At 41.1% G+C, this 72,089-nt stretch overlaps 2 protein-coding genes across 3 annotated transcripts; one reads left to right on the top strand and one right to left on the bottom strand.

Moving 5' to 3' along the window:
• The first annotated feature begins 32,115 nt into the window (after positions 1-32,115).
• On the top strand, positions 32,116-35,457 carry LOC123579677 (cystatin-9-like). The gene is made up of 3 exons (XM_045443784.1): positions 32,116-32,434; positions 34,163-34,282; positions 35,172-35,457. The coding sequence occupies exons 1-3, from the start codon at positions 32,195-32,197 to the stop codon at positions 35,262-35,264; spliced, it is 453 nt and encodes a 150-aa protein (XP_045299740.1). The 5' UTR covers positions 32,116-32,194; the 3' UTR covers positions 35,265-35,457.
• Positions 35,458-43,494: 8,037 nt separating this feature from the next.
• LOC123580578 (cystatin-13-like) lies at positions 43,495-56,239 on the bottom strand. Of its 2 annotated transcripts, none has more exons than XM_045445503.1 (4): positions 56,012-56,239; positions 53,149-53,480; positions 47,421-47,534; positions 43,495-43,670 (listed from the first exon to the last, which is right to left on the bottom strand). In XM_045445503.1, exons 2-4 carry the CDS (start codon positions 53,374-53,376, stop codon positions 43,587-43,589), a joined length of 426 nt encoding a protein of 141 aa, XP_045301459.1. In that variant the 5' UTR covers positions 53,377-53,480; positions 56,012-56,239; the 3' UTR covers positions 43,495-43,586. The 2 variants fall into 2 exon arrangements, with proteins under 2 accessions (XP_045301459.1, XP_045301458.1); XM_045445502.1 differs by having other exon boundaries at positions 53,149-53,483; positions 56,012-56,238.
• Positions 56,240-72,089: the final 15,850 nt, after the last annotated feature.

Genomic DNA, 72,089 nt, shown 5'->3' with positions numbered 1-72,089 from the left:
CAGTCGGTTAAGCGTCCGACTTCAGCCAGGTCATGATCTCGCGGTCCGTGAGTTCGAGCCCCGCGTCGGGCTCTGTGCTGGCAGCTCAGAGCCTGGAGCCTGTTTCCGATTCTGTGTCTCCCTCTCTCTGACCCTCCCCCGTTCATGCTCTATCTCTCTCTGTCCCAAAAATAAATAAACGTTGAAAAAAAAGAAATATCATTCTAGGGACAGAATGTTCCATACAGAGGTCTTTCAGTGGTATTTCTGGCCTTTAGCTTTACAGTGATATCACTGGGAATATAAAAAATTATTTTTATAATTAGAACAAGGAGTGTAGTGACATCAGCAAGAAGGCTGTTTTGGGCCATAATATGAGCTTAAAAATTTGAGAGGATACTCATCTGGGCCCAGGTTTGTCTTTCAGAACCAGTGTTATGGCTGGACTGGTCTTTGTGGTTCTTATTATGATGGCAAGATGCCCTCAGTAATAACCAGAAATATGTAGAAAACTTAAAGATGCAACAACAACAACTATTAGAACAAATAAATAAACTAAACAAAGTTGTAGGATACAAAATCAACACACAAAAAATCAGTTGCCTTTCTATACACCAATAATGAACTACCAAAAATGAAATTTAAAAAATCCCACTGACAAGAGTACCAAAAGAATAAAATACTTAGAAATAAACCTAACTGAAGAGGTAAAAGACATGTACACTGAAAACTATAAAATACTAATGAACAAAATGAAAGCAAAAACAAATAAATGGAAAACAGTCCATGTTCATGAATTAGAAGAACTAGTATTATTAAAATGTGTATACTACCCAAGCAAATTTACAGGTCCAATGTAAGCCCTATCAATATCCCAAATATATTTTTATATAAGTAGAAAAAAACAACCTGAAAATTCCTAAGGAACCATAAAAGATCCATGAAAAGATCCAAAGCTGAAGGCATCACACTTTCTGGTTTCAAAACATATTACAAAGGTGTTGTGATCAAAACAGTTTGGTGGGGCGCCTGGGTGGCGCAGTCGGTTAAGCGTCTGACTTCAGCCAGGTCACGATCTCGCGGTCCGTGAGTTCGAGCCCCGCATCAGGCTCTGAGCTGATGGCTCAGAGCCTGGAGCCTGCTTCCGATTCTGTGTCTCCCTCTCCCTCTGCCCCTCCCCCGTTCATGCTCTGTCTCTCTCTGTCCCAGAAATAAATAAACGTTGAAAAAAAAAACAAAAAACAGTATGGTACTGGTATAAAATAAACATACTGACCAATGGAACAGAATTAAAAGCTCAGAAATAAGCCCACGTGTATACATTCTACTGATTTTTGTGAATGGTGCAAAGAATAAACAATTGGGAACAGATAATCTCTTTAATAAATGATGTTGAGAAAATTGGATGTCTATGTCCAAAAGAATGAAATCAGACCCTTATCTTTCACCATAACAAAAATTAACTAAAAATGGATTAAAGGTTTGGATGTAGATTTGTTACCCCAAGTTCCCAGAAGAAACATTACAGAAATTTTCTTGACACTGGTCTTCAGCAATGTTTTGCTTGTGATACCAAAAGCATAGGCAACAAAAGCAACAATAAACAAGTGGGACAATATCAAACTGAAAACTTCTGTACAACAAATGAAACAATCATCAGAGTCAAAAGGCAATCTACATAATGGGAGAAATCAGCTGCAAACCATATATCTGATAAGGAGTTAATTTCCATAATGTAATTTCATAATGTATAAGAAACTCATAAAGCTCAATAGCATAAATAAATAAAAAACCCAATTTAAAAATGACCAAAGAACTTGAATAGATATATAAACAGTCAAGAGTTCTATAAAAAGATGCCCAATATCACTAATCATCAGGGAGATGCAAATAAAAATCACAATGAGATGTCACTTCACATTCCTTAAGATGGCTGTTATCAAAAAAACAAAAGATAAGCATTGGGGAGGTTATAGTGAAACTGGAAATTATACAGTGTTAGTAGTAATATAAAATGATGCAGCTGCTGTGGAAAATAGTATGTAGATTCCTCAAAAACTTAATAACAGAACTTTCATATGATCCAGCAGTCCCACTTCTGAGTAGATATACAAAATAATTGAAATCAGGATCTCAAAGAGATATCTCTTTATCGCATTATTCACAATGACCAAGATATGGAAACAATTTAAATGTCCATCAACAGATAAATGGATAAAGAAAATACAGTATATATTACCCCACAAACACACACACACACACACACACACACACACACACACACACAATGGACTATGTAATTCCTCCTTTTAAAAGAAGTAAATCTTACCATTTGTGACACTGTGGACGGATCTAGAAGACATACCAGGTGAAATAAGTTACTCACAGAAGGACAAATACAGTATGATTCCTCTTACTTGAGGCATCTAACATAGTCAAAGAGGTAGACAAAAGAATGATGGTTTCTAGGGGTGGGGGAGTATGCAAAGTTGCTGTTCAAAGGGTAAAAAGCTAATTTTACAAGGGAAGTAAGTTCCAGAGATCTGCTGTACAAACATAATGCCTATGGTTAACAATAAGGTATTGTGTTCTTAAAAATTTGTTAAGAGAGTAGATTTTAAGTGTTCTTATTACAAAAGAGGAGGACACAAGAAGACTTTTGGAGGTGATGAATATGTTTATTACCTGAACTGTAGTGATTGTAACATGAATGTATGCATATGTCCAAACTCACCAAATTATGTACATTAATTATGTGCATTTTTTGCCTACCAATTATACTTCAATAAAGCTGAAAAAAAATAAAACAAAGTAAATTCAATGTGTGACCCTGGATTGCATCTTGGTCTGGGGAAAATTATTTCTATGATGGATATTAGTTGAACAAAATCTGTATGTGGACTGTAGATTAACCATTAATGCTATATCAGGTTAAGTTTCCTGATACTTATAATTGTCTTGTGTTTCTGAAAAGAATGTCCATATTTTTAGAAAAGACAACTAAAGTATTTTGGGGTATTACATAATTGTAAAATGTAAAAAAAAAAAAAAAAACGAAGAAAATAACAAAAATGTGGCAAAAAATGTTAATAATTAATGAACCTGGATATATGGGAGCTTTTGTACTATGTTTACAGCTTCCTTAGAAGTTTTAAATTATATCAAATAAAAGCTTAAAGGAGAAAAAAGATCAGGGAGAGGAGTTTATGACGCTCATGGATCCGCATTCCTTCTGCCCACACCTCCTAGCCAGTCATACTCACTGGGCACCCCCAGCTGCAAGGGATCTGAGAACTGGTGTCCAGGCAGATGGTCTTGTGCCAAGTCACAGCTCAAGAATTCTATTGTTAAACAGAATACATACAATATAGCAATGAGCAATGAGCAAATGGACCCAATTGTTATTCACATAAATAAAATGTATCTGTGTCACTGCTTTCTATATTCTATAAGTTAAACGTCAATGTCCATGAAATTGAACTGATCTCGTATGAATGCAAAATATACCATCACCCTTATATGTGACTTAGAATCAAGGAGGGAATCTCCACCTCCATGAAATACCTTCCTTCTTTTATGTGTCCTGGATCCACTTCCTTGGGATATGCACAACCTTCTGAGAGCAATCTCCTTTCAGACATCTCTCCCCCTGTTTCCTCTAGCTAGACATGTCTCCTGCTGGTGCCACCCTATCCCCCACCCCAACTTGGCAGAGCCCAACAGGGGGCAGCTGGTCGCTGGCCTGAAAGTGCTGCAGAGGTTCATGGCCAGCGCCAGGGCAGAGACTGGAGGGGGACCTGTGAAGCTTAGAGGCAGCAGTTGCTGACAATTGGAGAAGGTAGTCACAGATCCTTGTTCAAGATACAGTTAAAAATTTAAACCCAGCTTGCATGTGTGCAAAATATTTTCCACCACTTAATAGTTTTGTTCCTTCTTTAAATACGTGTGTATGAGCAAAGGGAGGGAGAGAGGGGGATTGGTTCTCTGATGGGTTAGATCCTTCATTTGGCTTGGGAAGGCAGGAGACATTATATCTTAAAGAAATTAGGGTATATGCTTTCAGGTTTTTAGGATTTGTGAGTCAACACCCCAAAGGTGGATAAGTGGGAATCAGACAACGGAAAAATCACTGGCAGAACAGACCAGGTGTGGGGCAACAGTGCTATCATTCCAGGTACACGTTTTTGCTCTTTGGTGCTACATTTTCAAATAAGAAACTCCCTTGGGGGCCAAAGGTTAACTAAAACTCTAAGTGACCATTAGGACAAGAAACTTAAACACAAGCACATTCTATTTCCAGAGGAATGACTACATTTTCCGCTAATTCCCTAAAGCTCTTCTTCCTTACCTTTTCCTTAACGTTCTTACCTGTGTTTTAAAAATATGTGGACAAAGCATTCCTCTACCTATAAAATTAACCCCTGACCCTAAGTGCGGACCTTATTCCTTCTCGGTGATATTTTTCCCCTTTGCCAATTGTTTCTTCCCTGTATCCTATACCAAATGGCTGTGGCCCTCTGTTTTTCTCTTTTCCCTTCTCTCTCAGAGCTCCTATCTGGTTTTAAAAATGTAATTAGCACATCATTTCAGATGAATGCTATTTCCCAATCTCTAGTTCAAATACCGTTCCCAACCTCTTGTTGGAGAATTTCATTTGGATGTAGAGAAAGTCAGACACTAATATCCAACCCCACATGGAAACGTGGGCAGCCCCAGGACGTGATGAAAATATCCCAATCCTGAGGTTCCACACTGAGAAACAGATACTGTGTTGTCTTCTATCTGTACTGGGGCCATTTGACAGGTTGCTGTGATGGCGCACACATTTTCTATCCACTTGTGGCAATTGAGCACTTGAACTGTAGCATGTGTGACTGAGAAACTGAATCTTTAATTTGTTACTCTGTTTTGAATTTTAAAACTGAGCCGTATAAAACTTTTTTCATTAAACACAATTCTGTTGTTTTGGTAGGATTACATTTAAATTTAACTGCTGGAAATTTGGTGTCTGGATCAAGATAAACTTGGTACTACAGAGCATCTTATTAATTTTTTTATGTTGGTTGCCTATTGAAATGATAATGTTTTGGATACATTTGATCGATAAAACTATATTATTAAATAACTTCACCTGATTCTTTTTCCTTTTGAAAATGCAGCTCCACGATACTTTGAAACTATACACATGACTCGCATATTTCTATTGATAGTGCTGGTAAGTGTGGTAATGCATTTCAAATGATTTCAGCATAAACAGTGGAAAGTGTATGTGTTCACAGAGATAAAGTTGCACAATCTAAAAACAGCTGAGTGCTCATGGCTTCATCAGGAATCTCCATCCCAGGGTGGAGATTGGAATCAGAAGTCACTAATTAGCAAAATGGCCAGCAAAGTAACATCTACTATTATTGAAACCTACACCAGAAGGTTTAATCAGCATAAAAGCTGATAGAATTTGTGTGTGTGTGAAAATGGTATAATGTTTTGGCTGAAGAAAAGTTGCACAGAGTCTGCCACCCTTGGATAAAGGAGGAAAGCCCAGTAACCCCCAGCATCTCGCAGCAATGCTCAAAGTGGGTGGCTGTGCTGGCCCTGTGACACTCCATTTCCTGGAGGTCCTCATGCTGAACCACACCCAGAGAAGGGAAGCTGGCCCACATAATGTCTTCATTCCCGAGTCACCTTCTCAAGTAAACACCAGCTGGAGAACGGAGAGTGAGCCACAGGGAGAGCCCACAGGACTGCTTGGTGCCTGCATGTTAATAATGTGTGTTTGGAAAAGTTGGATCTGAGGCTTGTTTCTATAGCTGTGTGATGCGGTTGGGAGGAAGGGGAGATCATGTAACCCTCTCTTAACTTTAATTGGGAAGGATTACTGATACCGATGAAAAGAATTGACTTTTACTAAATGACCAAATTAGCTTACTTTATTTCAGGACATCCCTTCATGGGCAACAAGGCTAGGATAACTAAGTGGGTTATAGTGCACCACATGCTACTACAGACATACATCTTTTTATTCCTCTCTCCCTCCTGTACTCTTAGCCTACCTCTTTTTTTTTTTTAATGTACCTTCTTTCTCTTTTCCCTTCTTTGTCCCTAATCACCTTCTTTCCTTAATTTCCTTATCTCTGTTAATACAGCCATCATTTTCTTTACTACCCAAACTGAAACCTGTGTTGACTTCTCCTCCTCTCTCTTTTCTCATCCCTCTCCATATTAAAACAATCTTCATGATTGAGTCAGTAATCAAAAAGTTCCTAACAAAGAAAAGCCCAGGAACAAATGGCATTCACCTTTCAGTAGGTGAACAGATAAATATGCTGGGTACATCCACACAACGGAATATTATGTATTGCTACAAGAAAATGAGTCATCAAGCCATGGGGGAAACTTAAATGCATATTAGTAAGTGAAAGAAGCCAATATGAAAAATATTGGGAAAATATGTGGGATTCCAGCCAGATGACATTCTGGAAAAAGCAAAACTATAAAGGCAGTAAAAAGACCAGTGTTTCCAAGACTAAGGAAAAAACAGGAATAAACAGAGCATAGAAGATTGCTCTTGCATTCTCTCTCTTTCTCTCAAAAATAAACATTTAAAAAAACCTCTCTTTTAAAAATTCATCACATTTAAATTTTTTTAATGTTTATTTATTTTTGAGACAGAGAGAGACAGAGCATGAGTAGGGGAGGGGCAGAGATAGAGGGAGACACAGAATCCGAAGCAGGCTCCAGGCTGTCAGGACAGAGCCTGACGTGGGGCTTGAACTCGTCAACTGTGGGATCATGACCTGAACCGAAGGCAGACGCTCAACTGACTGAGCCACCCAGTCTCCCCAGAAAATTCAAATTTTTAATGATAAAAATGAAAAATAGAGACAGGAGAAAACTACTTCAACATATTAAAGGTCATACAAGAAAAACCCACAGCTAACCTCATTCTCAATGGTAAAAGAATAAAAGCTTATCCTCTCAGATCAGAACAACACAAAGATGTCTGCCTTTCCAACTTCTAGTCAATGTAGTACTGGAAGTTCTAGCCAGAGCTATTAGGCAAGGAACAAAGACAAAAACCATTCATATTGGAAAAGAGAAAGTACAATTATATCTGTTTGCATATGACATGATGTTATATGTACAATACCCTAGAGATCACACACACATTCGAACTAATAAATTCAGCAGTTGTAGATACAAAATCAACATAAAAAATTATTTGCATTTCTATACACTAATAATGAACAATCTGAAAAAGAAAGAAAACCATTTTATTTCAAACGCATCAAAAATAATAAAATACTTAGACATAAACTTCACTAAGGAGATCAAAGACTTATATACTGATAAGTACAGGGTGTTGATGAAAGAAATTAAAACAGACACAAATAAATGGAAAGACATCTTGTATCCATGGAAGATATGACAATATCATTAAGATGGCAACACTATCTCAAATAATCTGCACATTCAAACTAATCCCTATCAGAATCTCAATGACATTTTGTAGAAATAGAAAAATCCATTTTACAATGAATCTAACCTTAAGAGACCCTACATAACCAAAACAATTTCAAAAAAGAACAACGTTGGAGGTCTCACACTTCCTAATTTCAAAACGGACTACAAACTTAATCAAAGCAATGCCATCCTGACATTAAAAAAAAAAAAAAAAAAAAAGACATAAAGACCAATGGAATAAAATGGAGAGCCTAGAAACAAACTTTTGCATATGTGGTCAAATAATTTTTGAGAAGGATACCAAAGCCACTCAGTTGGAAAAAGAGAGTCTTTTCAACAAATGGCTAAAACAAGGCAAGGATACCGCACAAGCTGGGAAAACTGGATATCCACATGTAAAAGAATGAGGTTGGACTTTACCTAACACCATATACAAAAGTTAACTCAAAATGGATATAAGACCTAAATATAAGAGATAAAACATAAAACTCTCAGAAGGAAACATTGGGGAAAATTTTCATGATACTGGATTTGGCAATGATTTCTTGGATCAAAAGCACAGGGAACAAAAGAAAAAAAATAAATAAATTGGATGCTTTTGTACATCAAAGGGCATTATCAACAAAGTGAAAAAACAATCCAAGGAACAAGAGGAAGTATTTTCAAATCACATATCTAAAAGGCATTAATATCCAGAAAATACAAAGAACCCCTACAACTCAACAACAAAAAAAACCAAACTCTATTCAAAGATGGACAAAGACTTGAGCAGACATTTATTCAAAGAAAATATGCAAATGACTAATAATCCCATAAAAATAATCAGCATCACTAATCATTAGGGAAATGCAAATCAAAACCACAATGACATACCATTTCACACCCATTAAGTATTAACAGAAATGATGAGAAAAAACAAAGCAAAACAACAACAAAAATGGAAAATAATAGATGCTGATGAGGATGCAGAAAAATTGGAAATTCAGTCCACTGTTGTGGGAATGTAAAATGGTATAGCTGTTACAGAAAATAGTATGGTGAGTGTGGTGATTTCTCAATAAATTAAAAATGGAGTCATCAAACAGTACAGCAATTCCACTTCTGGGCATATACCCTCCAAAATTGGAAGTAGAGACTCAAAGAAGTATTTGTATGCCCATCTTTATAGCACCCTTACTCACGACAGCCAAAAGGTGGAACAGCACAAGTGTCCATGGACCGATGAATGGATAAACAAAATGTGGTATATATATCCAGTTGGATATCATTCAGCTTTAAAAAGGAAGGAAATTCTGACACCTGCTACATGGATGAAACTTGAGGACATTATGCTAAGTCACAACAAGATAGTCGCTCTATGATCCCACTTATATGAAGGGCCTGGAGTAATCAAATTCATAGGGATGGAAAGTCTAGTGGTGGCTGCCAGGGAATGGGGGGAGGGTAGAATGGAGAGCTGTGCAATGCATACAGATGGGGAAGATGAAAAGTCCTGGAGATGATGATGGTGATGATTTCAACAGCAATGTGAATGTACTCAATGCCTCTTAAAATGGCTAAGGTAGTACATTTTATGTTACATATATTTTACCACAATAAAAAAAAATGGGGGAAAAAACCTCCAAATTCAGGCAAATTCATTTTCCCCTAGAGTGTTTCTTGCATTGATCACTTCCTTTTCAGTGGTTGCAGACACTGAAGTCTCGCCTCATGCCAATTTTCCAAAATGGCAAGTTCATTCATTACCCATCACTAAGACTAGGATGGTCAGAACAGGGTTTGGAGTGTGGATTTCTGAGGACAGTTCTCATCTCCCACAAAAGGCTCTGATGTTATCCAGTAGGGACATGCTGGGCTAGGACCCAAAGAGGGTCACAGTAAGGAGAAGGAACAGTGTGTGCTCTTCCCATGAGAGCTCCTTTCAGTGCCCAAAAGATCCATGACTTGCAAGAGGCATGACATGAGCAGGACACTCCTTATGCAGTGAGCTGTGGGTAACCCTGAGGAAACTTCAGATCCTCCTCCTATTAACATGTTGCCTTGTGCTTAGGAATGCATTCATTGCATCAAAAGATGGTGACACAGGAGAGGTCAGAGGACCCTTGAGACCTTCCACTCAGTGGATTCCAAAGGCTGGCCTATAGATGATGCCCTTCCTGCTGCATCAGAATCACTTGGAGAGTTTGTTTAAAAGAAAAATGTAGGTTCCCATGCCCCACTGCCAGAGGGTCTGAGTCTATCAGATAAGACCTCAGAATCTCTATACATTTTTAAACTCTCCAGGTGTTTCTGAAAGGGAGTCAGATTTCAGATTGTTGCCAATGGCAAGTAACACTGAATGTAACCTGCAATTGAAGAGTTTGAGTGTAAGTCTGGTAGAGCTCAGTGGTCTCCCTGTAGCATAAGGAGGATTTGGACCAAATAGTCCCTGCCCATGCCCTCTAGGACCCAAGTAGACTTTGAGATTGGTCACACCTCCAAGACTTTATTAACCCATCTAAGGACACAGTAGAACGTGTGAGCCTCTGGGGCTAGAGCACACCTGTGCTGGGCTGAATTCAGTACTCTGAATTTTCACTAAGGAATCCTTTGGTTCCTTGGGTATTTTTGTTTGTTCAGTTGGTTGGCATTTTTTTTGGTGTGTGTGTGTGTGTGTGTGTGTGTGTGTGTGTGTGTGTGTTTAGTGGTAGAGTGCATAAACATTGTTGTGAATCAATTTTTCCAAAGAAATCTTGCAATATCATGAGGCAGGATAGTGTGCAAGCTCTGAGGAAAAACGTCCAGAAGCAGAGACAGGAGCACAGAGATAGATTTAGACTGGGGAGCCTGAAGGCAGATTCCACAACCTCAGAATCTGACTGTGAAGACCCAGTCTTCAATCTCTTGATACATGCGGTAGTGAATGAAGAATTTTCCAGGATTATTTTAGACCATTTAATTGTAAAACTAAAGACAAGTGCCACAAATTATTCCCCAAATGACTCACTGTATTTTTCAGGGCTTTCCTGCCCTTCTGTCCTGCTGCTTACTTGGGTACCCAGAAGGAGAATGGAACACCCCAAAGGAAGAGGGAGCATCCCCTAAAGAGAATGGAGCACCCCGTAAAGCACTCTTTCACCCTACCCCACCCTTCTCTCCCTGATCCCCAAACTGTATCATCCTATTGACTCTGACAGCTTCCCTTTACAGTCAGGAAGATGAAAAAAAAAAAGCTGAGAACCACTATTTTATTTTTGTCAAAGTAATGTCTGCATAGAATAGGAAGCATAGCTGAACTTAAGATGAAAAACAATAGTCTCCTCTGCTCCAAGCTACTGTCCCGGCCCCGAGTGCAGGCTGGTATCCTCCAGTTCCTCTAGTGCCTTCCCTTATGACTTGTTTAGGCCACAGGCTTATATCACCCTAACCATATTTTTCAGTGTTGGACAAGATCTGTCAGGTCTCTGATATGAAAGGTAGCAATTGATCAACACAGACATAACCCCATCTCCAATATTTGATGTTTATACTTCAATACCACTATTTGCTATCTTTTAATTTGAACTACTATGTATATGGACATTAGAGATATATATCCCAAACCTAATTCCTTAGTCTGAATTCACATGGATTTCCCTGAAGCTTAAGAAAGACATTAGCTTAGTCAAGGGCAGCTGATGTGCCTAGAAAAGTAAAAAAGGTGGAAAATGGACTGGTTTAGCATTTTGTTCCCCAAAAGGAAGTGTTATCTTTGCAGCAAGTTGACTGTTTTATGTTTCCAAAATAAGTGCCAATGTTGGACATTTGTGGTTGATCTCCAAACAACACTAATTGAGGAAGTGGAAATTTGGCTGAGTCAACGGAAACTGCTGCAGAAGACCCGAAAAGAACTCTGAATGGAACTATTTCAGGGAGAAAGCAGCCGTTGTCCATGCATGGATAACCATTAAGGAAAGCAAAAAGGACACATTTGTCAAATTGGCCAAGTTTAAAAAGACTGTTTTGAAAGAAGCAGCAGTAAACCTTGCCCCAAACTGCCAAATTGAAAAGAATTGAGAACACTGTGCACAATGTGAGTAAAATGTCTAAGGCAGGACAACCTCCATAGGCAGTGCAGACAGGGCTCCTGTGACAAAGAGCCAGTGTGAAATAAAATGGAGCAGTTGGATGGAGATTTTTGAGGTTCTATTGCTTATTTCTTATTTTATAATGCAATAAAATTTGCTCCCAGTAGAGAACAAGAAGATCCAAAGGGTGCTTGGACTTCAGCATGGGGGTAGAGAACAGGGGTAATACACAAGGCAGCAGTTAAATTGTGTGTAAGAGGCCATATAGCATCTCTGTACATGCCTTGCATGTAACTTGACACAAGACCATGTCACAGATGAGGGGAAGGGGCTGCAGGAAAGCTGAGTATGGGGCAGGGGGTTCCCAGCTGCAAGGTCAGAACACAAGGACTTGAACCCAAGCTTCTCAACACCAATTTGAAGCTCAAGAGGGTGACTTTGGTTGGCAGAGCCTCTCAAAGAGAAAACCATCATACTTGATTCTCCAGAATAAGTTTTTTTGAGCTCTGATCTCAACATGAATCAGGCCATAAGTCTAAACTTAGAGCCAAACAACAGTGTCTGTTCCTACGTCCACACCATCCCAGGGAACCTGATAGTTGGTAACAGAGCCATGGAAACCTCTGTTCCCCTGCCTTCCCCACACACGCCCTGGTCCCACAGCTCAGAATATGTAATAGTGCCCACCTTGGCTCCAGTCATCTCCTGCTGGGTATGATAATTGTTAGAACCAGCTTGGGCCCTGAGGGACAATTTTCCAATAATCAAGGAGAAGAATCAAGCACCACAAATATCATTTGTTGAGCACTGAATTCTGCCAGACATTCTGCCATTGGCTTATGTACCATTGTCTCATTCATTTCATAACAACCCCTTGGGTGAGACACCAGATGATTCTAATTTCATGGTTGTGGAAACAGAAGCTCATGTAAAGTAAAAATGTGCCCCCAGGACTGCAACCAGCAAGAGGTGCAAAGGGGACCCAAACTCAGGTGTGTCCAACTCCAAAGACCTCGTCAACTCAGCTTTGCCTCCTTCCATGGTTTCTATAAATTACATCATACTGATGATGCAAATCATCTGAAAACTTGAGCTTCTATAAATGGATACAATGATGGTACAGCTTGTTCATAATCAACCCATATTCTCAGTCTGCATCCCCAGGTTTTTCTCTTGCTCTTCTGGGCAAGGACTTGCCTGTATCCAAGAGGTAATTCCAACTTCTTAGCAATACAAAATTCTTGAAGAATAAAACCTAAAAAAGTTCAGAAAAGGATAAAGGAACAAATTTCATGTTTCCAAATGATAAAGGAATAGGGTGCTGGGGATACTAACAACAGCATAGCTTATAATGGCTCATCCAGGAAGAGCTTCCTAAAACCTGGAATAAAACCCAGACCACCTTCCCCAAAGCCAGACTCTAAATGCAGAGTGCAAAGGGCCACAGGCCTACTGACCTAAGGCCACAACCACAAGTTTGGGGCTGGAAGGGAACAGCCCTGTGCGGTAAGCAAGGCCAAGGCCTACTAATGTGTCCTGACACTTTATTCCCTTTTCTGGCCAAGGTTAAATAATCACCTGCTTACGTTAGGCCTATACCTTCTTAACCCAGCCAAAAGAATATAAAGGAAACTCAAAAGGAACCAACATGTCTGGAAAAGAGGCATAAGATAGATATGATTTTGGAATCTACGAATAAAGAAAAAATTGTTCCATGAACAACGCCAAAAAGCCACCTGTGCATCTGGGGACAGGTGTCAAGCCTCAGATCCCTACTTTACACCTAACACACACTCAAACTCCAGCTGGATCACACACCTAAAGGAAAAATCAATGAAAATAACACAGTTCAAAGAAAATATAGGATAATATGAGAAAGGATTTTAAAAATAAACATAAAAAGAACACAAACCCTCAACAAAGATGTTGATACACTGAACTGACTTCAACTTAATCTGTATAATGTACTGTCTTCAGTTTAATCTGTATAATAACAGAAATCATTAGCACAGTGATCCTTGATGAGGCTAAAGGAGGGGTTATCCCATATCCTAACAATATTCCTTCAGAGGTCCACCCCAGAGTAACTCACACATCTGCATGTGGACACCAGGATGAAGGTGCCTGTTGCAGGACCAACTCTAACAGGAAAAGAGTAGGTCGACCCAGTGTCACCCAGCAGAGAATGATTTCATCAACAATGGTCAATTATGACAAGGTTCTAATGCATTACTCAAAAGCAATGCCAGTGGAAGAACTAGATTGACAAGTGCCCACATGGGCAACCTCACCGATACGATTTGAGTAAAGCATAAAGTTGCAAGAAATGCAGTATGATATTATTTATGAAAAATGCTAAAAGCCTGTAACTTAATGTTATACATCATTTTGGCTGACTTTCTCCCTTTAAGCATCAATGGGACAATACGTGTAGAAAGCCTGGGACAGTGCCTGGCAAGAGTGAGCACACATGAATATCAGCTACCGTCCTTATTAAGAGAAAAATAAACCTCTTGCTTGTTGAGGCCCTGTTATTTGCAGTTTCAGTTCTGCTGAGGTGGGCCTACATTTTACCCAGTAAAAGTGGTGGAGTACCATTTCATATTTGTTAAATTTATTTAGAATATTTTAAAATAAAAAAATAAAGTACATACAAGAGAAAAATAATGGGCAATGTTAGGAGAAAATTCTGTTCTGGGCACACAGAGACTTGTTGAAGGAGAAGGTGGGTGCAGGTGCACCTTAGACAAAAGTGAGACAGTTCAGGACCTGTTGGAGTGAAAGAAAGATGTTTTAGGAGACAAGATCTCAGCAACTACAGTCACATTTATAACAGGATTGGCTGTTTTTCTCCTTGTTTCAGTTTTCAAATACACTTTGTCCACATATAGCTAACCCTTGAACAACATGGATTTGAGCTGCATGGGTCCACATATAGGTGGGGTTCCTTCAATAAATAATATCATACACTGCTATCAACATATTTTTCTCTTCCTTGTGATTTTATTACTAGCATTTTCTTTTCTCTAGCTGACTTGATTGTAAGAATACAGTGTACGATACATATAACACACAAAATACAGATTAACCAACTGTTAAATTATCAGTAAGCCTCCCTGTCAATCATAGCTAAGTTTTTGGGGAGTCAAAAGTTATAGGCTGCACAGAGGTTGGTGCTCCTAACCTCCACATTGTTCAAGGGTCAGCTGTATAGACCAAAGTTCACAAAAAGCCTCTATGTTCATGTAAACAGAAATGAAAGAGATGGAACAGCCAGCTCTGGTCACAAGAAAGGCAAAGGACAGTTTCCAAAAGTGAGGAATGGAGTGGTGAGTGGGGCAGCACTCTGGCTCAGTGGGAGCATAGCTTCCCTGAGACAAGAGGCTGGTGGGTTCCACCTATGTGCACTAGGCAAGACCACTAGCTCATGATCACACTGCAGGCTGGATGGGTGAAAGGAGGAGAAACTGCCCTGGTGATTTTCCACCCACGCATACTGCAAGTGATTCCTGATTGAGGCCTCACCTATTTTACGGTAACATTAACAGTTTTATTCTTCCTTTGGCCATTTATACATTAAGTTGTTACTCTTCTTCATCAGTTTAAATTTTCTGGAAGTTTAAATGAGATGCAGAGATGCATGCCTTAAATGATCAGGACTCAAAGTCTCCTGAAGACTCAAGCAAGAAGAGCACTCCAGATGGAAGAACCAGGTGAAGGGAGGGCCAGGGTGGAAAGAAGCTCTGCCATACTTGGATATTTCCTGCTCCCTCAATGTTTTCCTTTGACCTAACTGTGATCATTGTATTCTGTGATGAGTCCTGGGTTCTCTCTGGTGCTGTTTTCCTCTTTTGCTCACACAGACTCTGGGCACATTCTTGTTTCCCAGTACAAGAACATGAGCAATCTTGGGTTATCGGGGTAGAGCCCCATGAGGGAATATTAAGCTGTAAGTGCAGGGCCCTTAGTAAGTGGTCTGGAAACAAAACAAGCAATCCTGAGCAAGATGGTGCAGGACAGTTGGAGGGTGGGGCTGAATCAGGCTGGATAGTGAGTTAGACCACCTGGTAGGTGTTGAGCTATGAGGTCAGAGGGAGGGAGCTCAGGAGGAGGAATGCCACATGTCCAGAACAGAGATGATGGCTTTTGCTCACCTGCTGCCTCATCTTTGGCTCCACAGAGAAGAGCTGGTGGTTTGGTCCTGGCCACTGCCGACATTTTCTGATTTCTGAAAGGAATGCTTCCAGATATATAAGGTTTTGCATAAATAAATTCATTGATAACAATACAGCAAAACTAGGGCACTTAACATGCCACTTACAACAATGAGAAGATCATCTAAGCAAAAAATCAACAAGGAAACAATGACTTTGAATGACACACTGGACCAGATGAACCTAACAGATATATTCAGAACATTTCATCCTCAAGGAGTGGAATACACATTCTTTTCAAGTACACATGGAACATTCTCCAGAAGAGGTCACATACTGGGTCATAAATCAACCCTCAATAAGTACAAAACTATTGTGATCATATTTTCAAAACACAATGTTATGAAATTAGAAATCAATCAAAAGAAAACAAGAAAAAAAATTGGAAATCCCTCAAATACATGAAGATTGAAGAACATTCTACTAAAGAATGAATGGGTTAACCAGGAAATTAAGGGAGAAATAAAATAGTATAAGAAAACAAATGAAAATGAATATGTGACAATCTAAAACCTTTGGGATGCAGCAAAAGCAGTACTAAGAGGGAAGTATATTGCAAGAAGCAAGAAAGGTCTCTGAAAACGATAGCATACCTATGAAAGAAATTTAAGAGGACACAGAGAAATGGAAAAGCATTCCATACTCGTAGATTAGAAGAACAAACATTGCTATAATGTCTATACTACCAAAAGCAATCTACATATTTAATGCAATCCCTATCAAAATACTACTAGCATTCTTTGCAGAGTTAAAATAAACAATCCTTAAATTTGTATGGAACCACAAAAGACCCTGAAGAGCCAAAGAAATTCGGGAAAAAAAACGGAGGCATCACGTTTTCAAATTTCTGGCTAAATTTTAAAGCTGTAGTTATCAAGATAGTATGTAACTGGCACAAAAACTGACACATATATCAATGGAACAGAATACAGAACCCAGTAATAGACTCACAACCATATGGTCAGCAAATCTTCCACAAAGCAGAAAAGAATCTCCAACACAGAAAAGACAATCTCTTCAGCAAATGGTGATAGGAAAACTGGACAATGACATGCAGAACAGTGAAACTGGACCACTTTCCTACACCATACACAAAAATAAATTCAAAATGGATGAAAGACCTAAATGTGAGACAAGAAACCATCAAAATCCTAGAGGAGAACACAAGCATAAACCTCTCTGACCTTGGCTGAAGCACTACAGAGGCAGAGTAGAGCTCAGGGAAGCACTGAACCATGGCCAAGTGTTGCAGGATGGTGCCTGAGCCCTGGGAACTCTTGAGACAGGCCTGGCTTTGGGGCCAGTTCCAAACTTCCAGTGGTGAGTTTCTCAAGTCACCACCTGCCCCAACACTGGGCTCTGGACTTTCCCCTGAGAATCTCTGAGGATCACTGAGTGTATAGACCTTGATTTAAGTCAAGCGGCTATAAACTTTACCCCAAGGAGGACATAAGACCATTGGGTTACCTTGCTTCACCCCTGGAATAAACCTTGGGGACAGTCACCATATACAGCTCCCTGAATTACAGGGAGACAGATCTGGATGCAAGGGCAGCTCACCTCCTATCTTCCTGCCCCCAAAGTTCCGAGGCTAGGACAAGGCATAGGCAGGGAATGAGTTGGCTCAGTGCCCCAGGCCAGATGAGCTCCCAAATCAGGAAAAAGGCATAAAAATTATCAAGGACACAATAAGAAGCTAAACCACTCTCCCAGAAGCCTACAGAATAAGGAGAGGAAGTTCCAGAGGAACCCTGGCATGGAAATGAGGCTACTTAGGGGCATGGAGGCTGCTTGGAGCTCTAAGCACCTCAGGTCTATTCAGGGATGGGAGGTGAGAGCTCTGAGTAGAGACTGCAATGAGGGAACCCCAGCAGATCAGCCCTTTCTGCCTGCCGGGGATACACTAGCCAAGAATCCTAGGGGAGCATGGCTCAGCCACACTCACTGAGCCCCCTGTGTTCTATGCAGGCCCCTTCTGGACTCAGTGAGTTCAAACCACATACTCACGGTTTGATAAAGTCTTAAATGCATTTCCATTGAATATCACTCAATGCAAAAAGGGATAGACACCAACATTGCCAATATACTTTTCATGACTTACAGCCTAACTTCTGATCCATGAGGAATTCCATATCAACTTCTGACATTGAGGCATGTGTATTCATCAGCCCTAATGTTGCTGCTTTCCCTTTCATAGACTATAATTAACATCTGCACCAGCTTCTGCTGGCCTTTGTCTCTGAGATCACCAAGAACTCAGCCTGGGCTTTCAGCGGGAGCACTAAGAAGCCGGCAGACCCACCTTGAGAATGCAGACTCCGGAGAACATGCTCTTGCAGAGGGCATCCTCCCAGGACAAGACAGAGTCTTCTGGAGAGTTGTTCTGCCTCTTTAATCACTGTCTCTCTTTTGTTTTCCCTGTACCTTGCTCATTGGCCCTTTATATTTATTTCTCAGTCTTATCCACTTTGCCTTCTATTCTCTCAAGTTTGTCCTCTCTCCATATTTTTCCCTTTTCTCTTCTCAGTTTTCATGTTGATTTCTTCCCTAATGGATTTGATAGGCATTTAAGACATATTGTTTTTTTTTAATATGAAATTTATTGTCAAATTGGTTTCCATACAACACCCAGTACTCATCCCAACAGGTGCCCTCCTCAATGCCCATCACCCACTTTCCCCTCCTTCCAATCCCCCATCAACTCTCAGTTTATTCTCAGTTTTTAAGTCTCTTATAGTTTGCCTCCTTCCCTCTCTAACTTTTTTTCCCTTCCCCTCCCCCATGGTCTTCTGTTAAGTTTCTCAGGATCCACATAAGAGTGAAAACATATGGTATCTGTCTTTCTCTGTATGACTTATTTCACTTAACATAACACTCTCCAGTTCCATCCACGTTGCTACAAATGGCCAGATTTCATTCTTTCTCATTGCCAAGTAGTATTCCATTGTATATATAAGCCACTTCTTTATCCATTCATCATTTGATGGACATATAGACTCTTTCCATAATTTGGCTATTGTTGAAAGTGCTGCTATAAACATTGGGGTACAAGTGCCCCTATGCATCAGCACTCCTGTATCCCTTGGGTAAATTCCTAGCAGTGCTATTGCTGGTTCATAGGGTAGATCTATTTTTAATTTTTTGAGGAACCTCCACACTGTTTTCCAGAGTGGCTGCATAAGACATATGTAAAATATTTATTTTGCTACCTTCATACATTTTCTGTGTAGATATGCTGCAGTTTAGTGATCTGTTCACAAAGTCTTTGACATTCTTTGACATGTCTTCAAGACATGTAGTCTGCTTCCTTTCCCAGTTTCTGTTGGCTGTATTCAGTGTCTTGCTTCTAACTGATAAATAAAGTAGAAATGACAGTCTACAACTTCAGGTACTGGCTCATAAATGGGAATGAGGTTTCCTGCTTCCCTTAGTCCCTAGCTTTCTCTTGGATCACTGCTTTGGGTTGAGCCAGGTGTGGTGTGGAGCATACTTACATAAAGGCCCATGAGAAGATATTTGCAAATAACATATCAGATAAAGGGTTAGTATCCAAAATCTATAAAGAGCTTATTAAACTCAACACCCAAAAAACAAATAATAATCCAGTGAAGAAATGGGCAAAACTCACGATGGGACACTTTTCCAAAGAAGACATTCACATAGTTAACAGACACATGAAAACTTGTTGAACATCACTCATCATGATGGAAATGCAAATCAAAACCACGATGAGATACCACCTCATACCTGTCAGAATGGCTAAAATGAACAACTCAGGCAACAACAGATGTTGGCCAAGATGTGGAGAAAGACGAACACTTTTGCACTGCTGGCAGGAATGCCAACTAGTGCAGCCATTCTGGGAAACAGTATGGAGGTTCCTCAAAAAATTAAAAATAGAACTATCCTACAACCCAGCGATTGCACTACTAAGTATTCATCTGAAGGATACAGGTATGGTGTTTTGAAGAGACACAGGCACTCCAATGTTTATAGCAGTACTACTGACAATAGCCAAAGTATGGAAAGAGCCCAAATGTCCACTGACAGATGAATGGATAAAGAAGATGTGGCATATATAGAGGAGCCAAGATGGCAAAACAGCACAGAAGCCTTTTGTGTGTCTTGCATCCATGAAATACAGCCAGACCAACACTAAACCATCCTACACACCTAGAAAACTGGAGGATTAACACAACAATCTGCACAACCTGAAACACAGAATTCAGCAGGTACTTGGTGCGGAGAGCTGAAATTGGGAAGCCATGAAGGGTAGGGAACCCCTTTTGTGGGCAGAGAGAAAACGGAGACTGGGGAAGGGGGGAGACCCAAAAGCAGCTGGAGAGAAAGTGGAAAACTGGAAACAGCCACAGGGACTAAATGAAAAAGGGAGAAGGGAGAAAGGAGAAAGGAGAAAGGAGAGCGTTTAAATTCCATTAAGACTGTAAACAAGGGGAGCACAAAGGCTGCAACTCTGCAGCTTGATACCTGGTGGTGCTCTGGTGGGAAGAGCAAATCCCCAGGAACAGAGTGGTGTCCAGGAGGTTCTCAGGCTACACAGGCAAAAGCAGTTCCACTGCTGTAAGGACATTTGGTAGAGACTGTTGAAGCCACCTGGTCCCAGCAGACTCCAGAAGTGGCCACATTTGCTGGTGCTGGGTCAAGGTCATTAAGGGTCTGGCCTGGTGCCAGATGTGTGTGGTGATTTTTCCATAATCCCTGATATGCTGCTGCTACACTGTCTTGTGAACATTTTCTGGGACAGGCTGGCACCTGGCTGCAGTCTCGGGGCACTGGCAGCAGCAGGGTCCAGCAGGTGTTCCTGGGAGCAGCCGACATTCGTCCATTGCTCATTTGGCCATTGCTCCTGTGAGACCCTCCCGCAGAGGGGCAGAACGGGTCAGAGCCACAGTCCTTCAGAAGTAAGGGGCTGGGGAAAACAGCTGCATCTGAGACAAAACTTGGGAGAGAGGTACTGCCTGGGACCTGGTCACAGAGGGTGAAAAAGCAGGGATTGGACAAGAGCTGAAGACAGAGGACAGGTGTGCGATTGCTGATCCAAGAGAATAGACTGTGTAGTTGGGTGGCGCCATTTACACCACTCCCACGCAAGTGCATACGCACCTACAAGCTCCGCAACAATCCACTCCAGTAAGCTATCACCTCCATCTAGTGGAGAGCAGAGGTGTTACACTGAGCCCCTCCCAACTGGGCCAACTTCGTTCTTCAAGTCTCACCGCCGGCTTAATTTATGGACTATAAAGAGCTACATAGACTGACTTCTAGGAGAAAATGAAGCAATTTTAGTCCTACTTCAATCTGCCAGCAGGTTCATCTATTCAATTTTCTTGGTTTTTTTTTTCATTTTTCTTTTTCTCTTTCACAATTCTTTTCTTTTTCCTGAATACAAAAAGAGAAAAAATTCATTTTTATTTTCATTTTTTGTTAAAAATATCATTCCTTAATTTTCATTACCATATTTTTTATTTTTGTGTAATTTTTTTTTAAATTCTACTTTATTTCCATCATTTTATTTTAGTCTACTACAGTGTATTCACCTTTTCAAATTTTCAGCCAATTTCCTTTTTTTTCTTTTTTCTTTATTTTTCTTTTTTTCTCTTTTTCATTTTTCTTGAATTCAGAAAGAGAACAAACATCATTTTTACTTTCAATTTCAATTAAAAATATTCTTATTTAATTTTCATTACTGTATTTTTTGCTTTTAAGTAAATTTTTTAAAAATCAATTTTACTTCCATAATTTTATTTTAGTCTACCACACTGTATTCACTTTTTCAAACTTTCAAATGATTTATTTTTTTATTTACTTTTTATTTTTTTATCTTTTTTCTCCTTTTCATTTATTGTTTTTTTTCTTAAATGCAGAAAACAAAAAATTCATATTTATTTTTAATTTTTATTAAAAATATTTTTCTTTAATTTTTTTTACTATACTCTTTATTTTGTGTATATTTTTTCAAATTATGTTTTACTCTTACCATCTCATTTTAGTCTACTTCGGTGTGCTCATTTTTTCAAATTCTCAAACGATTTCCTTTTTTTTTCTTCCCACCCCATTTTTTTCTTTTTTTTTCTCTAATATGTCAAACCACTTTCAACACCCAGACCAAAACATACCTAGGATCTAGCATCATCTATTCGATTTGTGTGTGTGTGTGTGTGTGTTTTAATTTCAATATTTTTTAATTTTATTTTTTTATTTCAATTTTTCTACCTCATTCGTTCCTTTTCTCCCTTCAAAATGACAAAATGAATGAATTTACCCCAAAAGAAAGAGCACGAAGAAATGACAGCCAGGGATTTAACCAACACAGATACAAGCAAGATGTCTGAACCAGAATTTAGAATCACGATAATAAGAATATTAGCTACAGTTGAAAATAGAGTAGAATCCCTTTCTGCATAGATAAAAGAAGTAAAAAATAGCCAGAATGTAATTTAAAATGCTGTAACTGAGCTGCAATCATGGATGGATGCAGGGGCGGCAAGGATGGACGAGGCAGAACAGAGAATCAGTGATATAGAGGACAAACTTATGGAGAATAATGAAGCAGAAAAAAAGAGGGAGATTAAGGCAAAAGAGCCCGATTTAAGAATTACAGAAATCAGTGACTCATTAAAAAGGAACATCAGAATCATAGGGGTCCCAGAAAAGGAAGAGACAGAAATAGGGGTAAAAGGGTTATGTGAGCAAATCATAGCAGAAAACTTTTCTAACCTGGGGAAAGACACAGACATCAAAATCCAGGAAGCACAGAGGACCCCCATTAGATTCAACAAAAACTGACCATCAACAAGGCATATCATTGTCAAATTCACAAAATACTCAGGCAAGGAGAGAATCATGAAAACAGCAAGGGAAAAAAGGTTCCTAACCTACAAGGGAAGACAGATCAGGTTTGCAGCAGACCTATCCACAGAAATGTGGCAGGCCAGAAAGGAGTGGTGGGATATATTCAGTGTGCTGAATCAGAAAAATATGCAGCCAAGGATTCTTTATCCAACAAGGCTGTGATTCAAAATAGAAGGAGAGATAAAAAGTTTCCCAGAGAAACAAAAATTAAAGGAGTTTGTGACCACTAAACCAGCCCTGCAAGAAATTTTAAGGGGAACTTTATGAGGGGAGAAAAGATGAAAAAAAAAAAAAAATATATATATATATATATATATATATGAATAAATAAATAAATACCAAAAGCAACAAAAGATTAGAAAGGACCAGAGAACACCACCAGAAACTCCAACTCTATAAGCATCATAATGGCAATAAATTCATTTCTTTCAGTACTCACTCTAAACATCAATGGACTCAATGCTCCAATCAAAAGACATAGGGTAACAGGATGAATAAGAAAACAAGATCCATCTATATGCTGTTTACAAGAGACCCACTTTAGACCTAAAGACACCTTCAGATTGAAAATAAGGGGATGGAGAACTATTTATTGTGCTAATGGTCAACAAAAGAAAGCCGGAGTAGCCATACTTATATCAGACAATCTAGACTTCAAAATAAAGACTGGATCAAGATATGCAGAAAGTCATTATATCATAACCAAGGGGTCTATCCACCAAGAAGACCTAAGAATTGTAAACATTTATGCACCAAATGTGGAGGAACCCAAATATATAAATCAATTAATCACAAACATAAAGAAACTCATCGATAGTAATACCATAATAGTAGACTTCAACACCCCACTCACAACAAAGGACAGATCATGTAATCAAAAAATCAACAAGGAAACAATGGCTTTGAATGACACACTGGACTGGATGGACTTAACAGATATATTCAGAACATTTCATCCTAAAGCAGCAGAATATACATTCTTCTCCTGTGCACATGGAACGTTCTCCAGAACAGACCATACACTGGGACACAAATCAGCCCTAAGTAAGTACAAAGACTGAGATCATACCATGCATATTTTCAGACCACAACATTATGAAACTTGAAATCAACCACAAGAAAAAATTTGGAAAGGTAACAAATACTTGGAGACTGAAGAACATCCTACTAAATAATGAATAGACTAAACAAGCAGTTAAAGAGGAAATTAAAAAAGCATATGGAAGTCAATGAAAATGATAGCACCACAACCCAAAACCTCTGGGACACAGCAAAGGCGGTCATAAGAGGAAAGTATATAGCAATCCAGGCCTCTGTAAAGAAGGAAGAAAGATCTCAGATACACAACCTCACCTTACGCCTTAAGGAGCTGGAAAAAGAACAGCAAATAAAACCCCAAACCAGAAGAAGACAGGAAATAATAAAGATTATAGCAGAAATTAATATTATCAAAACCAAAAAAAAAAAAACAAAAAAAACCAGAAAACAGTAGAATGGATGAATGAAAACAGAAGCTAGTTCTTTGAAAGAATTAACAGAATTGATAAACCACTAGCCAGTTTGATCAAAAAGAAAAAGGAAAGGACCCAAATAGATAAAATCAAGAATGAAAGAGGAGGGGCGCTTGGGTGGCTCAGTCGGCTAAGCGTCCGACTTCGGCTCAGGTCATGATCTCACGGTTCGTGAGTTCAAGCCCCGCATCAGGCTCTGTGCTGATGGCTCAGAGCCTGGAGCCTGTTTCGGATTCTGTGTCTCCCTCTCTTTCTGACCCTCCCCCGTTCATGCTCTGTCTCTCTCTGTCTCAAAAATAAATAAACGTTAAAAAAATTTTAATAAAAAAAATAAAAAAAAAGAATGCAAGAGGAGAGGTCACATCCAACACAACAGAAATAAAAACCATAATAAGAGAATATTATGAGCAATTATATTCCAATAAAATGGGCAATCTGGAAGAACTGGACAAATTCATAGAAACATATACACTACCAAAACTGAAACAGAAAGAAAAAGAAAATTTGAACAGACCCATAACCAGTAAGGAAATTGAATTAATAATCAAAACTCTGCCAAAAAACAAGAGTCCAGGGCCAGAAGGCTTTCCAGGGGAATTCTACCAAACATTTAAGGAAGAGTTAACACCTATTCTTTTGAAACTGTTCCAAAAAATAGAAATGGAAGGAAAACTTGCAAATTCTTTCTATGAAGCCAGCATTACCTTGATTTCAAAACCAGACAGAAACCCCACTAAAAAGGCCAAATATAGACCAATTTCCCCGGTGAACATGGATGCAAAAATCCTTAACAAGATATTAGCCAACCAGATCCAACAATACATTAAAAAAATTATTCACTACGACCAAGTGGGATTTATACCTAGGATGCAAGGCTGGTTCAATATCCACAAAACAATTAACGTGATTCATCACATCAATAAAAGAGAGGACAAGAACCATATGATCCTCTCAATAGATACAGAGAAAGTATTTGACAAAATACAGCATCCTTTCTTGATAAAAACCCTCAAGAAAGTAGGGATAGAAAGAGCATACCTCGAGACCATAAAAGCCATATGTGAACAACCCGATGCTAATATCATCGTCAATGGGGAAAAAGTGAGAGCTTTCCCCCTAAGGTCAGGAAAAAGACAAGGGATGTCCACTCTCACCACTGTTATTCAACATAGTATTGGAAGTCTTAGCCTTTGCAATCAGACAGCACAAAGAAATAAAAGGCATCCAAATCGGCCAGGAGGAGGTCAAACTTTCACCCTTTGCAGATGATATGATACTCTATATGGAAAACCCAAAAGATTATACCAAAAAACTGCTAGAATTGATTCATGAATTCAGCAAAGTTGCAGGATATAAAATCAATGCACAGAAATCAGTTGCATTCCTATACACCAACAATGAAGCAACGGAAAGAGAAATCAAGGAATGGATCCCATTTACAGTTGCACCAAACAACCATAAAATACCTAACAATAAATCTAACCAAAAAGGTGAAAAATCTATACACTGAAAACTATAGAAAGCTGATGAAAGAAATTGAAGAAGATACAAAGAAATGGAAAAAGATTCCATGCTCCTGGATAGGAAGAACAAATATTGTTAAAATGCCGATACTACCCAAAACAATCTACATATTCAATGCAATCCCTATCAAAGTAACACCAGCATTCTTCACAGAGCTAGAACATATAATCCTAAAATTTGTATGGAACCATAAAAGACCCCAAATAGCCAAAACAATCTTGAAAAATAAAACCAAAGCAGGAGGCATCACAATCCCAGACTTCAAGCTGTACTGCAAAGTTGTAATTATTAACACAGTATGGTACTGGCACAAGAACAGACACTCAAATCAATGGAACAGAATAGACAACCCAGAAATGAACCCACAAACGTATGACAAACAAATCTCTGACAATGCAGGAAAGAATATCCAATGGAACAATGACAGTCTCTTCAGCAAGTGGTGCTGGGAAAACTGGACAGCAACATGCAGAAGAATGAACCTGGACCACTTTCTTATACCATACACAAAAACAAACTCAAAATGGATGAAAGACCTCAATGTAAGACAGGAAGCAATCAAAATCCTTGAGGAGAAAGCAGGCAAAAACCTCTTTGATCTTGCCCACAGCAACTTCTTATTCAACACGTCTCCGTAAGCAAGGGAAACAAAAGCAAAATGAACTAGTGGGACCTCATCAAAATAAAAAGCTTCTGCACAGTGAAGGAACCAATCAGCAAAACTAAAAAGCAACCGACAGAATGGGAGAAGATATTTGCAAATGACATATCAGATAAAGGGTTAGTATGCAAAATCTATAAGGAACTTATCAAGCTCAACACCCAAAAAACAAATAATCTAGTGAAGAAATGGGCAAAAGACATGAATAGACACTTCTCCAAGGAAGACATCCAGATGGCCAACCGACACATGAAAAAATGCACAATATCACTCATCATCAGGGAAATACAAATCAAAACCACATGAGATACCACCTTACACCTGTCAGAATGGCTAACATTAACAACTCAGGCAACAACAGATGTTGGCGAGGATGAGGAGAAAGAGGATCTCTTTTGCATTGTTGGTGGCAATGCAAGCTGGTGCAGCCACTCTGGAAAACAGTATTGAAGTTCCTCAGAAAACTAAAAATAGAACTATCTCAAGACCCAGCAATTGCACTACTAGGCATTTATCCACGGGATACAGGTGTAATGTTTTGAAGGGACACATGCACCCCCATGTTTATAGCAGCACTATCAACAATAGCCAAAGTATGAAAAGAGCCCAAATGTCCATCAATTGATGAATGGGTAAAGAAGATGTTGTGGATATATATATCCACACACACACACACAATGGAGTATTACTTGGCAATCAAAAAGAATGAAATCTTGCCATTTGCAACTATGTGGATGGAACTGGAGGGTATTATGCTAAGTGAAATTAGTCAGTCAGAGAAAGACAAAAATATATGATTTCACTCATATGAGGACTTTAAGAGACAAAACAGATGAACATAAGGGAAGGAAAACAAAAATAATATAAAAACAGGGAGGGGACAAAACAGAAGAGACTCATAAATATGGAGAACAAACAGGGTTGCTGGAGGGGTTGCAGGAGGGGGGATGGGCTAAATGGGTAAGGCGCATTAAGGAATCTACTCCTGAAATCATTGTTTCACTATGTGCTAGCTAATTATAATATAAATTTTTAAAAATTAAAAATAAAATTAAAAAAGATGTGGCATATATATACAATGGACTATTACTCAGCAATCAAAAAGAATGAAATCTTGCCATTTGCATCAATGTGAATGGAACTAGAGCATTTCACTTATGCTAAGCGAAATCAGAGAAGGACAAATGTCATATGACTTCACTCATATGTGGAATTTAAGATACAAAACAGATGAACATAAGGGAAGGGAAGCAAAAATAATATAAAAACATGGAGGAGGACAAAACATAAGAGACTCATAAACACAGAGAACAAACTGAGAGTTGCTGGAGGAGTTTTGGGTGGGGGAATGGGATAAATGGTCAAGGGGCATTAAGGAGGACAGTTAACTGTTGGGACGAGCACTGGGGTTATATATAGGGGAGGAACCACTGGACTCTACTCCTGAAATCATTATTGCACTATATGCTAACTAACTTGGATACAAATTTTGAAAAAATGAAAAAAGTAAATAAAAATTTTTCTTTTTATGTCAAAAAAGAAAAAAAAAGGCCCATGAGTATTCCTAACACAACTGGTTAGGAAGTGTGGCCTCCAACCAACAGTCATGGGGACAGATCTCTTAGAAGTAGATCATCCAGCCCAGTCAAGTCTTTAGGTGACAGCAACCCCTGTTGTCATCTCATCTCAACCATAGCATCATGAAACTCTGGGCAAGATGTACCAGCTAAGTCACACTTGAATTTCTGACCCACAGACATTGAAATGATAATTAAGGTTGATTTAACCAAGAAAAGGAATGTGTGTGTGTGTATGTGTGTGTATAAAATGACGTGAAAGATAATTGACAGATGATAGATAGATGATAGATAGATAGATAGATAGATAGATAGATAGATAGAGATATATAATGATGATGATAGATGATAGATAGATGATAGATAGATAGATAGATAGATAGATAGATAGACACACAGACCTGGTTGAAACTAAGATGCAAAGCCCCCTCTCCCCACTAGTTAGGAAAGTTGCTTCTTTGGAGCCCACAACAATTGACTTTTTTCCCTTGGGTACTCCTTCTATTGCCTGATGTCCTTGCATGATCCGATCCTGTGCCTCAGCCTCCGCAGCATGCTAAGATGAGATCTAGGACAACTTGAGTCTCATCCTCCCATCCTTAATCCAGCAAGAAAGAGGGTCTCCACTGTTCAAAAGCCAAACTCAAATATCAATGTGTCCTCTTTTTGTTTCTAGTACAACAGTCAAACTCTTTGTGAGCTAAGGACAAGAATTGTTATTAACCACATTGTAATATGATGGTCAATGAGTCTATTGGGGCAACGGCAGGAAAGACTTGAGACAGGCCACCTTGACTGCATTATGAAACTTTTAAATCCTAGTACCATCTGAGCAATGAATCACCCTGCAGCTACAGTCCCCACGCCACACACACACACCATACCTCAGTCTTGGAACAAGCACTTAAGACTAGATTTTAAATACTTCCGTGGGATATTGTTGTTTCCGTGTCAATAATGAGATGGTGGACAGAACCACTTTTATGCTCTTGACTCTTTTTGTCATGAGATTATTCTACAGAGATGTTCTAGAATGGAATATCTTACCAGCAGAGAGATGATCCTCACTGATCATTTTGAAATCAATGCCGTAGAAATAACTCATCTTAAAACAGAGAATGACAATGTTTGAATGACCTAAGAATGGACATTTATACAGACATATCCTAAGAGAGGGACAATATGCAACCCTGACTGTGGGGAATTTGCCTAAAAATCACTGGAGCCCAACACTTGATGGAAATGGCCCCAGCTCAGGCAGGAACACTCAGGGAGCTCACTGCAGAGGGGCATTACTAATTTAGCACACTGGGAGGCCTGCCTCACATTTGCTGGAAGTGGACAGTGCGTGAAAGCAATAATCTGAGGGAAATGCTGTTTTAGACTATACACTTGCCCATGTAAGGGTCAGAACTAATGCCACCTCCAGTGATGCCTCACCGGCTGTGGGCATCTGCCAACGCAACAGCCTGGCTCTGTGCCCTGGACTCATAGGCTGTGGGGACAGGCTTTGTTCCCAAGCTTCACCAATGGGGGCTAGAAATTGGCCCCACACAATGATAACAGCCAGAACACTGGGCAACCTTGGAAGGCAAGACATATCTGGACATGAACACCTGACACTATGTGTTGGTAGGGGCAATTTCCATTCCCTGGAACCACCTGAAAGCCAATATTTCTGGCAAACATTCTCAGGAATGAATTCCCAGGCCTGTAGTCGGGAATCATGTGGAACATTAGAAGAGCATACCTATGTTGATTATCAAAAGCTCAGCTCTGTGGTCTCTTCTGCACCAGCCAGGGGACACTGGACACTACTCTCAGCATTCCCACGGTGTCAGAGTCTGGACACATCCTAGGTAAAATAAATACAGGACTGCACATAAAGTAGCAATGAAGTGGTGATTAGCTGCCTAGCCTTCCCCCTTAGGGAACAAAGAAAGGAGGAAGAATGCTAGAGCAGGGGACGATGGACTGTCCGGTAATGTACATAAGGACCTACTCCAGCTGTCTGAAGTCCCTGCCATGTGTGTGAGACTCACCAAAGCTCTCCACATCTCTGAGGAAAATAAGAATACCTCCATGACATGGAAACATATATGGCAGCATCAGGTATATTGCAGTTTTAAAAAATATAAAGGTGTAGGGTAACTCTGAAGGGGAAAATAGCACCAAGCAACCTATATCAAGGCTGGAGGGGCTTCCAGGATGGGTAAACAGGTACAGAGAATTCCTAGAAAGGTCAGTGATTGAGATTTGGACTTATCAGAGGGTAAAGCAATTGCTTACTGTCTGGAGAAGCCAATGTAGATAGAATCATCATCAATATGACTTGGGAAAAATTTTTTTCAAGAACAATTACAGGGGACATTTACAAAATGTGTATTCAAAATTCTGAATAAGTTAAACAATATAAAATAAGCAATTGAACATCTGGAAAATTTGCTTACGAAGAAAGAATAATCAGGTATAAAAATAAAAACAGTAGAACCTTGGATTCCGAGTAAATTGTTCTGCAAGTGTTCTGCAACCTGAGCAAACATTTCTAATAAATTTTAACTTGATAAACAAGTGATGTCTTGTAATACCAAACATCACATGCCAAACATCACATGATCACAACTGAGCCAATGGTTCTTGAAATTCACTGTGATACACAAGTGCTTTCTATAACATGCATCACTCCAAAATGAATTATGCTCGCAAACCAAGGTTTTACTACATAAAAAAGAGTTATTTGGCACAACACTTATCACAATAGCTGACTATAGAAAAAAATGAATCAGTCAATTCATGGGCATTGTTTAATGTGAGAATGAGTTTTGAGAGGCCTCATCCTGGGAAGGATGCCAGCTCTGAGGGCCTCTGTGCATGAGAACAGGCTGCCAGCTTCAAAGCAGCCTTTTTTCCATCCATAAGGCCATATGGTCACTGAGGCCTGGGGGTCTGAAGCAGGCAGGCAAGGAGTGGAAACCCCTTCGCTGATCCACTGCAGCCTCTACAAACCAGCCTCAGCCTGGGCCCATGCCCTACACTTGGGTGACTTCTCATTGTGATTCAGCAGCATCGTCTCCAGGGACTCACTCAGAACTGTGCTCCCCAAAATGTGGTCCAGGACCAGGACCAGCAGCATCCCCCAGGAGCAGGTGAAGATGCAAACTCTCCAGCCCTGCCAGACTTGACTGGGTCAGAATCCTGAGTGAGGGTTAGGGTTAGGGGTCCTGGGTATCCACAGGCCTTCAGGGCATTCTGGTCCCCTTGAGTTCACAAGTAGCTGCAGACATGTGCTGAAGCCTTTCACAGGCACAGAGCTGAAGCCTTGTTTGGAAAGATGTGTTCTTTAGTTCTTCCAGAGCCTCATTTGCTATTCCAGATGGAGGCTGTGAGGGTCTTTCTCTGGAACCCAGACTCTGCACACAAGAGATTGTGTCCACTGAACCCTGAGAACCAAGGCCACTAGAGGGCACCTATGCTCACCTACTGGTCACAGCTCAGCTATCTCCAAGCTCACTGGCTTTGCTCTGGGTCTGTCTCTTACTCCACCCTCCCTCCCCTAGAGCAAATTCCTACAAAGGGATCTATAGGCCCAGAGTGTGTCAAGGGTCACCCTGCTGCAACACCTTTGGAGAGAGGACTCTTACATCATCCAGCCAGGCCCCCAGGCTGAGCACATGGCTGAGAAGTGCAAAGGGAGATGCAGTGAGCTCAGCTGGAACCTCCTGCTTCTGGGATCCCAAACTCCCATAGCTTGGCATAATCCCAGGAGTCAATGAGCCTTATCTGTTCTCCTGCTCAAGGTGGGCTGGGAAGCTGAGGAGGGACACAGGCACATGGACCCATCAAGACCTCCATGGTCTTTCCTTCACAGGATACCCATTTTCTCTGGACAGGATGCCTTCTGTCTCCCCCAAAGCTAACTCTTGGCAACTAACTCAACCTTTTGGCTCTGTCCTTGTTTCAGTGGCTCTCGTTCTACTGTTCTGCCCTGGGATCACCTTCCACTTCCACCTCTTGCTCTTGTATCCTTGTTTCAGCCTGTGATTCTGGGGCATACAAATGAAGTCCCTCTCCAGTGAGGTGCTGAGGGAGAGGTTGTCTGGAAATCAGCTACAGGGGACCCCTCCCTCTCATTGCTGGTTCTTTCCAAACCACCCTGCCTGAGCTTGCCCCTCTCTCTAGACAGGAGGCAATTATGCAGCTTGGGATGGGGGAGTCAGGGTGACATGTGGGAAGGGACAGGGTATAATAGCAGAGAGGAGATCCAGAGGGAGGAGTTGTTCTGAAGCTGATATACTGGACCAATGCCCAAGGAGGCTCAGTGGGAGCCTGAGCTAGAAGGACAAAGGCCATGGGTGTCCAAGTATCTGTAGTCATTCCAAACTGGCGGTGCCGGTGGGCTCTGCCCTGGGCCATGCTGCTGCTTCTCTTAGGTTCTGAGTTCCTGGAAGAAGTAGAGAGTGAAGATGAAAAACCTACGATGAGCTACTTACTTGCAACTGTGGAGTATGCCGTACACATATTCAACCTGCAGAGCAACGATACAAATGCCTACAGGCTGGTGCGCATCTTAAAGCCCAGGAGAGAGCAGGTATGTACCACATCTTCTGGCCTAATTACCTGCACTTGCTATGAAGTCAGTGTCAGAGGTGAAGTCAGGGGTCCTATCTAGGGATATTGTTCACCATCTGAAGTCCGTAATACAGCAAAAATACACCACAGTTAGTTACAGTTTTATGAAAGAAACAATTTAAAAATGCAAACACCCAGCTCAATGTATACCACATGTAAGATGTTTTCCTCTTCATCATTTTTAGAAGTTACTTATTGATGATCAAAATATGGACTATGGAATGGTAGTCCTATGAAATGATCCTGAGTAAGGCAAAGACCAAGACAGAAAGGAGGAGAAGGAGACAGATTGAGAAATGCAGAGGAGACATAATGAAGAAATATTCTAAGAAAACATATGCAAACAGAAACAGAGAACAGACACCAAGAGAGGAGGGAGTGGGGATGGAGGATCCAGGGAGAAAGGATTCTTCCTCATCCAGAGCAGCCACTGTGACCTCAGGGCCTCTTCTCTGCACTCCTCCCATACTCTTCCTAGACCATGGTTCTCAATCCTGGAGTACTGTTCTTATAATGGAGAGTCTACAGAATGCAGCCAAGAATGCCATTTTCACAGGGGCTCTAACAGGAACAGGTCTGGTTGTGTGTATGAAGGGGTTTGGGGTGTGTAAGTGTGGGTGTGAGTGTCTCAGTGAATTTGAGTGCAAGTGTATATGTGTGTTAGTATTAATTTTTGAGTGTGTGACTTTTTGTGTGTGTAGGTATGAGTGTGAGTGTGGGTTAGTGTGTAGTATGTCTGTGAGTGTGAGCATACAGCAAGTGTGTGTAAGTATGTATGTCTGTGAGAGAATTGTGTGTGCACATTGGGAGCCCAGGACCTTCCTCTCTCTCCCTCTGGACCTCTGCCCTGACAGCCTGAGGGAAGGGCAGTGGGAGCTCCACCCTGCATGAGCTCCACCCTCTGTGGACACTGCAATGCCAGCTTCCAGCTGGGTCTGCCACCCAAGCTCTCTCAGGCTGGGCTCTCTCTACTGTGGGTTTCCTAGATCTGCACTTGCACTCAGTTTGGGTGTTGGGGGAAATGGAGGGTGGAGTGGGGGGTATGGGATGGAATGAAGCATAATAGAGTGGAGAAGAGATAAAAAAAAAATTCAGAATGTACTTTGTATTAGAACAAGAGGTATCCAGAAACCATGTTCATGTGCGTGTGTGTGTTATGTGTGTGTGTGTGTGTGTGTGTGTGTGTGCTCACACATGTGTGTGTACATGTGAGTGTTCCAGCAGCATTGCAGGGCATTTTCCTATTGTCAGGCAGGTGACAGGTGTGACAATGGGGCTGTAGATGCGCCTCCCACTCTGGGGCTGTTACTCAGCAAACTCTTACAGAGACAACACCCTGCCAAGCCCTGGGCACCTGTGCCCCAGGGGTGCTGTTGTAGCTTTAGAAGCATGCTGGACGTCAGGCTCGGTCTCCTTGGGGTATTTGGGGACATGGGGCAGTGGGTTTGATGTATTAATGCTGAATGACTCAGCTAGCATTTCCCCCTGGCCTGAATATCAACCACAGGCCTCTTTGCTCTGAATTCCCCAAGCATGGCCTTACCCCCAGCAACCTGACCCAGCCCCAAAGGCAGCTCCTTAGTGGAGGAGTGTTTGGGGCTGTCTCTACACTGCATGGATCTACAGTAGCAGTTTCTCAAGGGTACCATGAGGTGGGTTCTCATGTTAATGTCCATGTCTGTAACAGTTCAAGGAGGACAGCACATTGGCATTCTCTTTTGAGCTTCAGCTTAGAAGAACAAGATGTGGGAAATTTGATGAAGACATTGACAACTGTCCCTTTCAAGCAAGTTCAGAGAAGAACAATGTAAGACACACAGCAGGTCCTTTGGGTTACACAGCTGAGGATGCAGCATGGAGCTGAGGGGAGGTGGTGAAGATGATAGTGTCATTCCTTGAGACACAGAGGAGTGAGGGAGCTTCAGGCCTTGTCACACCCATGGCTGGTGCTGCAGTTGGAGCCAGCTGGGAAAGCCAGCCCCAAGATCCACTTGTAGGTCCCTAGCCAATCTGGGAACTGATTCTGAATGCTCACCCCATGCTAGCTGCCTGTCCCCAAAGCCACAGTGGTATCAGATTGCTCCTGGTCACGAGGATTCAGGTCTCCTGGGAAGGCCATAGGATATCCCTTCTCTGGTCTTTATTGACCTCCTTTTTCTAAATAATTCAGGGGGAGCATATTGAGATGGGCAACATGACCTTTGCCAAAATGGCTTTCTCAGGTCCCACTGAGAAAAGAATCAATGGGATGGGGATTGAGGAGGGGCCCATGACCCTCCTTCCCATGCCTTGACCGGGTTCCACTGACTTATCAGCTGCTGCTCCAGGGGAAATGGTCAAGGTGAACCCCAGCTCTGGGATATACCTCACCTGGAGTGATGGGCTCTTCTGAGCTAGCACCCCCTGGGAGAGAGCACCCCAATGCTCTACTAAGGGTCTGGGTTACACTGGGTCAGCCTAAATGTCCCCTGGAGACCACTGGCCTAAAGATGAGAAAATGACACAGGAGTCCCTGAGATCAGGACAAGGGCCCAGGTCCAGAACAGGCAAGGGGATGCACCTGAGGGCCACAGCCTGCCCCCCCCCCCAGCTGCTCATCCTGTGATGTATGATTGGGATGTGTGCTGTGTTTAATGCTAAAGCTACTATTTCTAACCACTCTCCACTCACCTTCCATCCCTGTGCTTGACCCTTAGATCATCACCTGCTTTTTCACCATCGCCAGTGAGCCCTGGTTAACACTGTTTGAACTCTGGAATAAGACCTGCTTGGATGGCTTCCACAAATGAGACTCCAGCCCATCTGGCTCTGGCTGCTCTCCTCTGGGACACCAGTGATGTCCTGTGGGTGGCCTTTCAGTGGTTGAGTAGGTCCAAGTTTTGTTCTCTTTATTTGTAAATATCTGGTATCTCCTATTGGGGCATTGTGAAAATTCCTCATTACTTCATATAGAAAAATCATTAAACATTAACATTCCAAGAAGCTTTGTGTGGTATGGTTCCAGAAGGATGGAACGAGCAAGTGAAGAAATCATCCAGCAGGGAAACATCATAGTCCCAAGTGTGTGAGTTCTCTTCCCTCTAGGACCTCTGCTTTAGTAAGTCATTAGTCTTATTATCATTGTCTCAATGTTGCTTTTAAAGCTCCATAGAGAATGTGAACACATATTACAATGTTGTCTTTCAGTGAGACTGTATCTACACACACACAGGCAAGGATCAGATTCGGTCCTCAAGACCATGGATGCCTCCCACTCCCACATAGATTTTCCTCTAGTGCCAGTGCAGCTGGTGACCCCAGGACCTGACACTCCATACTCCACATCAATATCTTCCTCTACCCCTAGCTTTGGTTAGCAAGGCTTTCTCTGTACCAGTGGCACTTCATCAGCAGAGGACACACATCTCAGTGGGGAAAGATAAGGACTATGGACAACACTTCACCCCCAGGAAAAGCTTCAGTGGGGAAGGGCTTAGGGTCCCAACCTCAGACTGGCAGCCAGAGATGAGAACCACAGGGTTCTCACACACTTCAGCAGGACAAAACTCGTGGCCGCTCAGTGACTCATAAAACAGCCACATTAACCTCCCTCCTCTGCCTCCCTTCCTCTCTGTGTCCCCCGTCATCACTTCCTAAATGCACTACTTGCCCCAGAAAGTCTTCATTGCAGGGTCTCCCTGGGGACTTACAGCAGACATGTATGCTAGATGTCTTCAGGGCTCATCCTCTACAGAGACATGGATGGACCTCCCAGGAATGTATGATTCTAGGCTGAGCCACAGGGAGCCACTGCAGCGTCCACAGAGGCTGGAGCTCATGCAGGGTGGAGTTCCTACTGCCCTTCCCTCTGGCCCTCAGGGCAGAGGTCCAGAGAGAGATAGAGGAAAGCCCTGGGCCCCCAATGTGCACACACACACTCATTCACAGACATACACACTCACACACGATGCAGTGCCAGCTCCCGGCTGGGTCTGCCACCCAAGCTCTCTCAGGCTGCACCTCTGCTGTGGGTTTCCCAGATCTGCACTTGCACTGAGTTTGGGTATTGTGGAAAATGGAAGGTGGAGGGAGGGTATGGGATGGAATTAAGCAGAATAGAGTGGAAAGGAGTAGAGAGAATTCCAGCAGCACTTTGTAATAAGACAAGAAGTATCCAGAAGCCATGTTCATGTGTGGGTGTGTGCACGCCTACATGGGAGTGTTCCATCAGCACTGCAGGGCCTTTTCCTATTGTTTGGCAGGTGGCAGGTGTGACAATGGGGCTGTAGATGAGTCTCCCACTCTGGGACTGATGTTACTCAACAAACTCTACAGAGCCAACACCCACCTGGACACTGGGCACTAGGCACCTGTGCCCCAGGAGTGCTGCTGCAGCTTCAGAAGCATGCTGGATGTCAGGCCGGGTCTCCCAGGGGCATCTAGGGACTTGGAGCTCCAGGGTGTGATGTATTAATGGTGTATGACTCAGCTGGCATCTCCCCCTGGCATGAATACCAATCACAGGCCTCTTTGCTGTGAATTCCCCAAGCTTGGCCTTACCCCCAGCAAGCTGACCCAGCCCCAGAGGCAGCTCCCTAGTGGGGGAGTGTTTGAGCTCTCCCTACACTGCATGGATCTACACTAGCAGCTGCTCAACAGAACCATGGTGGGTTGGCATCTAATGTCTCCATGTACCACGGATAGAAGAGAGCCTGACCTTCTCCATGGAGCTGGAGCTTTGCAGAACCAAATGTGGGAAATTTGATGATGACATTGACAACTGTCCGTTCCAAGAAAGCCCAGAGCTGAACAATGTAAGACACACAGAAGGTCCCTTGTGTTACATAGCTGAGGTTACAGCTTGGGGCAGAGGGGGAGGAGGAGTAGATAACAGTGCCATTCCTTGGGACACAAAGGAGTGAGGGAGAAACCGGCCCTGTCACACCCATGGCTGGTGCTGCAGTAGGAATGAGCCAGGCAAGCCAGGCCCAGGGTCCACTGGAGGGCCTTAGCCAATGTCATAACTGACTCTGTCCACTCACCTCATTCTAGCACCTGTCCCATGGGCCATAGTGGGGTCAGGTTGCTCCTGGCCACAAGGGTCCATGTCTCCTGGGGCTGAGACAGGAAGTCCCTTCTCTGAGCTTTATCCATCTCCCTTTCCTGCCTTCAAGAGAGGGGCATGTCAGGATGGGCTACATCACCTGGCCTGTTGTGGCTATTTCTGAGGTTCTCTTGTCTCTGCCGAGTGCATGAGGGTGTGAGGGTTGAGGAGAATCCCACACTCCTCCCTCCCATGCCCTGACCTGCATCCCACTGATCTATCAGCTGCTGCTCCAGGGGAAAAGTTCAAGGTGAACCCCAGCTCAGGGACATGACCACTTGGTATGAGGGGCTACTCTGACATAGCATCCCCTGGGAAAGAGCACCCCAATGCTCTACTAGGGGCCTGGGTCACACTGCATCCACCTGAGTGTTCCCCTGGAGTCCAGTTGTCTAAGGATGAGAACATGGTACAGGAGCCCTTGAGGTCAGGACAAGGCCCCAGGCACAAGACAGGGCTCAGGCAGAGATGCACCTGAGGTCCACAGCCTGCATCCCCAGCTGCTCACCTCAGGAGGTGTGGTTGGGATGTGTGCTGTGTTGAGAGCTAGAGCCTCTGTTTTCCACCACTCTCCATTCACCTTCCACCTGTGCTTGATCCCTCAGACTTTCAACGGCTTCTTCACCATTGCCACTATACCCTGGGAAACCACCTTCAAACTCCTGTACAATGTTTGCTTCGAGGGCTTCCACTGAGTGCTGCTATACCCTGCCTGACTCTGGCTGTTCTGGATCCAGTTGCTCCTTATAGGTGTCTCTTCAGTGGCTGTGCAACACCAGCTCTGTTTGTTTTCTAGCAAGTGCCTGGGTCTCACTTCCAGCCATTATGGAAATTCCTCATTGTCCATTTTTTTCATATAGAATAGATCATTAAAAATCAGCATTTCAAGAAGCTTTGTGTGTCAGGGTTCCAGAAGGAGAGGATGAGCAAGTGAAGGAATCATCCAGCAGGGAAACCTCATGGTCCCAAGTGTGTGAGTTTTCTTCCCTCTAGGACCTCTGGGCCAGTTCCAGGTGGCACAATCTAGAAGCACAAGTGCTTCTGACTGCTGTTCTGGGCTCGTGGGGGATGACCTACATCTCCAGATGTGCAATGACCATGACCCTGAAGGCAACCCAAAGTAAAAGATCAACCCAGACAGGCCCTTGGCCCTCAGGACAAATGTGGCACCTGTCTCATGAATCTTCTAGAAGAAAATTTGGCAAACTTTTGTCCTTTGAGGGTCCAATGGTCTTGTTCTCAACTCCCCAGTGTTGCCTTGAAAGTACCATAGACAATATGAACACAAATAAGGGTGTTGTATTCCAGTCAGACTGTATTTACACACAGGCAGGGGCCACATTTGGTTCTCAAGCTGTGGCAGCACCCCCTAACCAGTCATCCCTTCAGTGCCCAGGCAGTTGGACTACCCGGTGGCTGACATTCCCTGCTTCACCCCAATGTCCTTGTCTCCCTCAATTTCTGCTCAGGGCTTCCTCTGTGCAAGTGGCACTCCAGAAGCAGAGCAGGCACACCTCAGTGGGGAGAAGTAAGGCAACATTCCATCCCCAGGTGGGGCTGTAGTGTGAAAGGGCCCATTGTCCCAGCCTCAGAGAGGCTGTCAGAGGCAAGATCCACAGGGTATCACACTCTCCTGCAGGACAAAACCCATGGCTGCTCAGTGACCCATAACAACAGCCACATTGACTTCTCCCTCCTCTGCCTCCCTTTTTTTTGTGTGTGCCCTTGTGATCATCTCCCAAATGAATTATCTACATCCTCCAGTCTGCCTCACAGGATCTCACTGGGGATTCAGCAGACATGTGGTATTAGATGTCTTCAGGGCTTATCCTCCATAGAGACCTGGATGGGCTTCCCATTATTCCAGACAGAGACGGGGGAGAGCCTGGCAATGGGTATCCTTGCTGCTGGCTGAGCATCATTTAGCATGGACACAGCTGTGCTCTTGTCCCACAGCACCCCCACCTAGTCCCAGACTTGAGTAGATTTTTCTGAAGATTCTCCCACCCACCACCCTCCTGCCTGCTCCCACAGTGGTCTGTTCTGAGTTGTGCCTCAATCCACAGAGGGAAGCATAAAGGGGCCTCTTTATCCACTGTGATCCCAACATATTTTCCACAGTCAATTCCACTAATTCTACTGAAGTACCATCAGGTAGCTCTAGGAGACAGTCTCCTGTGGTGGGAATGGGAGAGGTAACTGTCCAGGCCCTTTGTGAGCTCATCCCACCTCCTGGAACTGGGGGAGTGGAGCCAACAAGGTAAGGCACCAAGTTGTGGCTCCTGGCAGGGTCTCACTAAATTTTGTACCAGATCACATTTGTGGGGCTTCATTAATCGTTCTGCCCCTCCTCCTCCCATGGGAATCTACAGAGAGTAGGGATTTTGTCACAGTTTCTACTGTGCCCAAGGCCCTGAGGGTGAGTACATGTTTCAGGTGTTCCAGCTTTGTAATAAGTGTAGGACTGAGAGACCAGTTCTTGTGGGAAGACCCCTCTCCCTTACCCTGTCCATCCTTATTGGTTTGGGGTGGTCCTGCCTGCTTCTTTTCCAGAGTCTGTGTGTTAAAGGCACAGGAAAATGGGTTTCTGCATACTCACTGTTGCCATGAGGTAGGTCTTAGGCAAAGCCCTGCCAGAGGCAGAGACAGAGGCAGCAAGTTGCTAGAAACATAATTCAGCTGCCTGGCCAGGTCTCAATTCCAAGAAAGGAAAAGAGGCCCAGTCCATGGCTTAGTCTCAGGAGGGCTCCTTCTTCTCCTGAAACGTGAGTCAAGTGTTGACTCCACCACCCTAGCTGTTGGTTGACCTGTCAGCCTCAGTCTCTGGGTCAAGACCTGAAGCCTTGAAAATAGCTGTACTGGCTATCAAATGCTCTTCACATATTAATACTATTCTGCTCTGTGGCCACTTCACCAACTTCCAGGGGACATTGACACTTTCCTCAACTTTTCCAGGGTGTCAGGGTCATGATATAGCCTCAAGTAAATACAGGACTGAACACAAAGTAACAACAAAGTGGAAAGCTTGAGGAGGCCTTGGAGGATGCCCAGGCTTCTCCCATTGGGGCCAGAAGGATAAGGGGGGTTGGAACCTGGGGGAGGGGGAGCTGGCAGGTGATGTACATGAGAATATATCCCAGCAGCCTGCAGTCCTTGCCATATGCGTGAGCCTTAGCATGACTCTGTACATTCCAGATATTTACTCCAGTCCCTGATGCTGACACCCCTCAGATCTCAATACCTTACATGGGATTCAGACATGGGTTTCTCCCTGGCCCTTGTCTCTCCCAGGAAAGGAGCATGCCCTGCTTCAAGGTACATTTTTGACTCTCTTCTTTCCAAAATTTCTCATGATCAAAGGGAAAACGAGGATATGGTGGCAAAGCCAATGCTTCTGGCTTCCATGTGTCTTCTAAAGAGCACAATTTCCAGAGAAGTGTGAGAGAAGGATGCAATTTCTCTTTGGCAGCTGCCCCCACACACACACCAGTGGCCCAGGCTTAGCCTTAATGAGCCTTCGAATCTTGGAAGGGAATGAGCCAATATTCAGACACTCAAGTGTCTCAGAGCCTGTACATCCACACATTCCAGTTCTCTTCATGCTCACATATACCCCTGCCAACTGTCGAAATAAAAACTCAGAAATCGCAGCCAATGTAACTGTCTTGATCCTGATTCTTCATTCTTACTAACTCAGTGCATCAGAAGGGCCCAGGTAGTTTTGGAGAGTTAAACCCAAAGCAGTATCCCACTAATACTATCCAGATGACTTGGCTGTGGTTAGTACAGTCTGATTTGCCCCAGATGTTTCAGGTATTATGGATAAGATGCAAACAATTAGTCCAGGGTGTGTGAATGTGTTAGGTCTTTCCATGTGTGGAACCTCATTGTCAGGGCTAGGGGAGAAAGTCATGTGCCAGGGGCTGCTCATGGGAACAAGTGGGGCTGGCTAACTCCAGTTATACAGCAAGAGAGAAAGTGTGCTGGCAGTTCAGGCTGTGCACCCACAGTGGTTGGGGGCTTAAGTGCAGAGGTGGGCAGAGAAGTACAAGATATAGGTGCTGCAGGTATAGGGATCCTCATCCCAAGGTAGGGGGAGCAATGTGATGAGACCCACTCTGACTGTCCCCAGAGCTCCATGACCATGTGGAGGAGGATGGAGGCCAGGGTGTGCCTTCCCCAGGACACCACTTCTGGCTGAGGTGAGAAGGTGCAAACTGTGTCCTGTTGCCTGGCTTCCCCCAGACATAGCTCAGGTGGTCCCACGCTGTCCCTCACAGTGGATCTGAACTCCACTATGAGGTTGTTTCCTCCAGAATCTGACCTTAAGACAGAAATTCAAGTGCAAGTTGTTTACTTGGAGGTAATTGTAGAAAATACCAGAAGACAATGGGGAAGTAGGAATGGGACGCAGCATACAACAGTGAGCAGATTAACAATGTGGGCAACTAGGGCTTTTGTCTTTTCACCTCTCAGAGACTGGATAGAATATGCCTCAGTGTTTTCTTCCAGGGGTACAAAGGCTGAGGCATTCCCTCCACAGCACTCCAGCCACCTCCCACAGGTGGAGAGAAAGCCTTCAGACAAAGAGGCTCAGTGTAGGTAGTGTTTACCTGTCAGCCAGGTGGCCTCTGATCTTCACTATCTCTCATATGTCTAAGATGACATGTGTCATCTAAGTAGCTCCTGTGCTACTACTGACACTGCCCTGGCTGGCCTTGACCTGCACATTAGTGCTGCAGTTTCCACATCCAGGTTTCAGAAAGTGCCTCTTTCTGGTCATGTTAACTATCTTCATTGTCTTAGCCCACATCTACACACACACACACACACACACACGTGCACAAACACACACACAGTGGTAGCCAACCTCCAACATGGCCTCCACTGATCCTCATCTCCTGGTCTCACACCCTTGTAGAGTCCCCCCAACACTGAACCAGAACTAATCTGGGTGGCAAATAGTACAAGGAAGAGGTGATGGTGTGTGACATCTGAAGCTGGATCACAAAGGGCTCAATGCCCTTTGGCTTCCATCTTGGTCTCTCAGAACATTATATCTGGAGGAAGCCATATGAAGCACATAGCAGCCCTGTGGAGAGACTGACATGGAGGAGAACAGAGATCTCCTGTCAATGGCCAACGTCAACTTGTAGTCATGAGTGTGAGCCACCTGAGAAGTGGATTCTCCAGAGCCAAATTAACCCTCATGTGAGGGCAGTGTAGTCAATGACTGAGTGTAGATACTCACTCACTCAAGAGAGACAGTGACACCTGGAAACACCCCACCAAGTCTCCCTCAGATCCCTGACCCACCGACACCCTGAGAGACTTAAATTTCTTAAGCCACTAGGGGCAGGGTGATTAGACATGCAGCATTAGATAACACATAAAACTGTGCACACACACATACACAAAACAGCTTACTATCCATGAAACATCAATCCCCTTGCATTTTTTCTGCTTCACGTCAAAACCAAAAGTACATTGCAAATCTAAAAATGACCCAACTAGCTTCCAGTTGGATTGGTTGTCTAAAACTGTTTCTAAACCATTGGACTGTATCTTCCCTGGAGTCCTAGGCAGGGAGATTTTTGTGGAAATCCATGGAAGGAACACTCCCAAATAAGTCAGACCCTCAGAACCTCGATGAAATAACCCACGAGCTCAAAACAGTTGAGCTTAGTTAGTTCTCCCGAAACAGCTGTCCTCAAGTTAGTTCTCCAGAAACAACTGTCAGTGAAAAGTAATTTGTCCTCAGAGTTCAATGAGATATTGGAAACAGGTTCATACGTTCTTCCGTTTATTGGTAGCAGATTGTCCTGCTAGTAGATGACAGAGTCAATTAGAACAGGCTGATCAATACTGTAAAAAGGCATTATGTTCTCAGTATCAGCCCCTAAAGAGCAGATAAAAAAGCAAAAAAGTCACAAAAATGAAGTCAATGGGTCAGTTTATTTAAATGTTTTGCAAGTGTCTTTGCTTCTTTAAAATGGAAGTCAGAGCAGCTGAATATGCTAGAAGATAATTAGACCTCTTTGCATTGTTTCTTCAGCATAGTGAACTCAAATTCCCAAGGTTTGGTTGCAACAATAAAGGTGCAATAAAACATCTAAAAAAGACAAAAATAATAATCAGCTTATAAGAAAGAAAAATAAAAAGCAAACAAATAAACATATGTTTCTATTTCCAGGTACCAGGATTTGGCTTCAGGGTGGTTAAAGGCTGCCTGAGCCAGTCATGCCTCTACAGTCTCTGGAACTGTTGAACCTGAGGCCCTCTGGCAGAGGAGCCAGCCTCATTCACCAGGATGGACCACTGCCAATTCATCTCCATGTGATCTGAAGCCATCACGGATGTCTGAGCCATCATGGATAGCTGGACCCCAGAATAGCTGGACCCCAGAAACTGATTATTCTCAGAAATCCTCATCTCCAGATCTGTTGCTCGTCTAGCCACCCTGACTTCCCTGCAGCCCACTGAGACTCCATGTTGCATGGAAAGCCCAGTGAATCCTACCCAGGAGCTACAACCCAACAAGAATAGTATAGAGTCTTGTATCCCTTGGTGAGGCTGGTCAAAATCAGGCCAGAGATGAGAAGCAAAGACTGCAGCCAGGGAGCTAAGGGGACACACAGAGCTCTTCCCAGGGCCTTCAGAATGAGCAGAACTTCAGGTTCCTGGTGTGGGATGAGTTCAACTAAAATCTTTATTCAGTTAGAATAAAAATACAAACTAGGAATGCCTCCACTATATCAATGGAAACATGAATGGGAACATCCAATAGAATTGAAGTTATATAAGATTCAAATACTGATATACAAGTACTGATAAAAAATCAGCTTGAGGAATAAAATAGGACCAAGCTACCAGCAATCCAGACAGACCACTGGAGAACTAAGGCCAGTCCAGAGATGCATCCCAGGTAGAGTGGTATCTGGGATGGGTTCAGCTGGTTCCCAGCAGTGGTAGGAAGGGGAGAGAGTGGATTTATCAGAGAGTTAACTAATTGCTTAATTTCTGGATCAGCCAAAGTAGACAGGAAACAATCAGAAAGAAGAGAAATTGAAAAACAAAATATCAGGATCAATTCTAGAGGACATTTAAACAATGTATATCAAAAATCTTTAAGAAGCGAAAAATTACTAAATGAGTAGTTCAACTTCCAGGAACTTTACCTGCATGGAAACAATAACCAGATATACATTCAAATAGAAATAAAGGATATTAATTAAAGTACTGTTCATAATAGCTAAAAATTAGGAAAACTTAACCAATTCTCAGGAATTGGCTTAGAAAAATGTGTAAAACCATTAAATGAAATCACAGTTTCACTATATGATGCTCTCACATAATTTTACAGTTTTAGAAATTCTTAGAACTCATTATTAAGTGAAAATCTAGGTTATAATACAGTAGACAGTATGATCCCAACTGCACAAAAATACAAATATAAAATATAGGAAAGTTAATGTAAATAACAATATATTGACAGTGGTAAACTCTACATAAGGGTATTTATAGTTGATTTTAAGTAATTTAATACTTTTGAAGGTTCAAAATTTTCTACATGAAATGAATCAGGCCAATAACTATTTAAAATCATATCAAGTTTTAAATTTATATTCCAAAAAGCTCAGATGTTTGCCTTTTCTTCATTTCTAAATCCCAACAAATAATTGAAGGAAGCGTTTAGGTCAAATCTATAAGAGTTCTATGAAATGAGAAAGGACCCTGTGCAAGGACAGAGACAGAGAGGATTCTCCATGTGATAAGAAGTGGATGCAATCAAGGTGATGAAGTCTTCTGAGCAGCAGAAGCTCCATGTAGAGGATGAGATCATAAGAGGAAACCAAGAAAGCAAACTGTCTCTAAACCCCACAAGACTTGAAGTCATCCTCAATTCTTCTCTCACTCTCCATGGCCAATCCATCAGAAATTCGAACCAAGCCTTTCACAGACATCCAGAACCCAGTACCTCTAGCATCCTAACCAACATCACAGACTCCTACTGATCTTGCTGTCTCCATCCCTGCCCCCATGCTGGCTCTTCTCCATGTGTCTCTCCATGTCTGCTCTCCTATTTCCACCTGGCATGTCTCGAAAGCCCAATGACTTCTATGGGCTGTGTCAATGGGCACCTTTACCCTATGACCTCTACTGTCTGTGCCAAGGGTGCCTTTGCCCTCCAAGAGCTGTGTCAGTGGGCACTCTTGCCCTCTGACCTATATAGACCACATCAATGGGCACCCTCTGGCTTCCAGTTGGGTTCAGCCAAGGAGAGACAGAGGCAGGAAGTGGGAGGCATGAGGAGTTGAGGTCAGAGGGTTCCAATGGGTTGGCTGTGGTTCCTGACAGGGACCCACAGATTGCTCCAGAAAAAAAAAAAAAGATATTAAAAAGAAAATCTTAATGATTACTAGGGATATTAAAATATCTCAACCTTAAATAGAAATCAGGGAGTGACAATGTGAAAAGGTGACAAGATCACCTTTCTCATACATCAGAATGAAAACATTTAAGACTCAACCCCAAGTGCTGAGGGAACATGAACAACAACACACACCACTGATGAAAGGTATGCTGGTTCAGCCACTTTGGAGAGTAAAACAGGTTGTGAGTCACATGTGGTAGCCCATGAACGCTTAAGCTGCATGTGTGGCAGTATGGTGGCCCCACTCCCGAGCCCCCCCTGCCCCGGGGGAAAGTCCCAAACCTGCTCAGTCAGCGCCTGTCTCAACAGTCACTGCTTCACTTGTTAAAAGTGAAAATTTAAGACAACCACAGGTATGTAAAATAGCAAGATAGTTACATACAATGTAATACAGTCATATAAGAGCTTAATATGCACTAATACAAATAATTTTAGCCAATTTCTATGTACATTGAATGACCCAAGAAATCATTTGGCATAAATAATATTAGATTGTACTAACATAACAAATCTCAAAACATATTGTTGAGTGGGAAAAAAAAGAACAAGAGAAAGTTCCAAAATTTGTGTACCTTTTGAAAAACACGCAAAACTCTACATACACAGAGTAAATATTTAAAAAAAAAAACTGGTTAAGAACACCTCTCTCTCTCTCTCTCTCTCTCTCTGCCCCTGTCCTGTTCACACTGTCTTTCTCTATTTCTCAAAATAAATAAATAAACTTTAAAAACCTTAAAAAATAAAAATATTACTTAATTGAAAAGAAGTTCTAATAATTTATAATAATAGCCAACTTTCTAGATGTAGCCATCGACTTGCATTTGGTATTCATTAGAATACCTACTATTCATTGGAATATGAAGATGTGTTTTATTTGCACATTTGGGCAATTTTCAGGAACCACTAATCTGCCATTATTTTTGCTTAGCCATGTGTCATGCCAGCTTTAAGTATATACTAAATAGGTGTCTTCTGTGAAGACACAGAAATATACATACTTGTATATGCAGCTTCAATTATGAAAAAGAAAAAATGGATCTTCTATGAAAAGATAACCAAAACAAATTTGAAAAAGTGAAAAGGAAAGTTACATCTGTCCACCTGAACCTAGCCCAGCTTGCACAATAGTGAGAAATAATGAATAGGTGTTGTTTTAAGCCACTAGGTGTCTATATGTGTGCTGGTGGGGGTTAGGGGAATGTGGTATCAGCAAAAAACAAAACAAAAAACAAACAAACAAACAAACAAACACTAACAAAAACGATAGAAACAATCTCTGTGTCTAGAATCTGGCCATCCTGGATCCTGAATATGATCAGAATATGGTTTAGAAAGGAAACCAGAAAATCAAAGCAGGATTGGTCCTATTGATGTTCTCAGTCTGGTACACACACCTAACTAAGGACTGCCCCCACTTGAGGCATATACCTTTTGCATTTGGGGGTCCTGTTGTAATAAGCAGTTTTCATTTTCTCCTGAAATTTTCTTGCACATTGTTCGGGCAATTTTGACTTCAAGAAAGTAATCCAAACTCTCTGTGACCTGTCAAGGAGCAATTTAAAAATTAGAGATCATAAACGAATACATGATATCAACGAGCGTGTCGTTGACTACTTACAGCAAAGACTGTCTCCCTGTCTGTCTCCCTCCTACAGTTTCCTTGCCAGAAACTTTGGGATAACTGGAGGGGCAGGGGTTCTTCCCTTGATCCCTCTCCTTCTGTCTCTCATCACAATGTTGAATGTTAAATAATGACAACTGTCCCCAAGATAAGGCAAGAAAACTATCCCCCCAAAAATACTTTCCCCAGAAAGGTAATGGTTTGCTTATTGGAGCCAGGTAAATAAACAGCAGAGTTTAAAATATCTTCATACTTAGTCAATAGATATTGGGGGAAGAAGACATCCCAGAACTCAAATTTACTTGGAGGGTATTGCTTCTCTCTCTAGCTTCTCTCCTCGGTATTTTTAGCAACCCCTTGTAATACACTCTCCTAAGTCCCTGACTTCAGGTCCTCTTCTTTACCTGTGCAGAACCTCCCACCAGTCCTTGTATTCCAGAGGGACCCATGGGGAAATTGAAATGCACAATGGCAAATGGAGACTTTCATTATTTAAAAGTGAGAACAAGGTAAGATTTTACAAGACTTAAGGGAGAGAAAGTATTAAAGAGAATGACTAAGTTAAACAGAATAATTGACCCTAGAAGAATCAGAGACAATTCAGAAAATACAGTAAGCATTTTGGACATTCAAAAAAAGTTTCCCAGACATTAAAACAAAATGGTTGTGGTGGGCAGAATTCTACGTATGGATTCTTGAATATAATATATACTTTACATTTTTTCAGTTATGTATATATGTGTACATAAAATGTTGGTAAGGACAGAGCCAACTGCCCTCAGGAAATGATGAGTCAGAAATTGAGTCTTCATTTCCATTTTTTAACTCAGCAACATCCAAACATAATCTTAGAGTTTGTTTTTATGATGGGATAACAAGTTTCTTAATGTCAATACAATCAGCTTTTGGGACTGGATCGATCTTTGTGGTGGGGGCTGTCCTGGGAACTGTAGGGTGCTTAGCAGCATCCCTGGTCTCTGCCCACTAGATGTCAGCAGCAGCCCCCTCTGGTTGTGATGACCAAAGATGCCTCCAGATATTGCCAAAAATTCCCTACCAAGCAAAATCCACGCCCACTTAAGAAATACTGCTTTATATCTGAGTAATACTTCCAAGTTAAAATTATCATAAAAACAAACTGCTCTGAATCATACTCAATAGCCACCAACTGACCACCAGACCTATCTTGACCCCTGATTGCCCAGAAAAGGGAGGGGAATGGGGGTCCTGGCTGCTGAGGCAGCCCTGCCATAGACAGGCCCTCTGACCCTCTGGCTACGGTGTCCCACTACTCACACTTCATTCATATCACTTAATCAGTAACATGTGCTCATTCCTAGCAGATATCCTGGGTTTAAATCTTGGCTTTTCTACATACTAGCTGTGTGTCCCTGAGCAAATTACTAAACACTTCAGTGCCTGTTTCCTCTTTAAAGTGGAAGAAAGTAGTTTCTATGTAATGAGTTGTGAGATTTGAATGAGCATATGAAAAGCAACCAGGCCCCAGGGCTGCTGGGTAGTTAAGTTTCTGACTCTCTGGCTAAAATGAACAAATCAGGAGACTATAGATGCTGGAGAGGATGTGGAGAAATGAGAACCCTCTTGCACTGTTGGTGGGAATGCAAACTGGTGCAGCCACTCCGGAAAACAGTGTGGAGATTCCTCAAAAAATTAAAAATAGATCTACCCTATGACACAGCAATAGCACCGCTAGGAATTTACCTAAGGGATACAGGAGTGCTGATGCATAGGGGCACTTGTACCCCAATGTTTATAGCAGCACTTTCAACAATAGCCAAGTTATGGAAAGAGCCTAAATGTCCATCAGCTGACGAATGGATAAAGAAATTGTGGTTTATATACACAATGGAATACTACTTGGCAATGAGAAAGAATGAAATATGGCCATTTATAGCAACAGGGATGGAACTGGAGAGTGTTATGCTAAGTGAGATAAGTGATACAGAGAAAGACAGATACCATATGTTTTCACTCTTATGTGGATCCTGAGAAACTTAACAGAAGACCATGGGCGAGGGGAAGGAAAAATAAAGTTACAGAGGGAGAGAGCCAAACCATAAGAGACTCTTAAAAACTGAGAATAAACTGAGGGTTGATGGGGAGTGGGAGGGAGTGGAGGGTGGGTGATGGGCACTGAGGAGGGCATCTGTTGGGAGGAACACTGGGTGTTGTAAGGAAACCAATTTGACATTAAATTTCATATTTAAAAAAAGCTTCTGACTCGATTTTGTCTTAGGTCATGATCTCGTGGTTATTAATATGGAACCCCCCATTGGTCTTGGCAGTGACAGAAAAGAGCCTGCTTGGGATTTTCTCTCTCCCTCTCTGTCTGTCTGTCTGTCTCTCTCTCTCTTAAAATAAATAAACTTTAAAACAAAAGAGAGAAAGAAAAGGAAAAGCAACCAGAGTTGACCCTTGAACAACGTGGGGGTTACAGGCACAGTCAAAAATCCAAGTGGAAATTTTGACTCCTCAATAACTTAACTACTAATAGAAGACTTAACAATAACATAAACAAGCAATTAACACATATTTTGTGTGTCATATATATTCTATACTGTATCCTTGCAATAAAGTAAGCTAGAGTAAACAAAATTTTATTTTAAAAAGTCATAAGGAAGAGAAAATATATTTACAGTACTGTACTGTATTTCTTGAAACAAATTAGCATATAATTGGACCCATGGTGCTCATTTTTACCATCATTCACCTCGCACAAAATCTACAGCAGAGCCTTAGTCAACTATGAACTAGAGCTAGGGGTTGCAAACTTCTTCTTTAAGAACTGAAGGGTGAGTATTTTAGGCTCAGAACACACAGTCTTCTCATTGCAGTGCAAAAGTAGCCTTAGCACTCAAATAATTCAGGTGACAATGCTCAATAAAACTTTATTTATAGACACAGAAATTTAAATTTTATGTAATTTTCATATCACAAAATACTATTTTTATTTCTTATAACCATTCTTAGTTCATGGGGCATACAAAATAAACAGCAAGCCAGACTTGGCTGGAGGCTATAATTGTCTAACTCCTGATATAGATCTTTGTACGTTTAAGTTAAATCATCCAGTAAAATAAAGCTCTTTTCTTTATATAGAACCTGTGTGTGTGTGTGTGTTACTAAGTTTAATCTGAATTATCACCAAGCACTTTTCCTTTTGCTTTTGTTTTGTTTAACATTTATTTATTTATGAGAGACAGAGAGAGAGAGAGAGAGAGAGAGAGAGAGAGAGCAAGTGGGGGAGGGGGAGGGAGAGAGGGAGACAGAATCTGAAGCAGGCTCCAGGCTCTGAGCTGTCAGCACAAAGCCCAGTGAGGGGCTCGAACTGACAAATTGTGAGATCATGACCTGAGGTGAAGTCAGACACTTAACTGACTGAGCCACCCAGGTGCTCCAAGGAATTTCAAATACCTCTGTTCTAGACTCTTTTTGAATCCGTTTCAACCTGATTCTTTTGAATTCTTACCTGCATTCAAGAGTTACCATGAGCTGAGAAATAAAATGTACATTCATGGGGAAAAAAATAGCACACAGTACAAAATAATTTATAATTTGGAGGACATGAGAATTTGCAGTATATTTGATTAAATACCTGCCTATAAAGCAGAGCCATTTATTTGTGGAAGTGAAAAAGCACAGATAAAGAGAAGTCCATGAAAGTATAGTTTTGGACAAGGTGGGAACTTCATTAAGGACAGGCACTAGCCATAAATGAGACCCAAAGACAATTGATATTTATGAGGCTTTACTTTGGCCACCCAGTGGTGAGGGAGAGAGTCAAAGTCTGTGTGTGTGTTGAGGATGGACAAGGGGTCAAATGTCCCAGCCTCATAGAGGATGAAGCTGCCAAATGAGCCTTCTCTCCTGACCCTGTTAAGAAAAGAGTAACCTGAGTAGGTTCCTGGTGACCTGGAGGGATGTACAGCAAAGGTTAGAAGGAAGAGGGGCAAGAGGGGACAGAGCTAGCGAAAGAGGAAGAAAAGCAAAAAATGCATCCCTGTACTACATGTCACTTTGATGTTGCAGGGTAGCCCCCATGCCCCAATAGCCACTCTCTCTTCCCTTTCTTAAAGTCCAGCCAGACTGGCTGAATCCCCTTTCCTTCTGTGTGCCTACTGATTACTCTCTGGGGTTTCCCCAAACCACAGTCCAATCATCGTTCTCAGGAGACAGCATTGGTACTCTCTTCTATGATACAGTCCATATTCCAATTCCTCCAACTAGTCCAATAACATCTTTTGTATGTTTTTTTTAATTATTCAAGAGATAAGACAAGACCACACATTGAATTTAGTTGTCCTGTTTCTTACATCTCCTTTAATCAAGCAGTTTTCCTGATTTTTCTCCTTGTCTTTCATGACACTGATATTTTTAAGAGGTATTACATAATGCTCTATAATATGGATTTGTCTAACTGTTCCTTCGTATTACCTTCAGGGGATGGATTTTTTTTCTCCCAAGATTTTATTTAAGTTCAAGTTAGTTAACATATAGTGTAGTATTGGCTTCAGGGGTAGAATTTAGCGATTCATCACTTACATATAACACCCAGTGCTTATCACAACATCACTCCTTAATCCCCATCACCTGTTTAGCCTGTACCCCCACCCATATCCCCTCTAGCAACCCTCAGTTTGTTCTCTATAGTTAAGAGTCTCTTATGGTTTGCCTCCCTCTCTGTCTTTATTTTATTTTGTTTGTTTTGTTTTATTTTATTTTATTTTATTTTATTTTGTTTTGTTTTGTTTTGTTTTTACTTCTCTTCTTTCAGGGGATGGATTTTAGACAAGAACACCATAGAAAGATAAGGTTGTGTCCTTTCCATGACATCACATCAGGGACACATGATGTCAATTTGTCCCAGTGTTGGTGATGAGCATTGGGTGAGCCAGGCATTCACCAGATTTCCTAATTGTAAGGGTATATTTCCCTCTTATAATTAATGAAAGAATCCCTCCAACAATTTGTCCTCCACACTGTCCCACCAAGTGGATGTAGGATTCATTGATGATGTTTGCCTGAAGTAGTTGTTGCCATTATGATTTGCTACTTACATAGTCTTTTACATCTAGAGGTAGGCATTTTCCTGTAAAGAAGAGCCTTCCCTTCTCTGTCCTGGTTCCCTTTTTTCAGCAAAAGCTGGACGTGCACTTTCTTTGCTTTTTCACTGTTACAATCCATGCCTGTAATTACTCATTTTGATGATACCAGCCCAAACTATCCCAAACTGGGCCCTTCAAGAGCCCTTCTTGGGTTCTCACCTATGCTTTCTGATATGACTATAATCAATTTTGTTATTTTAATGGATATTTTATGTTTCATCCTGGAATAATAAAGGATGAATCCTAATTAATTTTCCTCCAAAAAAACCTAAAATAAAATTAATATATATTTGGCTAAAGACATTTCTCAGCTCTTTTCCACTCCCTGGTCTCTGTGGCCCTCCATGGATAATGGCACCCCCATGACTGCATCTTGGAGAGAAAGAGCAAGAAGAAAATGCTCACTGACCTGCTCCTGGGATTTCAGGACCTTCACCACCTTGTAGCTGTACTTGTCTTTGCTGGTCTTATTAAATTCTTTCATGGCAAACCACAGTGCTTGTTGCACATAGACGTAGGTTTCAGGGATGTCTTGGAATTTCCTCACCACCTTTGGCCTGCCCCAGGCATGAACACTTCTGGATACAAGGGCCACAGTGGCCACCAGGAGCAGCAGGCTCTGGCAGAATCTGGCCATGGCACCTCAGCCAAGGGGGCACACGCCTTGTTCCTTTTTTCCTTCCAGGGCTGGACTGGGCTGGGCTGGCCCTGCTGCTTCTGCACCCCTAGATCTTCCTGGCACTGCTAGGAGTGAAAGAGGGATAACTTCTGTTATCTTTGTGTCTTCTGGGCTTCTCTTTCTCCTTTCCCAAAGGGAAGAGGAGTGAGAAATCACAATCACAATTCAGAGCATTTTCCCATTTTGGCTGTTTCTTTCTGGAAGGATGCATGCCTCCATGCACTCACAACCTTTCCCTTCCCTACCAGGAGATTCCTGCCTCCTTGTCTGTGAGGTCCCAACACATCCACTGCAGGTGCCTGCCTGTATCAGGTTTCTATGCACAGAATGGGATAAGGACCTGCAACAGACACACTGCCACAGGGAGAACATTGGTCTCAAAACTCATCTTATTATTTCCTCTCCAGGAGCATGTATGAAAATCCTCAGCCAGAGCCTTTGTCCTGCCTCAAAAGTACCCCCTGCATCTCCCCTGTTTCCAGTCAGGCTCACTATCAATCACACTGAGATCTATTTATGGAGTATTATTGAGTCTTGCCAGGCCTCATAATAAGGATGTCACATGTTTCTCTTATTTAATCATCCCCTTTCGGGCCACATAACGAGTAACCCCTTTTTACACAGGAAGAAAGTGGGACTCACAGAGAATTCAAGTAAATGCCTCAGGCTGCTTGACTGAGTGTCATAACTTTTGCCTGCCTGACACATACCTTCATACTTACCTCAGTCTAACAGATGAGAATGTGTAGATCACAGCTTGTAATGTAAATTTGTTTTTGAGGAGATTCCATTCTACTACAGAAGGTGAATCAGGATGTAGTTCGTGAGACAGAGGCACAACAGTTAATGTGTTAAATGTAGGTAATGAAGAAACAAATCGCTTGAGAGATGTAGGGGTCAAGATCAGACCACCTCAAAATGAGCCACTTTAGCATGAAGATTATTTTGATTTAAAAAACAATCAAAACCAGGGCTCCCAGGTGGCTCCAACTCTTGATTTTGGCTCCAGTCATGATCTCATGGTTCATGATCAAGCCCCATGTTAGGCTTCACGCTGACAGTGCAGAGCCTGCTTAGGATTCTCTCTCTCCCTCTCTCTTTCTCTCCCTCTCTCTCTGCCCTTTCCCTGCTTGAGCTCTCTCTCTCTCTCTCTCTCTCTCTCTCTCTCTCTCTCAAAATAAATAAATAAACTTTACTTTTTTATTTTTTTATTTTATTAATGTTTATTCACTTTTGAGAGAGAGAGAGAGAGAGCACTAGAGGGGGAGAGGCGAAGCAAGAGAGAGACACAGAATCTGAAGCAGGCTCCAGGCTCTGAGCTTTCAGCACAGAGCCCAATGTGGGGCTCAAACCCACAAACTGTGAGATCATGACCTGAGCCAAAGTTGGACGCTTAACCCACTGAGCCACCCAGGTACCCTTAAATAAATAAACTTTAAAAAACTAAAAATTAAAAGTAAAAACAATCAAAATCTAGTAGATTCAGGAAAAGTTCTTTACTTCCTTCCCTCCCTCAATTGCCCAAAAAGAATTTAGATAGAGGGCCTGCTCCAGAAAGAGAGCTACCACCACAAACAACTATATTATGCTGTGAACAAGGTATGGTAGACAGGAAGGAACCTAGCAAGGCCTGTTGGATCAAAGCCCTCTCTGTGTTCCATTGTTTCTGTGGGCCCAACAAAGATTTGTTTACCAAACATCTATTCTTTTTCATTCTTCCTGAGGATTACATCCCTTCCCCTTGAAGTTCCAGACCTTCCCCCTTTTTCCTTAATTCAGAATCACATGCATACCTCAGTTTGCCTGTCTTTGGAATTTCCATATCTGTGTGGGTTCCCCATGTATATGAAATTAAATTTTATTTTTCTCCTGTCAATTTGTTGCATGTCAATTTGGTTCTTATTCTGGTTAGAAGAATCTTGAAGGAGACAGGAAATTTTTCCTCCCCCAGCAGAGACAAAGGCAGAATCCATAAGTTGTGTTCATCACAGACAAGCAGTAAGTACATCTTGCCTAAGTTGAACAAGGAATGTGATGGCAGAACGAAAAGACACCTGATATCCATCAGACACTAACTACACATGAGTTCCATGGAACACAGAATATTTATGGTGTCTTATGTCAACCACACAACAATGATGCTATCCTGGCTCCATGTGTCCTCACCCCAGGAACCACCAACCAAATCCTCAGGATGTCTGGCTGTGACAGGCAGACCTGTCTGTGTGTCTCCTCAGTGCCAGGGTGTGCTTCTGACCTGCTGTGCAACTTTGATCAAACCCCCACTGTGGACACCATAACCCCATCAGTGGGGAGCCTGAGGCAGCAGAGAGTTGCCCAAGGTCCTGGCAAGATGGCCTTTCCATCTCCCCTGCTTGCTTCCATATGTGGAGTGTGTTAATCTGCTCCCTTTCTTTTCCTAGCCTTTCACCTGATGGTTTGCACTGACTTGATACACATGGGACTTGCTCAAGCAGCTAACTTTGGCCTATGAGTTTCTCTGCTCCATGATATCTGAATGAATTGCCCAGGGCATACTTGGAGGCCACCCAGGCATCACAGTCCTTCCCCACCAGCTACACCCCAGATGTACCTTAGAACCAAGCTCTTCACCACTTTCCTGCTTGCTGAGGCTTAAGCTGGCTGTCCTCACCCACAGGTGGTATCTTTCTCCTTCCTGAGGACTTGAGCTCTAAGCAGCTCCCTTCGTGAGCCACTCTCCAGCCCCAACACATTCAGTTCATGCCTCTGGTCAGGGTGTCAGTCAGACCTGAGCTTAAGGGTGCTTCTGCTCTCTGGTTGCACTCCCTGGTCAGGTGGTCACATCTATGACCCCTTTGTGAGGTAAGCCCAGCCCCTCTGATGCTGTTCAAGTGTGGGGCACCTCTGATTGGTCGCTCAGCTCTCAGAGGCCCACAAGGTCAGTAAGAGCCACCAGTATCTGCCCCTAGTGCAGAAATCTTGCCTGTTCCATACCTCCTTGCTTTCTAAATTCCTGGGCTTTGGAATTGACCCCTTGGGAATTAAAGCACCTCCATGGCCATTTCTGTCAGGCTTCTGTTATATGACTCCATAGTCCTAGAGGCAGGATGAGGCACCACACTGCCAATCTCAGGGAATCTGGGACCAAGAGGCCCTTGAGGAGGTGGTGCCTATGGCTTGCCAGGAGCTGCCCCAGAAACACCAAGTAGAAGGCATCATTTGGCAATGGCAGTGCTCACATAACATACCTCTAGAGGATGAACAAATGAGCAGACCCATTAGCTATATTTCCATCATTAACCTTGTCCCGGATAAGCATTCCCCATTCTGCCTCCCTCCCCCTTGTTGGGGTTCCCTCTTCTGGTAGTGATTCTCAGGCCCCAAGCCAGGCTCCGCTGAGGAGCACCCTCCATCCCACTCTGTAGTTAGAGCTTACAATGACAATGAGGGAGCTCCCAAGAATTCAGAAACCTGGGAATTAATATTTGTGTTTCCAGAACAAAATATAAATCAGCATAATGAGGGTCATACCTGAGATATATAAGCTAAAACTCCAAACAGGAAATCTTAGGCACATAAAACTTGAGTCACCTGGCTAACAGGTGTTAACACAAACACAACTGTGTGCTCTATTCGAGGAGACCTTTCTTTTTTTTTTTAATATATTTTTTTCAACGTTTATTTATTTTTGGGACAGAGAGAGACAGAGCATGAACGGGGGAGGGGCAGAGAGAGAGGGAGACACAGAATGGGAAACAGGCTCCAGGCTCTGAGCCATCAGCCCAGAGCCTGACGCGGGGCTGGAACTCACGGACCGCGAGATCGTGACCTGGCTGAAGTCGGAAGCTTAACCGACTGCGCCACCCAGGCGCCCCACGAGGAGACCTTTCTAAGCATGCATAAAACCCAGACACCAAAATGGTAAAGAGCGACTGATTTGGCCACACATTTTGTTGCACATGCACACATGTACACAGAGTCAAGAGATTAATGGGAACACAGACTAAGTTATTTGGAAGATATTTCATATTTGGCAAAGGACTAAATTCTCTTTTATGGAAAAAGCTCTTTAAAATCCAAAAGTAAAAGACAATTTCCCCATTGGCTTGGCTCAAAGTGAACCAAGAATTCAAGCAGACAATATACTCAAAAGGAATCCATTTCTCCCCTTGGCCACATATCAATTGTTAGAAAACAACTGGCTTGTGGTGAGGCCTCTCTGTAGCCAACTCTGTTGATCCACATTATACCTGGCATCTGTGCCATAGGTCTGGACAGGAACCCAGGCATTTGTGACCCCATATCTTCTGAAGAAGGTGGTATTCATAAGGTAAGAGGAGCTGTGGGGTGGGAGAGTGGATGAATGCTGTGATGGATGTGGACCCACAGGTCATTTTGCTCATGACTTCAGCATCAGGATTTGAAGAAAGGCCCAGCTGGGTGCTTGTCACTCAAAGTGTCCCTTGTGTTCGAAGTGCAACTGGGATGCATCTGGGCTCACTACTCATGTGTAGGGTAGTCTTCTAAACAACTTTATCAAAATCTAATTCCCATACCATTCATCCACGTATGTAAACAATTCAATGGTTTGTAGCATATTCACAGTTTAATGTCCAAACCCACAATCAAGTTTACATTTTCATTACCCCAAAAAGAAACCCAGCACTACTAAGCTGTCACCCCAGCCTCTTGACCCCCTTTAGCCCTAGACAACCATTAATCTCTTTCTCTATTGATTTACCTATTCTGGACATTTCATATAAATGGAATCACATGATACCTGACCTTTTACTGGTCATGGCTTCTTTTACTTAGCATTTTTTCAAGTCATTCATGTTATAGCATGTCTTGCTACTTCATTTCTTTTTATTGCCAAGTAATATTCTCTTGTATGTATACACCACATTTCATTGATCTATTCACCAATTAGTGCACATTTTGATTGTTTCTACTGTTAAAAAGAAAACCACAGGTCCAAATATCATCACTTAGGTTAAGGCCCCAAGTAAGTAAACCAAGACTTAATACCTAACCTAACTACAGTTTCAACCACATAGAGATGGAATCTTTAACCAGTCAACATGGAATTTCCTGGTCAGCACTAGGAAATTAACTGATAGGCCCCCTTTTTTTTTCCTTAGAACGGCGACTTTGCTTAAACTTATTCCTTGCAAATAAATTCCTTTCTTCTTCTCCTACCCCTCATCCTCCTCTACCCCCTCTTCATCTCCCTCTCCCTTCTTCTTGGCCTCTTCTTCTCCTCTTCCTCCTCCTCCTCCTCTTTCTTCTTCTTCTTCTTCTTCTTCTTCTTCTTCTTCTATTGCCCTCTACCTTTAAAAACACTTGTTTATTTGTTTGTTTAACTCAGCAGAGTTCCCTTCTACTTTCTAGACAGGTAACTCATGAATCATTTACTAAATCCAATTAGACCTTCAAACTTATTCATTGAATTTCCTTTTAACACCAATTTTTGGTTATTATGAATAATACTGTTATGAATCTTTAGTCTAAGCTTTTGTATGGACACTTGAGTATATACCTAAGAATGGAATTATTGGGTTGCATTGTAACTCTATATTTAATTTTTTGATGAACTACTGGATGGTTTTCCAAAGTGGGTGCACCATTTTACATTCCCATCGGCAGCATATAAGGTTTCTAATTTCCGTGCATCCTTGCCAAAACTGGTTATTGTCTTTTTTATTATAATCATCTTAGTGGGAAGGAAGTAATACAAGTGCTAAGAATTTGACAAATGTGACACAGTAAATTTTAATTTCCATAATATCAAAGTGCTTTTAGGAGTAATTTTTTAAGACAAGAATCCAATAGGAAACTCAGAAAAAAAAGTCATGAACATACAAATCACAGAAAGGAAATATATATGTCTGTGATACTCATGTGGAAATAAGCTTAACTTCAACAATAAAAATTCAAGTTAACCCAGCAATGAAATGTCACTATCTCCCATACATGGGGGGAAAATTAAACACAATGACAATGCTCTGTTGATAAAGCACCTTCATCCGCACTGACAGAGTAGGAATCAAACAGTCTTTGTTAACAGTGATTCAGCAATAACTGTTAAACATTTAAAAGTTACATATTATTCAGCACAGTGTTCCATAATCTGGGACATTGTCTCACAGAAATACTTTACTATCAGCACAAAATTGAAAATTATTCACTGTATTACAGTTTCTAATAAAAAAAAAAAAGACATGAGGAAAACAGCCCAAATATGTATCTATAGTAGACTACTAAATAAAATGTTTAATATTCTGCAGCCACTGTGGAAAACAGTGTGGAAATTCCTCAAAAAATTAAAAATAGAACTACCCTAAAATCTAGTAATCACACTACTAGGTATTGACCCAAAGAATACAAAAATACTAATTCAAAAGAATATGCGCACCCCTATATTTATTGCAGCATTATTTACAATAGCCAAATTATGGAAGTAACCCAGGTGTCCATCAATAAATGACTGGATAAAGAAGATGTGATGTGCGATATAGGTATATATATACATATACATATATATATGTGTGTGTATATGTATATATATATGACTGGATAAAGAATATGTGATATATATATATATATATATATATATATATATATATATGTATATAATACATCCATAAAAATAGAATAAAATCTTGTAATTTGCAAGAACATGGGTGGAGCTAGAGTATAATGCTTAGTGCAATAAGTCTGTCAAAGAAAGACAAATACCATATGATTTCACTTATATGTGGAATTTAAGAAAACAAACAAGCAAAGGAAAAAAGAGAAAGAACGAATGAGAGAGAGAGAGAGAAACCAAGAAATAGACTCTTAACCACAGAGAACAAACTGATAGTTACCAGAGGGGAGGTGGGTGGAGGGATGGGTGAAACAGATGATGGAGATGAAGGAGTGAACTTGTGATGAGCACTGAGTGATGTATGAAATTGTTGAATCACTATGTAATACACCTGATACCAATATAACGCTATATGTTAACTACACTGGAATTATGATAAAAACTTAATAAACTAAAAAATATGTAATATCTATGAAATGAGATCTAAAAAAAATCAATCAAAGCATGGGCATGTATTAACAAGGAATGATATCTGCTCTATATAAATAAGCAAGGTGTAAAACATTAAGCAGAGAAAGGTCTGGATTTGTTATGAATACATCATGATTTGTCAAGGTCCAAAAAAAGAAAAGGAAATAGGAAATTTTAGGGTTTTGAACCATTCACAGGCCAGTGCCTGATGTATGGGAATACACAGGAACATCATATTCTAAGTTAATTATTTCCATAATGCTCTAGCTCTTAATAATAAAATAGAACTAATAATAAAGTGGAATAACTTCTATAAAAATTTCAAAGCTCCATAGTAAAAATAAATGTAGAGAAGACCTTAAGATGCAGAAAAGCAAGTACCTAATCCACTCTTAACCTCTCAGTTCCATTCCACATGACTCATAAAAGATATTGTGAGTTCTTGTTACAAAAGATGAGGGTTTGTGCACATGCTAGCTCTTTATCTTTCCCCTTCTGCTCATTGGATGGATGGATGAATGGATGGTTGGATGAATGGATCAATGGATCAATTGATCAATCAATTGATGGACTGATGGACGGATCGATTGATGGATGGACTGATTGATAGATCAATCAATAGATATTCTACTTGTTACTTGTATAAGTTTAAAAATATAATTAAACCTCTTTTGATGCGTCAACTTCCAGGAACTTCTTTTGAACCTATCTCCATAGGATAAGGGTGTTAGCAGCGCCATCTATTCAATTACCTCCTTTATCCCTCTGTCCCACCATATGTTGTTCAAATTCTCATTTGTCCCTCTTCCCACAACTGTGCTTTGCCTGTTGGATGATCCAAAAACTTGAAAAACAAAACAATAGATGCTTAAATATGGCGTTATAGAGGACTGCCATGGTATGATTTCTAATTTTTTTAATGTTCATATCATAAATTTTATTGGGCCAAGAAGCTGACAAGTTTGTTCAAAAATGATGATGGACAGATTTCTGAAACAAAAAGTATCAATAGCAGCTTTTAAAGAAGGATGCCTTTGTTCAAAATATTTAATGTCCAATGTAGTGAGTACTTTCTTCCTTTTCTAGTCTTAGAGTGTTTTTTATGGCAAAGTCCATAGTTTCTTGAAATTCTTGATATGTATTGGTGATTGGAAGAGCTAAACAGTTATTACACTTGTTTCCAACAGGAAAATTCATATGAAGACACTCAATTGAAAGAGTGGGTTTAAATCCAGCAGGTGGAATGGAATTGCAACCAGTTGCAAAAATAAGAATGTCTTCCATTGTTACTGCAGATTTACCATCCTCAACAGCCTGTAAATAACTGTTCCAAAACCCCAAAGACTGTACACTGGATAATGTGCGGACTGTAAAAAAGATCACTAAGGATTTTTGCAGAAAGATTCTCAGGTTTATGACAGAAGATGCTATAAAGTGCTTCTGGGTAAGTCTGAATTTTCTCCAAAACACCAAGAGTTTTCAGACCCTGCTTAAAACTTTCAAAGGGTGCTTGGACTCTCTTAATTACGTGGTAACTAGTATATCTTTTACCAACATGTAATTGTCACTTATTGATGTTATAAGTCTTAGACATCCAATAAGCTCGAGATAGTTATAGCATTAATTTACTATTGAGTTTAAGTCAGCCACAGTTGTTGCAGTATTTACCCTGATTATCATTTGCACCACGTCAAAGTCTGAAACATTGTCTAAAATTGGTTGGGTATTTTCTGGTCCATAAGCAAGGCAGTTAAACAAGGTTTTAGAAAAGAAAACAGGTGAAGGACCACCATGAACCAAGGAAATGGCAAGGATTTTGCCAGCTTCATAGTAAAGATTCTTTTTCAGAGCTTGATAATTTAGAGACAAGTTCTTAGACAAGGACCCTTCAAATATTGGTGAATTCTCAAGATGTTGCATTAAGAGACTTAGGAATTCTTGCTTTGATCCAGGTGATCTTTAATTTTTAAAATATTCTCTCTATGATGAGAGATGATTGATTGAAATAAAACAAAAGTGGCAGAGGTTGGATTCTCAGTGAAAAGGTTGTTGGGATATTGCAGTTGGTAGGAGATGGCTGCTGCTGGAGTATAAGCAAACAAAGGGGCAAGTAATGCCTGGAGTTATGAGCTGGTTGAGCTAACCAGGCCTGGAAAAAGAAGAATCAAAAGTCAAACATGACCCTAGATAATAAGTGGCTTATGCAGCAGATGGTGTGTCATGAGCTAAGGTGGAGACTGGAGAAGGTTTGGGCAGGAAACATGACCGTTGAATGTGGGGCAAATGGAATGTCAGGTATCTGCATGATACACCGGTTTCGGGTAGTCCTCACCCTTCCTACCCCCTTGCCAATCAATCTCTAACCCACTAACCCATTCTATTAGCACTTATGAATACTGGAAATAATCTTATTCATTTGTTCATTGGTCTGTTGTCTGTTGCCATCTCCCTCTTTCCGCATCATATAAACAAGACCTTTCCACCTGTGATGGCTGAATAATGTCCCATGATTGATTTAGTCTAGCCTCTATTCTAAACACATGTCATCTGAATCATTGCTAGTATTATTAGCAGCATAATGATCATTCTGTGCATATCTCTTTGCACATATCCAATTTATTGCTTAAATATTTTCTTGAAAAATCACATAGTCACCATGCATGCAAATGTAATAAGCAGAAACTTCCTCATGCATTGTAAAACAATCTCATGTGTGTGTGTGTGTGTGTGTGTGTGTGTGTGTGACAGAGAGAGAGAGAGAGAGAGAGAGAGAGAGAGAGAGAACATTGGCAGTGTATATAACTCATTAAATTCCCAAAACCAGGAAGATAAGCTTCTGTACATGGATTTAGTGACTGACATATACCTTGTTCCCACATCAAGGCCAGTGGAGAGATGAGAAGGAAGTGGAAAAGAAAATGAGAGAAGAGGAAAAGAGAAACAGGGAGGAAAGTGTGAACCAAATGGAAAGCATGTAGGAACAAGAGGACAGTTCTGAGTCAAGGTTAGGGATTCAGTGAGGCCTGGGAGCTCTCAAAAACCAGGACAGAGACCAAAATACAGACATGTGTCTTGTACATTCCAAGGCTTTGGATGTTCCTCATCCCCTTCCTGAGGAAGGGGAGGCTGGGCTCTGTTCCTGCTCCTTCACCTGCTATCTTTAACCCACAGTCAATCCTCAACAATGGGCTGGAACCTCCTGAAAAATGGTTCCTGGCCCCACAAACCCACTCCAGGAGGGTGGCAGGCTCTACCTGGGTGCCTCCCTTTTTGGTCTTTCTGGTTCAGGGCTGCGTGTTCTCACTTGCTGGGACAGGTACCTGCACAGACACTCACTATCTTTGGGGATGTGTCTGTGCCATCTGGTGGTTCTTCTGACTTCTGCTGTCTCTATTTTGAAGCATATATATAATTTGGAGTGCATTTAAGTTCAGAATTAACTACATTTTCAGGATGAGTCATCTTTTATGACATTAAGTATTGTCAAGAGATATTTTCTAAGGTCTCCTGCATAGTCACACTGTTCTAAACATGACAGTCAGGGCTGGGCTTCCACAGAGCATGGATGGTGGGGTGCACACCTGCTCAGATAACTTATACAGGTCCAGTGACTGGGTATATTTTTCACCAGACTCTCTTAGATTCTCCAGAAAAACAGTCATACAAAAAGAAATTTCTTTAACCTATTTGCTAGTATTTGCACCAGTTCTTCCTCACTGCATTTTCTAAAACTTTCTAAACCAGCATCTATTCTAGTTCCTGTGTCCTATTTTCATCCATCTATTCACCTACAATCTTTCTTGGTCATTTCAATTGACAGTTATCTCTTGTAAATGTTATATTTCTGGACATTAAAAATATGAAATTATCTGCTTTTGAAGAAGGAATTTAATCCACTCACATTTTTATGATCTCTAATGGATACACTTTTAATCCTTACACAGCTATTTTATTTTCTTTAATCATGAACAAAATTAGAAATTTTTCATTTTAATTCTTTTCTATTGGTTTTATGTATTAAGAAATATAACTCATGAAGATCTTGAAAGGGACAATTATCCCAGATTATCAGGCAGGTGCAATGTAAACACAAGACTGCTTATGAGGGAAAGTGGGAGGCAAGAGAACGAGTGAGGATGTGACACAGACAGATGTAAAAGAAGAAAAGGTTGGTGCAAGGATGCTGCATTGCTGAATTTGGAGATGGGAGAGACAACCAAGAGCCAAATGCAGGTGACCTCCAGAAAATGGAAAAGACAAACAAATGAATTCTCCCCCAGAGCCTCCAGAAGAGATACAGCCTTGCCAATCCATTTTGGACTTCTGGCCCCAGAACTACATGGTAAAAATAAGTGTTCTTTTAAGCTCCTCCAAAAAAAAAAAAAGGAAAGAAATGTAATTTTTTTTATGCCTTTTGTTTTGTCACTAGGTTATCAATAATGCTAGCCTCTATTCAAACAACAGAAATTTAGAAAGGCTTTACTTAATTCTGCTCACCCACCATCCTAACCAAGTCTAACAGGTGCTGTGGAAATCATTATTACTTTTTATAATAATTGAATAAATTATTGAATAATTAAATTGGTGTTGTGATAATATTGATAATATTGAAGATAACATTGATTTTTAAGCATAGCTCATGCTGGCCTTTTGACAGCTGCTGTATCCTGGATTGCACTCAGCATTTTCTCATATACTTAAGAAGTCATTACATGTGCTTCTTTGTGCCTTTTAAACTGTTCTTTCTCAGCAAAGGGAACCCTTTCCAGCTGAACCATACAGGCTATGGGCGTGAGATGATGCAGGTAAGAAAGAGCTGTGTTCCTACCCTTCCTGTGTGGTACTGGCAGGTTTCAGGATGTTGAAGTTTCTTCAGTGGATCCCAGAGGTGTTTTTGTTCACAGAGAGCTGTCTAATTGATGCCCTTTGTGGAATGATGGATGCGGGGTCTCCCATGTTGCCTCTTAGAGATGTCACTCCAACTTTTTCTTGGTAGCCAGACTCAATGTCTTGGGTAAAGTGAACTATAGTAAACATGCCTTCAAGAGTGTGGTGGTAGGTGTGGGGGAGGGAAGTGCTCTATAGTCCCAGGGTTAAATCTGTCTTTCAGTGATCCTGTGCCTTTCATCTGTGAACTTCACAAATGGCTCCCCTGTTGTCGCCCCACATAGGTGGGGACAGCATGGCTAAAGCCAGCTAGAAGATGTATAGTTCCTTTCCCAGTGTCAATGAGGATCTGACAATATCCCCAGCAGGCCAAGACCTGGTTAACTTGTTTCCCCTGAGGGATGGCCTGGTTAAGGACAGAGAGCTTATCAGGGATATTGGCATAGGCCTGTAGATATTGGTTGTGTCTATATCCCTGATGAATCTGGATGTAAAAATTCTCAACAAGATACTAGCATATTGAATTCAACAATACATTAAAATAATTATTCACCATGATCAAGTGTGATTCACTCTGGGCTGTAGGGCTGATTCAATATTCACAAATCGATGTACATGATGCACCACATTAATAAAAGAAAGAATAAGAACCATATGATCTTGTCAATAAATGCAGAAAGGCATTTGACAAAATACAGCATCCATTCTTGATAAAAATTCTCAACAAAGCAGGGACAGATGGAACATAACTCAACACCAAATAGGCCATCTACAAAAGACCCACAGTTAATATCATCCTCAATGGGGAAAAACTGAGAGCCTTTCCCCTAAGGTCAGGAATAAGACAATCACATCCATTCTTACCACTGCTATTTAACATAGTACTGGAAGTCTTAGCCTCAGCAATAGGACAACAACAAAAAATTAAATGGCATACAAATCAACAAGGAAGAAGTCAAACTTCCACTATTTGCAGATGACATAATACATTATGTTGCAAACCTGAAAGACTCCACCAAAAAGTTTCTAGAATGAATACATGAATTCAGCAAAGTCTCAGAATATAAGATCAACATGCAGAAATCTGTTGCATTTATATACACCAATAACAAAGCAGAAAAATAAATAAATCAAGGAACCAATCCCATTTACAACTGCACTAAAAGCAATAAGATACCTAGGAATAAACCTAACCAAAGACACAAAAGATCTATATGCTGAAAACTATTGAAAGATTATGAAAGAAAGTGAAGAAGACGCAAAAAAATTGGTAAAACATTCCATTCTCATGGATCAGAAGAACAAACATTGTTAAAATGACCATACTACCCAAAGTAATCTACACATTTAATGCAACCTCTATCAAAACACCACCAGCATTCTTTGCAGAGCTATATCCAACAATCCTAAAATTTGTATGGAACCAGAAAAGACACTGAATAAACAAAGAAATCCTGAAAAAGAAAAATAAAACTGAAGGTATCACAATTCCAGATTCCAAGCTATCTTACAAAGCTATAATCATCAAGACATATGGTATGGCACAAAAATAGACACATAGATCAATAGAGCAGAATAGAAAACCCATAAATGGACCCAAAAAACTATATGGTCAACTCTTCTTTGATAAAGCAGGAAAGAATATCCAGTGGAAAAAAGACAGTCTCTTCAACAAGTGATGTTGAGAAAAATGGACAGTGACATGTATAAAAATGAAACTGGACCACTTTCTTATATCAAAACAAAAATGAACTTAAAATTGGTGAAAGACCTAAATATGAGACAGGAAACCATCAAAATCCTACAGGACAACACAGGCAGCAACCTCTCTGACCTCAGCCAGAGCAACTTCTTACTGGACATGTCATAGAAGGCAGGGAAATGAAAGCAAACATGAGCTTTTGGGACTTCATCAAGATAAAAAGCTTCTGCACAGCAAAGGAAACAATCAACAAAACTAAAAGGTAGTCTACATAATGGGAGAAGATATTTGCAAACTATACATCTGATAAAGGGTTTGTATCTAAAACCTGTAAAGAATTTATCAAACTTGACACCCAAAAAACAAGCAACCCAGTTAAGAAATGGGTAGAAGACATGAATAGACATTTTTCCAAAGAAGACATCCACATGACTAACAGACACATGAAAAAATACTCAACATCACATCATCAGGGAAATACAAATCAAAACCACAATGAGACACCACCTCGCACCTGTCAGAATGGCTAAAATTAACAACACTAGCATTCTTCACAGAACTAGAACAAACAATCCTAAAATTTGTATGAAACTGTAAAAGACCCTGAATAGCCCAAGCAATTTTGAACTAGCATTCTTCACAGAACTAAAACAAACAATCCTAAAATTTGTATGAAACTGTAAAAGACCCTGAATAGCCCAAGCAATTTTGAAAAAGAAAACCAAAGCAGGAGGCATCACAATCCCGGACTTCAAGCTGTATTATAAAGTTGTAATCAAGACAGTATGGTACTGGCACAAGAACAGACACTCAGATCGATGGAACAGAATAGAGAACCCAGAAATGGATCCACAATCATATGACCAACTAATCTTTGACAAAGCAGGAAATAATATTCAATGGAATAAAGACAGCCTCTTCAGCAAGTGGTGCTGGGAAAACTGGAGAGCGACATACAGAAAAATGAACCTAGACCACTTTCTTACACCATACACAAAAATAAACTCAAAATAGATGAAAGACCTAAACATAAGACAGGAAGCCATCAAAATCCTAGAAGAGAAAGCAGGTAAAAACTTCTTTAGCCTTGCCCGCAGCAACTTCTTACTCAACATGTCTCCAAAGGCAAGGGAAAGAAAAGCAAAAATGAACTATTGAGACCTGATCAAAATAAAAAGCTTCTGCACAGAGAAGGAAACAATCAGCAAAACCAAAAGGCAACCAATGGAATGGGAGAAAATATTTTCAAACAACACATCAGATAAAGGGTTAGTATCCAAAATCTATCAAGAACTTATCAAACTCAACACCCAAAAAACAAATGATCCAGTGAAGAAATGAACAAAAGACATGAATAGACACTTCTCCAAAGAAGACATCCAGATGGCCAGCCGACACATGAAAAAATGCTCAACATCACTCATCATCAGGAAAATACAAATCAAAACCACAATGAAATATCATCTCACACCTGTCAGAATGGCTAACATTAACTACTCAGACAACAACAGATGTTGGTGAGGATGCAGAGAGAGAAGATCTCTTTTGGACTGCTGGTGGGAATGTAAACTGGTGCAGCCACTCTGGAAAACAGAATGGAGGTTCCTCAAAAAACTAAAAATAGAACTACCCTATGACCCAGCAATTGCACTACCTGGTATTTATTGAAGGGATACAGGTATGCTGTTTCAAAGGGGCACATGCATCCCAATGTTTATAGCAGCACTATCAACAATAGCCAAAGTATGGAAAGAGGCCAAATGTCCATCAATAATGAATAGATAAAGAAGATGTGATATATATGTGTGTGTGTATATATATACATATATATGTATATATACATATATATACACATATATATGTATATATACATATATATACACATATATATGTATATATACACATATACATACAATAGAGTATTACTCGGCAATCAAAAAGAATGAAATCTTGCCATTTGCAACTATGTGGATGGAACTAGAGGGTATTATGCTAAGCGAAATTAATTAGAGAAAGACAAATATCATATGACTTCACTAAGATGTGGAATTTAAGATACAAAACAGATGAACATAAGGGAAGGGAAGCAAAAATAATATAAAAACAGGGAGGGGGACAAAACACAAAAGTCTCTTAAATATGGAGAAAAAACAGAGGGTTGCTGGAGGGGTTGTACGGGGCGGGGGTGGGCTAAATGGGTAAAGAGCATTAAGGAATCTACTGAAATCATTGTTGCACTATATGCTAACTAACTTGGATGTAAATTAAAATAAAAATTAAATGCAAATTTTTTTAAATGTAAAAAAAAAAAAAAAAAGAGCCAAAAGCTGGAATCAATCCAAATTTCCACCAAAAGGAAAGTGGAAAAGTACAGTGGGTATATGGAAACAATGGAATAGTACTGAAACATGCCATACATCATAACATGAATGAATGTACAGACAAAATAAGCAAAAGAAGCCAGATATTAAAAAAAACTATATAGTGAATAATTCTATTTATGTGAAATTCAAAATCACTAGGCAATTAGGTAGCAATATTCTATTTCTAACCATAGGTGTTGGTTACACAGGTGCTGGATTTGTAAAAATTTGTTCACTGAGCCATACTTTTGCATTATTTACCATGATATTTTGCACAATAAATAAGGTTTTAAAAAATCATTAAAATTTTAAATAAAAATAAATAAAATTAACAACAAAAGAAACCACAGGTGTTAGTGAGGATGCTGAGAAAGGGGAAACCTCTTGCACTGCTGGTGGAAATGCAAACTGGCGCAGCCACTCTGGAAAACATTATGGGCGTTCTTCAAAAAACTAAAAATAGCACTATCCTATGATCTGACAATTGTACTATTAGGTATTTACCCAAAGGATTCCCAAATACAGATTTGAAGGGATACATGCACTCCAACGTTTGTAGCAGCATTATCAACAATAGCCAAACTATGAAGAGAGCCCAGGTGTCCATTGACTGAATGGATAAAGAAGATGTTATATATATATATATATATATATATATATATATATATATATATATATACATCTATATGTATATATGTTATACATGTATATAAATATATATATACACACACACACACACAATGGAATATTACTCAGCCATCAAATAAAATGAAATCTTGCCATTTGCCATGATGTGGATGAATTAGAATGTATTATGCTAAGTGAAGTAAGTCAATCAGAGAAAGACAAATATATGATTTCACTCATATGTGAAATTTCAGAAACAAAACAGATGAACAAATGGGAAAGGGAGGAAGAGAAGATAGGGAAACACACTACAAGATACTCTTAACAATAGAGAATAAACTGAAGGTTGATGGAGGGAGGTGTGTGGGAGATGGGCTAGATGGGTGATGGGTATTAATGAGGGCCCTTGTGATGAGCACTGAGTGTTTTATGTAAGTGATGAATTGTTGAATTCTACTTCTGAAAATAATATTGCATTGTATATTAACTACTTACAATTTATTTTTTATTTAAAAAAAAAAAAGAACTGAGGACTCTGGGTATTTCAAATGGTTCCTTTTCCTTCCTCCTGCCTCAAACAGGAGGGGGATTTTCTCTATTTACTGTGGGAATCGGGTTGAATTGCCAGTGGTCAATCTCACAATTTTGTGTGGACACCTGTCTCATAACTGCAATGCCTGGGCTTCCCTGGAGTTTTTCTCAGAGCTGTCCTCACTGAGCCTTTAGCAGTTTGTCAACTGAAGTTTAGGCTTGCCTTCTCTGACACTGGCTCCAGCAGCAGTTTCTGCTAGTGTCTGTTCTGGTAAACCATAACCCCCTGTACTTGCCTCTGGTTCTCTCCAATATTGGGGGCAGCAGTTTGTCCTGTATCTTCCAATCTCTTATGAATCCATGAAGGGTTGTTGGTTTGTCAATCTATTCAGCTTGTTCTTTGTTAGGAGAGAGAAGTGAATACCAAGTTCTCAGGACTTTTTTTAAAAACTTCTTAAAACTTAAACTTATTTATTTTGAGATAACTCCAGTTCACTTGCAGTTGTAAGAAATAATCACAGATTCTGTGTATCCTTTACCCAGTTTCCTCCAATGGTAACATCTTACAAAACTATACTCCAATATCACAACCAGGATATTGACAGTGAGGCAGTCAAAATACAGAACATTTCCATCACCACAGGGACGCCTGTATAGCTTCACCACTTCATCAGCTTCCATCCCCACCTCAATCCCTGGAAACCATTAATCTGTTCCTTATTTCTGTAATTTTGTCACTTTAAGAATATTATATGATGGAAACAGACAATATACAATCTTTGGGATTTTTTTCACTCATCATAATTCTCTGGAAATTCCTCTAGGTGGTTACCTGTGTCAATAGTTTATTCCTTTTTATTCTTCAGTATTCATAGTAAGGGTGTGCCATTCACTGAAAAGTGTCTGAATGGTTTCCAATTTGGGGCTATTATGAATAAAGTTGCCATAAACATTCATATTCAGATCTTTGTGTGGATACAAGTTCATTTTCTGGGGTAAATGCCAGGAGTGAAATTGTTGGGTCTTATGGTAATTGCATATCTAATTTTTTTTGTTATGATTTTAGAGACAGAGGGAGAAGGGGGTGGGCAGATGAACAGAGAACCTTAAGCAGACTCTACACTCAGCGTGAAGCCCAATACATCTTGAGTCCCACCACCCTGGAATACGGGTCCCACCACCCTGGAATCATTATCTGAGCAGAAATCAAGAGTCAAATGCTCAATCGACTGAGCCACCCAGGTGCCCCACAATTTTTAAAGAAACTGCTAAACAGTTTTCCAGAGGGGCTTTACAGTATTACGTTCCCACAAGCAATGTTGATTGGAATTACCCAGCTTTTCTGCCTTCTCAGCAGTATTTGGCAGTGTCACTCTTTTTTCTCTAGCCATTCTGATAATGTATAGCGGTATCTCATTGAACTTTAATTTCCCTAATGGCTAGTAATGTTGAACACATTGCATGACCTTATTTGCCATCTATATATCTTTTGGTTGGGTTCTGGTAGTTTGTGTTTTTT

This window comes from Leopardus geoffroyi, chromosome A3, assembly GCF_018350155.1.
Source record: "Leopardus geoffroyi isolate Oge1 chromosome A3, O.geoffroyi_Oge1_pat1.0, whole genome shotgun sequence".
NCBI lineage: Eukaryota > Metazoa > Chordata > Mammalia > Carnivora > Felidae > Leopardus > Leopardus geoffroyi.
The sequence above is the reverse complement of the archived record's forward strand: the minus strand, read 5'-3'. Positions and strand labels throughout refer to the sequence as shown.

What these genes read in the sequence shown, in the direction of transcription:
- LOC123580578 (XM_045445503.1), bottom strand. Translation starts at nt 53,376, where the DNA reads ATGGCCAGATTCTGCCAGAGCCTGCTGCTCCTGGTGGCCACTGTGGCC. An exon ending in TCCTGAAATCCCAGGAGCAG is followed by an intron (nt 47,535 to 53,148) that starts GTCAGTGAGCAT and finishes GCTCCTTGACAG; the next exon opens with GTCACAGAGAGTTTGGATTA. An exon ending in AGGACCCCCAAATGCAAAAG is followed by an intron (nt 43,671 to 47,420) that starts GTATATGCCTCA and finishes TGTCTTTTTTAG; the next exon opens with ATGTTTTATTGCACCTTTAT.
- LOC123579677 (XM_045443784.1), top strand. Translation starts at nt 32,195, where the DNA reads ATGGGTGTCCAAGTATCTGTAGTCATTCCAAACTGGCGGTGCCGGTGG. An exon ending in TAAAGCCCAGGAGAGAGCAG is followed by an intron (nt 32,435 to 34,162) that starts GTATGTACCACA and finishes TGTCTGTAACAG; the next exon opens with TTCAAGGAGGACAGCACATT. An exon ending in CAAGTTCAGAGAAGAACAAT is followed by an intron (nt 34,283 to 35,171) that starts GTAAGACACACA and finishes CTTGACCCTTAG; the next exon opens with ATCATCACCTGCTTTTTCAC.